Source organism: Dipodomys spectabilis, unplaced genomic scaffold, assembly GCF_019054845.1.
Source record: "Dipodomys spectabilis isolate Male_0828 unplaced genomic scaffold, ASM1905484v1 ptg000098l, whole genome shotgun sequence".
In the NCBI taxonomy this organism is placed as follows: Eukaryota; Metazoa; Chordata; class Mammalia; order Rodentia; family Heteromyidae; genus Dipodomys; species Dipodomys spectabilis.
This window is the reverse complement of record NW_024870775.1, coordinates 18,603,164-18,675,018: the sequence shown is the minus strand read 5'-3', so window position 1 is coordinate 18,675,018 and position 71,855 is coordinate 18,603,164. Positions and strand designations below refer to the sequence as shown.

The window sequence follows — 71,855 nt, the reverse complement described above, 5'->3', positions numbered from 1 at the left end:
ATCCCCAATTAATGTACCTGGCCTAGGCTGCTCATGGCCATTAGACAGTTCTTACCATCTTTCCCCTTGGCTAACTAACTCTGTACTCTACTACCAGTGTCTCCAATCTTCCTTCCACTCCAGTTCACTTACCCTTCTCCCAGGCATTGCTCTGGCCTCCTCACTCTCTGTGTGGAGTGCTGAGCCTGCAGGACAAAGTATCTATCCTTTACTCGATTTGCTCTCCTTTCACATGTCCTATGCTTGCCTGGAGATGGCTCATTTTTTTTTCTGCATCTCAACTTCCTATCTATGCTTGCCTATCAACTGGACAGGTACCTGTACCCTTGTTTGTCTTTCATCCTCAGTCTTTTTGGCCCCTACAGATGCCTCATTGCTTGTCCCATCCACACATCCTTTCTTTCAGTCCCACCTCTCCAGTGGTGCTGACAAGCTATCCAGCTGTTACCTCTTCTGGAAGAACTGGGGATAATGGCAGGCATTGGATTGGCATGGGGGTCTGGCTACTTCTCTTACCTATTACAAGACCCTCTCTATTGAGCTTCGAGACTCTCTCCAGGAAATCGCCCAACAATTTTCTGAGGCACAAGACTAATTGGATTATTTAGAGGGCATGGTTTTCCAGAACAGACACGGGCTAGACCTTTTTTCAGAAAAACATGGTCTTTGTCTATCCTAAGAGGAGGAATGGCAAATCTGGCCTGGTGAGGGAGGGGGCCAAAAGACTGCTAGACAGGGCACAAAAAATTGATAATCAACTACAATCACAGTCCCTTTTCAGTTCTGTATGGGGGTCTTTTCTCCCATGGATCCTACCATTCACGGGACCCCTACTGCTCCTCATCTTGACTCTTCTTTTTGGACCCTGTCTGTCCAAGTGTGCCAGCAATTTCTTACAGGAATGAAAAGAAGCCTTCACCAACCAAAAGGTCATAGAACTCTACATGGCAGGGTAGCAGGTACCGAAAAAGGACAGCGCTCAGGACCCCCTACACACCCTCCCATGCTTGAACCTGATGCCCCGGACCAGCAGGAAGCAGCTAGAGAATGTCTCGCTGACCCTCTTACTTTTAAACCTTTACATAAAAAAGACAGGAATCTTAAGGTCTCAGAGTCAGCTTGCCAATGATTAAGTCCCCACTGTGTCCCGACTTGTTCACAAAAATCTGTTACTATTTCCTGATACTATTTCCAGTGTGATGTACAAATTCCCATCCTGGTTGCAACAATCTTCTCGGAATGTGTTTCTCCCCCCCAAGTCCTGTAGTCCATGTCACACCTTTATAATACCTCTTCTCGGAACTGACACAACCCCCAAATTCCCATAGTCTATGTAATGTGACCCATGTGACTGCCCATGTAACCCATGTGACTGTCTCTAATGGAGAGCGGAATTGGGATGCATGGTGACCAGAGATGAGTCAGGAGGCAGGAAATAGGAAGTGAACATGGAGGCTCGTGGCATGGTATAATGGCACCTATGCTCCTCCAAGCCTAAACAGGGTCAGGGCAGGGAGCAGGGTCACAGGAAATTCCCAGTCCCAGGACCTAGACTGACAGGTACAGTAACCTATCAGCTAAGTGCCCTCCCCAGCCTCCAGGGATCCAGGCATGCCCATTGCCTGGGAACTGGTAGATGTCTCAGCATGAAGACAAGATGCCAGACCCCACCATTCACCATGTGGCCAATATAGCACCAGCCAGACCTGACCTCCCTACTTCAAAACAGACAAGCAGAAGGGCCGGGGCACACTCTAATAGATTGTGGGTGCTCTGACAGGGAGATAGAGGCACACACACACACACACACACACACACACACACACACACACACACACACACACACACACACACACACACACACACACACACACACACACACAGAGCTCCTTGGGCTGTTGGGGTATTTATATGGTAAGGCGGGGTAGAGGGTGGGGGGTGGGTGGCAGTCCTGGCTTCAACATTATATAAAGATAGGTGTACCAGGTAAGAATGCATCCTGCCATAAAACAGATTCTTATCCTTGAGACAAGGGGTGCCCTGTTATCTGCATTTTGGGGCAGGAGGTGGCTTAAGTTTGGGGACACATTTTTCTCAGGAAGGCATACATCCTCTCAGACACGTGCTAATTCTTGGGGTAAGGAATGCATCCCTCAGGATGCATTGTTGTCTGTCTTTGAAGTAACACTGGCACTTCCATGTTTCTAAATACCATATTTCTAAGTTGCTTTCACCAGGCATCAGTTTCCTTGTTACCCTGTTTCATTTTCCCCTAAAATACTTTTGTTCCCTTAATCTTTTTTTTTTTTTTTTTTTTTTTGGGTCTAGTCATGGGGCCTGAACTCTGGGCCTGGGCACTGTCCCTCAGCTTTTCAGCTCAAGGCTAGCGCTCTACCACTTGAGCCACAGTGCCACTTCTGGCTTTTTTCTTTTTGCTTATGTGGTGCTGAGGAATCGAACCCAAGGCCTCTGGCATGCAAGGCAAGCGCTCTACCACTGAACCACCTTCCCAGCCCCTGTTCCCTTAATCTTAAGTGAAGTATATGAAGGCGTATCTCCTGTATTTGCTGTAAGCTGACCATATTTCATTTTCCCTAGTTACCGGCTTCATTTCCTCTAAAATGACTTTGTTCCCTTATCTTAAGGGAAGTATATGGATAAGTTTTAAGCTTGAGTTTTTGAATTCCTGGCAGTCATTTACCATGTCTCATTTTCCCTAGACTATCTTGCCTCAAAATCACACTATGTGTCCAGATAAGAAAAGTACACAGAGCCAGGCACCAGTGGCTCATGCCTGTCATCAGCCAGAGGCTGAAATCTGAGGACTGTGGTTCAAAGCCAGACCAGACAGTAAAGTCCATGAGACTCTTATCTCCAATTAAGCACCAAAAAAGTCAGAAGTGGAGTTGTGGCTCAACTGGTAGAGCACTAACCTTGAGCAAAAAAGCTCAAGGACAACATCCAGGCCCTGTGTTCAAGTCAAAAAAGGAAGGAAGGAAGGAAGAGAGGGAGGGAGGGAAGGAAAGAGAGAGTGGGAAGAAGGAAAGAAAGGACATAGATTGAAGATTGGGTCAGGTGCTGAAGCTCTAGGACTGGCCCAGAGCTACTGGATGACCTGACCAAGTCAGGTCTACTGTCTTCCAAGCCCAGGCTCCTGCTTGTAGGATGAAGAGAGGGAAGATTTTCTCTAAGGTCCTTTCTCTCGCCCACAGGCTGTGAATGTTAATTGCAAAACTGTGAAACCAGCTGAGTGTTGGAGGCTCACACATGTAATCCTAGCTACTAAGGAACCTGAGATCTGAGGATCACGGTTCAAAGCCAGCCCTGGCAGGAAAGTCTGTGAGATTCTTATCTCCAATTAATCACCAGAAAACTGGAAGTGGTGCTATGGTTTAAGTGGTAGAGCACTTACCTCGAGCTGAAAGCTCAGGGACAGTGTCCAGACCCCAAAGTTCAAGCCCCACAACTGACACAAACAAACAAACAAACAAACCCAAAAAACAAAACTGTGACACCAAAGTTCTAAGTCACAGGCCCAGCTCTGAGGATTCTAACATGTCGGGTTTTGGCTACTTTCCCAGAGGAAGTAAATAGAAGTGATGGTGAAAGAGCAGGGAAGGATTTTAATCAACTATGTTGGCAATTTAGATGGGATGAAGCATCTAACTTCATCTTTTGGGGTACTGACATGAGCTTTAGATTCAAATAGAGAAAGAATCAGCAAGAGATGAAACAATTTAACAGTTTGGTCAGATGTGGTCTAGTTCGTTATTGACTTCTTTTTGATGTTTTGTTTGTTTTTTGTTAGTTGTGGGGGCTTGAACTCTGGGCCAGGGTACTGTCCCTCAGCTCTTCAGCTCAAGGTGAGAGCTCTATCACTTGAGCCACAGCATCACTTCTGGTTTCTGGTCATTAATTGGAGATAAGAGTCTCAAGGACTTTCCTGCCCAAGCTAGCTTTGAACTGCAGTCCTCAGATCTCAGCCTCCTGAGTAGCTAGGATTGCAGTGTGAGCCACTGGTGCCCAGCTCCTTTCTGTTTTTCAAGGCAATGTGCAGACATCTTTATTTTGAGGTAAACAAACTGACTTTCATGAAATGATCATTCCTGCTTGACAGTTGATCTCATCATGGAATGATCTGAGAAATTCTAGTGTTTCTGAAATTCAAGGTGACTAAGGCTTTGTACAACAAGATTTTCAGGACGATTTGAGGTTGACAAGAGGGCACCATAAAAGCTAGTGACAAGAGGCTGGGAAGGTGGCTCAGTGGTAGAGTGCTTGCCTTGCATGCCTGAGGCCCTGGGTTCGATTCTTCAGCACCACATAAGCAAAAAGAAAAAAGCCGGAAGTGGTGCTGTGGCTCAAGTGGTAGAATGCTAGCCTTGAGCTGAAGAGCTGAGGGACAGTGCCCAGGCCCAGAGTTCAGGCCCCACGACTGGACAACAACAACAACAACAAAATGCACAATTGCTCCTTGAGTCTCTTGCCATCCAGGACTATGATGAGATAGGTTAGGTAACAGTGATTTTTAGACAAATATTCCTAAAGTAATTAGCATGCCTGTGTGTAGAATTAAGCTTAAATCAGACCCAATGTTTTAAGACAAAGGAAATAGATATCTGGGTGCAGGTGGCTCATGCCTTTAAACATCACTATTCATGAGGCTGAGATCTGTGAATTGAGGTCTGAAGCCAGCCAGTGCAGGGAAGTCCATGAGACTTATCTCCAGTTAAATGAAAGTGGAGCTGTGGCTCAAGCACCATTCTTGAGCAAAAAAACTTATGGGATAATGCTCAGGCCTGAATTCAAGCCCCAGTACTAACACACACACACACACACACACACACAAAAGAGTACTTTGTTCTATCCTCAAGATAACTCTATGGAATGGCCAAGATAGGTTTTTACTATCTTTTGTTATAGATGAGGAAACTGAAGCACAAAGGTATGAAATTACTTCCTTAAAGTCACAATTAGTTGCAGAGCCTGGATTTGAGCCCAGCTCTGCCTGCCACTAAGGGGTTGTGCTCTGCGTTTGGCTGCCTTCCTGCAAGACTGTCTGTTGCCTTGATGTCATAGATGCAGACTGCTATTATTATCCACCCTCTTCTGCCCCTCACCTCACCTTTAAATCTGTTAGAAAAGCAGAATCTTGTGTATGGTGTACTGTCACACACCTGCAATTACAGTACTCAGGAAGCAGAAGTACAGGAATTTCAAGCCTGAGTTATATAATGAGTTTAAGGTCAACCTGGACTATGTGATAAAACTGTGTCTCAAGGGGGGAAAATGGCAGAATCTCAGGCTCTGGTGGCTTATGCCTATAATCCTAACTGTTCAGAAATCTGAAATCTGAGGATCACAGTTCAAAGTCAGACAGAGTAGAAAAGTCTGTGAGACCCTTATCTCCAATTAATCATCAAAAAACTGGAGGTAAAACTGTGGCTCTAGTGGTAGTCTTGAATGAAAAAGCTAAGGGAGAGAGGGCTCAGACGCTGACTTGAAGCACAAAACACAACAAAACAGTCTCAAAAGTTGCCCTATGGGAACAGAAAACAAGAGAAATGTGAGTGGGAGTTTGATGTCAAAGGCTCTGCATGGATGCCCAGACAGAGGCCAGCCAAGGGGAATGGCATCTTGTTTCTGTTGGCAGGTAACCCACCTGAGTCACCGGTGGAGTCTGGGCACATCTTGCACACTAGGCAAATCCAGAAGACCTACTTGCTGATACTAGCTCTTATTTATGGTAGACCAGCTAAGAAGAATGTGGTATTTGTTGATTGTTATCTCAAATGATGGCTTCTCCCTGAGAAACAGGACTGACATTTATAGTTTTCTACAAGGCTGAGAAAAGTTAAAAACAAAACAAATCTTCCTATATATAGGCAAAACAAGGAAAAGGGGTGGAGGTCCTATGTTCAATCTTCTAGAAAGTCCTTCTGAGACTGATCCATTGTCTCTTCAGCAGGTCACAAAAAGTAGAGAGTAGAGATTTCTCTTTAGCTATTAGGATAATTGGATTTAGTCACTCCTACTGAAAAACTACATCTATCTAAACCTGGGAGGAAAAAGCTGAAGGACTATAGGAAGTAGAGTTCAGGATTTAAAATGACAGTATTTGTTGGGTCTTCGTCCGTCCCACGAAAGACGGACGGGGTCCGAGGAAAGGTAAGTGCGGCGCTCGCCCGTTCCCTAGCCTCCCTCAGCCCAGGAGACAATCAGACACAGCGGGGAGCCAAATCCAGCAGGTAGAAAAACTCGTTTATTAACAGAGAGCAGCCCCTTTTAAAGACAACAAGGGTGGGTGGTATGGTAAGGGAGGAAGAGGAACCAATCACTGTCAAGGTCACACCCTATCATTCACCTGAGCCCTCACGGGCTGGTTAGGCACTGATCAGAAGATCAATTGGGGTCTGCCCACTCAACCCCTCCCAGAGCCATCTTGGCTGGCCATGTGCTCTCCAGTAAATTAGGGTCTGCCCACTCAACCCCCTCCCAGCGCCATCTTTGCTGCCCATGTGCTCCACAGATTCCCCCTTTTATTTTTGTTTTAATGGCAGACCCACCTAGCACAGTAATAAACATCAGTCCCACCACAGTTAGAAATGTCCGAAGCAGTTCAACTAATTCCTGGGCACCTGGTGTCTTTTAAGTACGCCAGTTCCTTGTATGTGCCTTTAAGCTAGCACAGGAGTCAAGATGACCTTTGACTGTCAGCTCCCAATTGCTCCCAACATCATCTCCCCCTGTCTTTGCTTAAAGAAGTGAACCCGCCTGTCTTAGGTTGGGTGGATCGCCTGGTCTGCCTTACCCGTCATCGGGAACTTCTTCAGAGCGAAGCTGAAGGCCCTGTCTTAGGTTGGTCAGACTGACACCCCCTCTTACCCGTCTCTGGCTGCGATTCCTCTCGTGGGGGAAATTCATTCATTTGGAGCTTGATAACTGGCTGGCTAAGCTCATAAGAGTTTTGCAGTGCACGTATAATGCAAGGAAGGCATAGGAAAACCATCAGCAAAAGCATTCCCAGGCCAGGAAATGTCACTACTAGTCCTTTAACCTTAATGAAGGATGGGATAGCAGTCTTTGCCACTTCAGAGTCCAGAGGTGGGGATTGTTCTAATCCAGCTATTTGCCTGTGGGGTTGGACAAAATCTAAACTGGAAGCATAACAAAAGGTGGTTGTTTAACAATAAGTATGGATTCAATGCTGCTATACAAGCAATTAGTAGAAGAACAATTAAAGCAGGTAACATTAAAATAATTAACTCCTACAAAAATATTAAACAGTCCATAGGGTGGTGATCAAAATGAAGGTCAGGCCACCAGCTCGAAGGGACAGCTTCTCTTGTGGTGCTCCTGACGATTTCTGCATTGCCAGCATTGATCACTGCCCAGGTCACCCGTTGAGGTTGATGCAGGTTCCGTAGGGATTCGGAGAGTCAGGACAGCCAACAGCTGAAGTATCACCATCTGCAATTGTTAGAGAACACAAGAGCTTCTCAAGGGCTGGTTGCCCTTGGGGATGGTTAATAATTGTCTTTCTGGCTTTTGTCTTTAAAACACAAGCCTCGGCCATGCTTTTTGTTGTTGTTGTTGTTGGTTAGCTTATTAACTAGGGGGTCAGGTAAAGGGTTTTTGAATGTCCTGAAGAGCCATAATTACGGCCAGCATTTCCTTATATTGTAATTGTAGGGACAGAAACCCATGGCAACAGCCAATTGATTTCCCCTAAAAGACTCTGAAGTTGGGTTAAGGTTAGAGAGGCTGGAATATCCAGCAAAGGCTTAAGGGGGCTGGCCTGAGTCAAGGTAAGGTGGGTCCCGAGCACCTTAAAAGGAGCTACCTTTTGAATTTTATTAAGGGCTATGGTAAAACCCCCCTTTTTTAGTATGTCGAGGACCTGGGCCAGAAGGCCCTCCAGGCAGCTTGGGTCTCGGTGCCCCAGAATTATATCATCCATGTAGGCATAGGCAAGGGAGGTATCTGAACCCAGCACAGGCCCTAAAAGTGTGGCCAAGTATTGTTGGCAGAAGGCAGGGCTATTGGCCATACCCTGTGGCAGCACCGTCCATTCAAACCTCCGGTCAGGCTGGGAGAAATTAAGAGAAGGTATAGAGAAAGCAAACTTCTCGCAGTCATCTGGATACAGAGGGATAGAAAAAAAACAATCTTTAATATCAATCACAACCAAAGTGTATTCTGAAGGTATAGCAGGAGTCCAGGGCATGCCTCTTAGGGGCGTTCCTACTAGCTTTCATTTACCTTCCGTAGATCTTGGAGCATCTGCCAAGCCCCAGAGGCTTTTTGGATAACAAATCCAAGGACTTATACAAGGGCGGATATGCCCGAGGCTTATCTGTTCCTCCACCAGAAGGTGGAGGGCTTCAAGTTTAGGTTTGGTCAATGGCCACTGCTCCACTCAGATTGGGCTTAGGGCGGAGTCCGTCCACCAGGGGGACGGTCCAATGGGCCTGGGTCACCCTGCCACGAGGCTGCCTGGGCCTCACAGCAGGGGGGGTTCCTCCTTGCGTTAAAGGGGCTAGAGGATGCCCCTCCCCAAGTTTAAAGACTTCCCATCTAAATCAAATTTGTATCCCTCCCTGCCCCTGGGGTAGGGTATAGGGGGCGGTTTGCCCACGGGCCAGTTGGCAGGGGATTGTTGTAAACAATCCCTCTTAAAGTGCCCTTCCTGCCCCCATTTAAAACAAGTCCCTCTCCCCGATGGCCTTGGGGTTCCTTGGCCCTGGGCTGCCAGCGCCTGAGTAATGGCCTCAGTCATTGTAGATGTCTGAGCCTGTAAAGCTAAAGCTAGTGATTGGGACTGATGCTGTTGCGTTCCCACATCCTGTGAGGCCACCACCCATCTGCTCAGGGAATTCTCTCTCAATCCTGCGCAGGCCATGCGGTGGTCTGCATTCCCTTCCCAGACCAGCAGCTTTACAAACTGATCTCGGAGGTTCCCTGTCGGCAGCTTGAGGTGAACACTCTGTTGGACTCGGTCTATGAAATCAGGTCGAGGCTCACCCAGTTTTTGTCTCACTTCTGCCATGGGGGACTCAGTAGGCCCATCATCTAGTTTGTACCAAGCGGCAAGTCCTGCCTGCCTCACCTGGTCACGGTACGGGCCAGGTATTGCGGCCTGTTGGATGCCGGTGGAGTACCCTTCCCCCTTCCCTGCTAGCATGGCATAAGTAATAGGTTTTGCTGGTTGAGCCTGCCGGTTACTCTCCGCTTGCACTCTGCATTCCTCCTTAAAGAAAGCACACCATTTAATAAACTGAGAACTAGTGGTCTGGGCCCAGGGAGAGTTTGGGCCATCCTCCGCCACCGCCTTGCGGAGCTCTTTAAGATCCTTAGCTTCCCATGGATACCATCCCAAGGGCCTGTTAGCCCCTGATGCCACATTGACCGGATACGCTTGGGGAAGCGAATCCTGTGGCCGAGAGTCTGGGCTCTTGGGTGGCCCTTCCTTTCCAGAGGAGGTCTCCGAGTAGGTTACTTCCTCAGCCCTTGGTCCCTCCATGTGGTAGGGGTCTGGGCTTTGCAAGTCCCTCTCGCAGGTCTCGTAGGGCGCCGTACCTCCCGTCCAATCAGGGGAATAGGGAGGGGGCCTAGGACCGTCCGGGGCACCTGAGTAGCTGCCTCCGCCCCTGCATGCACAGATAGTGCGTTCCCGGTTGAATTTGACCTTTTCCTTTTCCTTTTTACTTCCCAAGTCCTCCTGTACTCCTTCTAGGCCTAATGTTGCCTCCTCCTCCTTCTTCTGTGATATAGCATTACCCATATTTAGGGTTTCACTTACCCCGAGAGACCGCTTAGCCTCGGCCGGTATCTTTTCCTTTCGTGCCCCACGTTGGGCGCCAGATGTTGGGTCTTCGTAGTCACTCCTACTGAAAAACTACATCTATCTAAACCTGGGAGGAAAAAGCTGAAGGACTATAGGAAGTAGAGTTCAGGATTTAAAATGACAGTATTTGTTGGGTCTTCGTCCGTCCCACGAAAGACGGACGGGGTCCGAGGAAAGGTAAGTGCGGCGCTCGCCCGTTCCCTAGCCTCCCTCAGCCCAGGAGACAATCAGACACAGCGGGGAGCCAAATCCAGCAGGTAGAAAAACTCGTTTATTAACAGAGAGCAGCCCCTTTTAAAGACAACAAGGGTGGGTGGTATGGTAAGGGAGGAAGAGGAACCAATCACTGTCAAGGTCACACCCTATCATTCACCTGAGCCCTCACGGGCTGGTTAGGCACTGATCAGAAGATCAATTGGGGTCTGCCCACTCAACCCCTCCCAGAGCCATCTTGGCTGGCCATGTGCTCTCCAGTAAATTAGGGTCTGCCCACTCAACCCCCTCCCAGCGCCATCTTTGCTGCCCATGTGCTCCACAAGTATTTTCCAAGACAGCGTGTGGGGGGAGGGGGGAGGGGGTGTGTCTGGTGTCTAGTGGGGGTGGGTGGGGGGGAGTCAAGTTCTGGGCACTGTCCCTAAGTTTCTTTTAGCTCAAGGCTAGCACTCCACCACTTAAGCCACAGTGCCACTTCTGTCTTTTTCTAGTAGTTTATTGGCAATTAGAGTCTCACAGATTTTCCTGCCCCAGCTGGCTTCGAACTGTGATCCTCAGATCTCAGACTTCTGAATAGTTAGGATTACAGGAGTGAGCCACTAGCACCTAGCCAGTGTGTCTAATTTTAAGAAGAAATGTTTTCTCTTTATGTGGGAACTGGTAAGTGGCTTTAATTTGAGTTTCACCTCCCAGCAATGTCATGTGTACAGATTTCCACCCTTTGATTAAAACTCTTTTGATATCAAGATTGGCCTAAGATAAAGAAGGGTTCCTTGTTTTCCACAATTGCAGACCTTATTCTAGGCCTCTGTACTTGCCTTCTTCCTTTCCTTCCTCCTCGCAGGAGACATAAGAAGAATAAATACAACTTCTTATAGTTAGGGCTCTCCTAACTCATTGATGGGTCATACAAAATAAACAGCAGTGCTGGAGAGGGGGAAGGGGAATGAGGCATTTGACAAGCCTGACTTTTCACCTTCCTAAGCTATCTGACCCATTCTCCCCTAACTCGCAACAAAAGAATCCTGCCTATAGTCTGATTTCCATGCAAGGAAATATTTTACCTTTGGCAAGCCTGTCCTTCAGGAATTAGAGTGAGGCCTTGAGCAGCCTGTGAGTGAGATTCAATTTACAGAACTGTTTTGTTTGGCAATGGTCCTTTCTTTTATGGTTTCCAAAGGTACAAAGCAGAAGAGTTTCACATGCACTTCTGACTTACTGCCATTTCTAGTGAAAGAAAATAGAAGATCTGGCCACTGTGAGCCCCAAATTCCACAGAGCCATAATTGCTGGTATTGACTTAGGTGGGGCTCAGGGTTGCTTTTCACCTTGATTCTCATCATTCCTGATAACCTTAAGTCAACCTGTTTTATTTTCTTTCCTCCTGGCTCTAACCAGGAAATGTTTTGAAACTGCTCTCTTCTACTCTGCTAACCTAATGACATATTGGAATAATAATGAAAAATAAACAAAGTCTGTTTTTGTTTCTGAATCTGTTAGATTGGACTCTCAGCGTAAGATATTAGAACAGTGGCAGAGTCTTGGAGGAGAACGTTTTATAAAAAAACTTTAGGTTATACAATGCAAAGTAACGAACACCTGTAATCCAGGCACTCAGATGCTGAGGCAGAAAGATTGTAAATTCAACACTAGGCTGCCAGACCCTGTCTCAAAACAAAACAAAAACAAAGACTAGGAAGTAAACTATTTTCTTTGCCTTTTTTTTCTTTGCCTTTTCTACAGACACAGCATCTCTGCCATACATCTATTTATTCTCCTTAAAAAACTAAGAATAGAAATTCTGGTTTTGTATTTTGAATTGCTTGACAGAGACTCCTGTATCCGAAGACATTTATTAACATCACTACAACAAAAGCAACAGACTTACAAATTGCTTTGCTGTGATCAATCTCAGGTAAGTATCTGTCTCTGGAACTAAGAATTTTTGCAAAATTCTGCTTACAATAGCTATAGATCATATAGTAAGCTTTTTTTTAGGTAAAATTCACATTATATAAAATTAACCATTTAGGGCTGGGAAGGTGGCTCAGTGGTAGAGCGCTTCCCTTGTATGCCTGAGGCCCTGGGTTTGATTCCTCAGCACCAAGTAAGCAAAAAGAAAAAAGCCGGAAGTGGTGCTGTGGCTCAAGTGGTAGAGCGCTAGCCTTGAGCTGAAGAGGTGTGGGACAGCACCCAAGCCCAGAGTTCTGGCCCCACGACCGGACCCCCAAAAAAAAAAAATTAAAAAAAATTAACCATTTAAAGGAGAAGGATTTTGTAGCATTTGGTATACTACAATTTAGTATATTACAATTTTATATATTACAATGCAGTGCAAACCTACAACCTCTATAGATTTACTTCTTCTGGATATTTCATGTGAACAAAACCAAACTATGCCTTTTTTCACTTAGTAGGATGTTTTCAAGACCTATCTCCATTAAAATATATATTAATAATTCATTCCTCTCAATGGCTAAATCATACTGTGAATAAGTTTAAAAAAAAACAAACAGAATAACTATTTTGATACGTCTATTTTTTCCCCTCACAGATTGCTAATGTACCAAAAGAAGGAACTGGTAGAAAGCAAAACAGGTTTTTTTTTTCCTTTTTCTTCACCAAGAAGTTGAGACTAAAAGGAAAATACCTCTTAGGATAGGAATATATTTCCAGAAGCGTTAAGATTATTAACAAAGCCAGGTGTCAGTGGCTTGCATCTGTAATCCTAGCTACTCAGGAGGCTGAGATATGAGGATTGCAGTTTGAAGCTAGCTGGGTATAAAAGTCCCTATGAGACTCTTAGTCCAATTAACCACTCAAAAGCCAGAACTGGGGCTATGGCTCAAAGTGGTAGAGTGCTATCCTTGAGCAAAAAGAGCTCAGGGACAATGCCCAGCCTTGAGTTCAAGCCTCATGACCACCACCAACAACAATAAAATTATTAACAAAGTTGTAAGGTCCAACTTCCCTCATGCTTATGTAACAAAGCATTTTTAAATTTCTTTTCAACTACCAAGCTAACTGCTGAAGGCTGATTATAGGTTCCAAAAATGTTATCTACCAGTTTAAAAATGCTATGAAGATGAAGATTGTAGCAATAGACACATCTTGAGCCTTTACTAGTTTCTCTTGGTCTGGGGCCTTACAGCAGTCCTATTAGTCCTAATTCTTAGATGGGAAAATTGAGGTAGAACAAGGTTAAATAATTCATCAGGAGTAACACAGGAGGCTAATTATAGAGTAAAACATACCAAAATGGTTTGAGTACACCTGTTTTGCAACATATGGCAAGGTGCCCCACAGCTTTCCAGGACTTTGAGGAGACGGTCGAGGGAAGACAGGAAGGAAGATAATAGTGCAGCACTGCCATTCATAAAGCTGAAGGATGGTGATCTGTCTCACAGAGGCTCCCGTGCCCTCTTAGACATGTGGATCAAGCATGGAAGACCCTGGATGGCACTGTGGTTGACCATTTTAGTCTATATAAGAATGACAGTTTACAGGACTTTTCCTGCAGACAAGGTGATGCACTAAGTGGATAAAACACAGGAAGATGCTCTTCAGGAAGATTCTGTGACTGGTCTTCAGACCTCACTCTAGAAAGACTTGTTTCTTTTTTTCCTTTGAGCATTTAGGGGAAGCAGTAGTTGCAGAGTCTATTTGGGGTAAGCCGGGACCTAAAGAAGGTCACCATCTGCAGGCTAAGTGAAGCCAGTACTGGACAAAGCCTGTGAGCCCATGTGGGCTCATGGAGCTGTAGAATGAAATAGCTACTAGAGTGGGTATTTCCAGGCCTCTGGAAATGCACTGCTAGACGCACTGAGCTTTGGCAAAAACATCCTCATGAATATTTCAGTAAGCTAAAACAGCCAAGTTTCAACATGGAACAAATCCATATGAGTCAGCTTTCCTAGCCTCCAAACAACTAAGCTATACCCTTTGTTCTAAGTCACTTGTTCCTGCTGCCCAGTGAAAAATGCAAATAAAGCCCTGGGTTTGTGACTCTTATATAACATCCCCAGAGACTTTCAGGTAGCTAGGTGACCCTCCACTCCAGGTATATGGAAAGAAGGAAAGAGAAAGTTACAAATCCAAAGCCATTTAAAAATCTGTGTCACAGGCTGAATTTAAAGAGTAATAAATAAGCAAAAAAAAGCTGTGTGCTGGTAGCTGACACCTGAGATCTGAGGATTGTGGTTCAAAGCCAGCTGGGGCAAGAAAGTCTGTGAGACTCTTATCTCCAATAAATCACCAGAAAACCAGAAGTGGCCCTGTGGTTCAAGTGGTAGAGCACTTGCCTTGAGCTGAAGAGCTCAGGGACAGTGCTCAGGCCCAGAGTTCAAGCCCCATGACTGACAATAAGTAAATAAAAATAATAAATAAATAAGCAAGACTTCCTCAAATTGGTTAATATGCAAGTGTACACAAATTATTAGTCAAAATATGGTATTTGGGGCTGGGAAGGTAGCTCAGTGTTAGAGTGCTTGCCTCACATGCATGAGGCCCTGGGTTTGATTTCTCTATACCACATAAACAGAAAAAGCCAGAAATGGCACTGTAGGTCAAGTGGTAGAGTGCTACCCTTGAGCAAAAGCAGCTCAGGGACAGGGCCCAGGCCCTGAGTTCAAGCCCCAGGACTGGAAAAAATTAAAAAAATATATATATATAGTATTTGCAGAAGAGAAGTCAAGTAGCTGATTCCTTAGAAAAATGAACTCATAGTCCAAAAAATTAATACCAGGACACTAGTACTTGAAACGTAAAATGAGGGAAGTAGACAAATGAAGAGAAGAAGTCCAGGACAGGGGGATGCAGTCATAATATTCAATGTATAGCCCACAAAATTAGGAGAAGTGAGGGAAGGGGTTGGTTGGGGAAGGGATGAAGAAAGAGGTAACATTACTCAAGATGCACTGTATTCATAAACTGTTTGTTGAATGGTAACTTCATTGTGTAACTACTTAAAGATAGTAAACTATAATTTTTAAAAATGAGGAATGAGTAAGATCAAAGCACATATGCATACATGGAAATGACATAATGAATCCCCTCATTTTGTACAAATTAACATATGACAGATTTAAACAAATCTTAGGCTTGGAATGTGAAAAAATTAATCCCTTTATTTATTTATTTATTTGTTCAGCAATTACTGAATTTTTATCCTGAACTGTTGGTCTGGAAATATGCTTGGGAGTAGGGATGTAGCTAAGTAATAGAGCACTTGCTTAACCTCTGTGAGACCTTGGGCTTGATTCTTAGCCCTAGAAAGGAAAACAAAAGAAAAAAATGGAAGAAAGGAAGAGAAAAGAGAGAAACAAGGAGGAGGAAAGAAAATGAAGAAAGAAGGAAAGGAAGGAGGGAGGGAGGGAAGGAAATAAAGGAAGGGCGGAAGAAAGAAAGGAGGGAGGGAGAGAAGGAAGGAGGAAAGGGAAGAAAAGAAGGATGGAAGAAAGAAAAGATCTTTTTACCTCCTCGGAAGGCAGGGATTGGGGAGATCATGGTTTGAGGTCATCCCCAGCAAAGAGTTAGCAAGATCCCTCATCGCAACCAAAAAAAAAACAAAAAAAAACCTAGGTGTATTGGTGTGCACATGGCATCACAGCTTTGTAGGAAATATAAAATAGGAGAATACAAGATCAGGTCGGCCGGGGCAAGAAAAGTGAAACTTTCCAAAAAATAACGGAAGCCAAAAGGGTTGGAGGCATGGTTCAAATTATAGAGCACCTGCCTAGCAACCACAAGGTCTGAATTTCAAATTCTAGTACTACCAAAAAAAAACCCCAATCACATCTTTGATAGACTTCCTAATATGAAATTGAGGCATAATAAATAGGATAGGGTGACAGGGTTTTTTTTTTTTTTCCATTGAATTAAAGAGCTTTATGTCTGGGAAAGGTAATCGAGTTGAGTCAAGGTCCTTTCTTCGGGATGGGGGTAACTCCCTGCCCCTGCCCTTCTTTAAGGACAAAATCGCTAGATTAAAATTGTGGGGTTGGAAACTAAAAAAGAAGTTGTCATTTGTGTCATATTGTTACATGTATTTGAACTCAGGGTCTCATGCTTGCAAAGCAAGTGCTATACCACTTGATCCAGCTGTCCCTCCCCCATCTCACTTTGGGCCTTTTATTGTTATTATTATGACTACTACTATTACTACTACTACTACTATTTTGTGTTGGTCATGGGGCTTAGACTCAGGGTCTGGGTATTGTACTTGAGTTGTGTGTGTGTGTGTGTGTGTGTTTGTGTATGTGTGTGTGTGTATGTGCATAGGCGCCCGTACACGCGCGCGCACACACACACACACTCAAGGCTAGCACTCTGCCACTTGAGCCACAGTTCCATTTCTGGCTTTTTGGAAATTAGGAGATAAGAGTATCAGGGACTTCCTTGCCTGAGCTGGCTTTGAACCATACTCTCAGATCTAAGCCTCAAAGTAGCTAGAATCACAGGTGTAAACCACTGGAACCTGGCAGTTGTTTTCTTTCCAGATTTTGCTCTTTAGACTTTAATTCTCCAACCAATAGCCTCCTGTGCATTAAGTGTGACCTCCTGGCCTATTTGTTGAGATAGAGTCTCATTAATGCTTTCTTGGCCTTGACCCTTAATCTCTTGTTCCTAAATAGTAAGATTAAGGGCATGAGCCTTCATTCCCAGCTTGGTGTCTATTTTTAATGCCTAGAAGTTTTGAATTTTATGTAATCAATATGTAATGCATTCTAGTATGATGTCTTTTATTTCCTTTTTGATTAAAGTTCTTGCCTGTTTTGAATCTTAATTATTATAATTTTATTTAATTATTATAATTATTTTGTACTGGTGAAATTTTTTTAAGTTTGATTCTAAATTCTATTGATTTTTTTTTTTGGCATGTAATAGGAAATTCCAATTTGATCCTCCCTTTCCCCCCAACCAATTTTCTCAGCCTCATTTATTTCCAAAAGGTTTTTTTTTTTTCACCAGATATTGCTTCTTCCAAAATCAAAGTGTTTCTTTTCTAATTGGCTGTAGACAAATGTAGTTAGACATGGTAGATTCAACTAGTAAGAGAGCTGGACTGGGTATTTAACTCCCTGTGCTCCTTGACACAAGGAACTAAACAGCAGAAGATACAAGTGGGATTTTGAAGGAGAACTAAGACATACAGATTCTAAGCACAGCTCACCTCATGAAGGTAACAAAACTCTGAAGAAAAAGTGATTTGCAGATCTGGCCTTTGTGCATACAGGAAAGTCCTTTGTTGCCAGCTCCTAGGCAGAAGCTTTCAGTAAGTGGACCATTTTGGCCAGCTCCTAAATATTCAATTTCAGAACTTCATAGTTATACAGAACAATGGTTCAGCCACACCCTGAGGCCTAAAAGAGCACATCAGACCAGTTATAGGTAACAGCACCTACCTGTCTGCAGTGTACACCAGGATCTCACTTGCATTTGTAATCCATCTTTGACTTGCTTTGCCTCTTGATTTTGATATCTGCTTCTGCCTGGGATTGAGATTGAACATTCTTAGGAAGCATTACCTGAAAATGCCCTTTCACTGCTCAAAATCATGCCACAGTACTAGCTCCTGATGCTGGCATCTGCCAGCAACTGGGACCTCCCCTCTCCCACTGCCCTTACTCAGCTTTGCTTCTGTCCATCCCAGCTCAGCTCAGAGGCTCTCCAGACTGATGTGGCTCTAGCTCTGTTTTTCACTTCATGCAGCTCACCTCAAGTGTTATTTCTTCAGAGACCCTCTCTGATCACTCTAATAAAACAACAGCTTCTAGCACTTTCAGTTTCTAGTGCACTTCTGACAATTTTACACACATACACACACACACACACACACACACACACACACACACGAGCCTTCCAGTAACTCAACTATAATAACTTAATGTCTACTTAGAGGTCTATGACTCTCATGGTACGATTTTATCTAATCTACAAAGGATCATATCAGAAAACATTTGAAAATACTTTTTTTTTTTTTGGGTCGGTTGTGGGACCTGAACTCTGGGCTTGGGCACTGTCCCTCAGCTCTTGAGCTCAAGGCTAGCACTCTACCACTTGAGCCACAGCGCCACTTCCAGCTTTTTCTGCTTATGTGGTGCTGAGGAATCGAACCCAGGGCCTCATGCATCCAAGGCAAACATTCTACCACTGAAAATACTTTTAATGACAGTCATGTGTACACATCTTTCACATAAATTAGCTGAGTGATTCTCACTGACAAGGCAGACATTAGCTCTATTATTACAGATAAAGACACTGGGATTACATGATATTGTGACTTGAATCACGTCATAACTATCAATGTACTCAGATCCAGGACATCAAATCTTCCTGGGTCAGCAACCAGGTTTTTTTTTTCTATTATGACACATAGTACCCATGGGATGTGGTATCAGATGTAAAGCGTACATTCTGCATCCAAAAAGAGAACACAAGTTATTTACCCAATACCACAGCTCCTGAGAGTCGCAAATTTTCTATAGCTTTTCAGACTCCATCCAGCCCAGCAAGTGACAGCTACAAATCAATAAAAGACAATAAGACATTGGTCCTTTGCCCCAGGAACTAGGAACCCCCATATTTTGTTATATTGAGGTAGATACCAAGTTGTTCTTAGAATCTTAATTCCTGAAGATGCTGGGTAATGAGGGTTTGAGGGAAGTATAGCAAGAATAGCTAGTTTGTTGTTGTTGTTGCTTGTTTGCCAGTCCTGGGGATTGACCTCAGGACCTAGGCACTGTCCCTGAGCTTCTTTTGCTCAAGGCTGTACTTTACCACTTGAGTCACAGCACCACTTCTGCCTTTTTCTATTTCTGTGATGCTGAGGAATTGAACCCAGGGCTTCATGCATGCTAGGTAAGCACTCTACCACTAAGCCACCTTCCCAGTCCAAGAACAGCTAGTGTTTATAGAAGACAGTGCATAATTACTCTCACTCAATAAATATGCATGAGTGATTACCACAAACCAAGGCGCAGAGCTAAGGTCTATAGATAGATGAGGTGATGAATAAATGTCGTCTCACAGGCCTTATGGAGCTACAATTATGCTGCTACGTTTTTACACATTTAAGAGGTATTTATTGACTATACACCACAGTTCATACTTGAAGAGAAGATGATAAAATGGCAAGCAAAATGAGATTTGATTCTTGCATTAAGTAACCACAGGCATAGACAGGCCATAGATGGTGTTATGTAAGAGCTGATGCAAATAGGCTTAATTAGGTTGAGGGATTCTATTTTTTTAATCTTTGATTTTTTTTCTTTTTGTTCTTTTTGGCTATTCTAGGGTTGAACTCAGGGCCTTATTCTTGCTAGGTACATGCTCTGCCATTTAAGCCAATTCTCCAGCCCATTTTTTGCTTTAGTTATTATGGTAGGATTTTTCTTTTTTTTTTTGGCCGAGGTACCTATAGGTATGTACCAGTATGCATGGCTTGTTGATTTCTCAATGGAGTCTCTCTTTTTTTTTGGCTCAGAATGGATTTGAATCTCAAGCTTCCCAGTTTTTACTTCCCAACCAGGTGGGATTACAGATGCGAGACACTTCAGAGCTGGCCAGATTAGAATTCTTGTTTGAGGAAGTACTACTTAAATGGAGATTTGAAAGGTGAATAAAAGTAACTAGGCTTTGAAGGGAAGGTAAACATCCTATGAGAGATCTTGTTGTAGAGATGAACAAAAAGCCTTTGAAAGTTGGCCAGAGTGGCTGTAGAAATGTTGTAATGTCAGATACATAGGCAAGATGAGCAAGACAAATGCACAGGGGGTTGTATGAAATCTGACATATTTACTTGATCAAAATCTTGCAGCATACTTTCCTAGTTGCTCATGGCAATTCAGCAACTCCATGCTGGGACACAGAACCTTGAAGCCTTGAAGAGGCCATTGCACCAGCAAGCAGAAAGAAAGCTGCTTATTGCTAGGATGGCCACTAAAGGATCTGCTGCTTAAAATCTAGGGTGACACTGAAGGAAGACCAGCTTCAGAACCTGTTCCCAGAGAACCACAGTGAGGCAGTGGGTTAGAATGCTGCCTTGGATTACATTAAATTAGGTATTTCTGTTTCTTTTTTTCTCTGTCTCTCCCCTCTCTTCATTTTTTTTTTATTATTGTGTGTGTGTGTGTGTGTGTGTGTGTGTGTGTGTATGTGTGTGTGTTTTGGTACTGGTGCCTGAGTACTGTCCCTTAGGATTTTCCACTCAAGGCTGGCACTGTACCACTTGAGTTACACTTCCATAGTTTTTTTTTTTTTTTTTTGGTGGCTAACTGGAGATGAGAGTCTCATGGACTCTTCTGCCCTGACTGGCTTTGAAACCATGATCATCAGATGTCAGCCTCCTGAGTACTGGGATTATTGAGGTGAGCCACCAGATTTCAGCTAGATTTCAGTTCTTTATTTGCGACTTCTAAGGTCTCCAGCTATTATCTAGGAATAAAAGTAGTTCCTTTTCAAGGTCCTTATGAAATTATGCAAGGCAAGGTGTCAAAAGATTTTTTTTTGTCCAATCTTGGGGCTTGAACTCAGGGTCTGGGCACTGTCCCTGAGCTTTTTTTTGCTCAAGGCTAGCACTCTACCACTTGAGCCACTTCCAGCTTTTTCTGTTTATGTGGTACTGAGGAATCAAACCCAGGGCTTCATGCATGCTAGGAAAACACTCTACCACTGAGCCACAATCCCAGCCAATGTCAAGGATCTTAAACCAGTGATTGGCTCAGAGCAGGAACACAGTAAGTAATAGCTTATCTTCTTTATCTGTTAAAATGGAGACAGCAATAGGGATTACCTTACAAGGTTATGAAGATTTGATTATTTTTGTGAATGCAGCATGTATACTCTGTATAGTCCTATTTGTTTCTTTCTTTTTGAGGTAGGGTCTCATAAGTAACCCAGGCTGGTATTAAACTTGCTACATAGCATAAACTGGAACTCTGTGATCTTAACTGCCTGCCCCACCCTAGTGCAGAGATTACAAGCCAACACCCACTGAACATCAAAGCCGAAGTCCAATTTCTCATTTTAGGAGCCAGACCTACTTTTTTTTTTTTTTTCTGGTGCCAGTATTGGGGCTTGAACTCAGGGCCTGGGCAATAAACTAGTGCTCTATTATTTGTGCCATGACTCCACTTCGAGCTTTTGGATGGTTAATTGGAGATAAGTGTCTCATGGATTTTCATGCTCTGCTAGGCTTTGAACCACGATCCTCAGATCTCAGCCTCCTAAGTAACAATGATTACAGGTGTGAGCCACCTGCACCTGGCTCATTTATACTTTTAGAGGTGACCTTTTACTTTTCTCTGGCTAAGCGCTGCCCATTTCTAGGATCTTGGGAGTTTTTGCTGTTTTTTTTAAAACCTTCTTGCCCAAGGCCTGGGCACTGTCCCTGAGCTTCTTTTGTTCAGAGCTAGTCCTCTACCGCTTCAGCCACAGCTCAACTTCCAGCTGCTGCTTCTCTCTCTTTCTCTCTCTCCTTCCTTCTTTCTCCTCCTCCTCCCCTCCCTCCCTCCCTTCCTTCCTTCCTTCCTTTTATTGGAGATAAAGAGCCTCCCGGCTTTGAATTGCGATCCTCAAATTTCAACCTCCTGAGTAACAAGGATTAGAGACATGAGCCCCGGCCACCCGCTTAGATCCTGGGAGTTTTTCCATGGAAATCTCTATCTGACCACAGGCTCTAGAGAAGAGGCCAAGGCCCCCTCCCCGCCCGCCCGGCCAGTGCCCGCCTGCGATCTCCCCAAAGGGGCGGGGAGGCCGCACGCGCGCCGGGCCAATCAGGAGAAGTTTGGCCCTCTGCAGTTTCCGTCCGCTCACTAGGAGGCGCTGCGGAGGCAGCGGCGGCGGCGGCGGCGGCCGGGGCCGGTGCGGGCCGGCGCGGTTGGACTCGCGGTCATGGAGTGGGGCTCGGAGTCGGCAGCTGTGAGGCGGCACCGCGGCGGAGCGGAGCGTCGGGAAGCACCCCCGGCCCAGCCGCGCCCGGAGCGGGAGGCCTCGGCGCCGGAGCCCGCGGACGGCCGCGGTGGCGGGAGGCCGAGGAAGAGGAGCCCGGGGGGCGGCGGGGGCCGGGGCGCGGGGCCCGGGCTGCCCGAGGCGCGCACGGCGCTGGCGCTGGCACTCTACCTGCTGGTGCTGTGGGCGCTCGTGCGGCTCTCGCTGCGGCGGCTCGTGTGGCGCGGGACCCCCGGGCACCCCGGCGACTTTGACGCGGGCCGAGCCAGGTAGCGGCGGCTCCCGGCCGGCCGGGCCCCTCGCGCCGTCCCCTTTTCCCTCAGGCACCGCACCTGCGCGGCGCGGCGGCGCGGCGGCACCGCGGGGCTCGGCTCGTGCGTGCCCGGATGCTCGCGGCCCGGGCGGGTGCGGGTGCGCGTCCGTCGCGTGAACTCCCAGCGTCGGGGCTGGGGCTGGCCCGTCCGCCCCGTGGTCTTCTCGGGGTGCCGACCGAGGTGGCGTGGCGTGGCGTGGCGTGGTCACGTCGCTTGGGCTGTCGGTCCCGCGCGGCTCGAGCTACTTCCACTTTCTCCCTCGGGTCGTCCTCCTGCGTTTCCAATGAAAGGAAGGGCGAGGGAAGTTCGAATGCATTTCTTTTGGCCGGGGAGGCTGGAGAGGGGTTAGTGTAAGGTGTCAACTTCCCGAGCTTCACAGACCCCGGAATAGGAAGGCAACGCGTGCACTACGGGGCGTGGGTGTGGGTCCCCGTGTCTGTCCGGGCCCTGGGGCTTGAACTCCCAGCCGCCCTGGGTGCTGCTCCTGAGCTCGTGGCTGGTGCTCTGCCAGTTGAGCCACAGCTCCACTTTCTGGCTTTTTGGAGCCTCATAGACGTTCTTGCCTGGGCTGGCTTCGAACCATGAACCTCTCAAATCTCAGCCTCCTCAGTGGCTAGGATTACAGGCGTTAGTCACCAGCACCCCGTTACCCACTCAAAACTTTGACCATTTCACAATTTGTCAGTCATTGGCGCCCATGAATGACTATAAGGTTTGGGGGGGGGGGGTAGGGTGGGGTGGAAGGGGCGGTTCTAAAATTAAATGAACTAATTTGCTTGTTTGTTTTGTGCTGGTCCTAGGGCTTGAACTCAGGGCCTAGGCACTGTCTCTGAGCTTTTTGTGCTGTAGACTAGCACCCTATCATTGAACCACAGCAACAAGGGAGAGAGGGAGTCAGAGGGAGAGGAGGGGAGGGGAGTGAAGTTAGGATAGTTACTCAGTGCTGTCTTAAGCCTGTCAACGTTTGACATCACCATTCTTTTTGGTTGCTTCCAGAGATTATCTTGAACATATAACATCCATTGGCCCCAGGACTACAGGAAGTCCAGAAAATGAAATTCTGACAGTACATTACCTTTTGGAACAGATTAAACTGATTGAAGTACAAAGCAGCAGCCTTCACAAGATTTCAGTGGACGTACAACGGCCTACAGGCTCCTTTAGCATTGACTTCTTGGGAGGTTTTACAAGCTACTATGACAATATCACCAATGTTGTGGTAAAGTTGGAACCAAGAGATGGAGCCCAACATGCTGTCCTGGCTAACTGTCATTTTGATTCAGTAGCAAATTCACCAGGTACCCACTTTTTAGTCATTTTAAATAGTCATAGTAGTAGAAAGTTTATTCACTTAATCCTTAAATTCTTGGGAAGTGAGTGGAGGGTTGTTTTCTCTTTTTTTGGGGGGGGCGGTCCTGAACTCAGGGCCTGGGCTCTGTCCCTCAGGTCAAGGCTAGCGCTCTACCACTTGAGCCACAGCACCACTTCCAGCTTTTTTCTTTTTGCTTATGTGGTGCTGAGGAATTGAACCCAGGGCCTCAGGCATGCAAGGCAAGCACTCTACCACTGAGCCAACTTCGCAGCCCGAGGGTTGTTTTCTTAAACTAACCATTTTTTTCCATTGTGATGGAAGGCTGATAATAATCGCTTTAGGATCTAACTATTCAATATTTTCTTAAGTACTTTATTATTATTACTTTTGTTTTTTAAGCTTTGGACCATCAACCCAGTGGCAGTACATAAAGTGTTTCTGATAGAGTGAAGTTGCCTCCTTATCAGTGTTACCATGTGTCCTTGGGTTCTGAAGTTAGGTTATATTACTTCAAGTGCCTGCTCAGCTCAGGATTACAATAGGTTTTGGGGTTACTGGGTAAAGGATAATACCAGCCTTTAAAGGACACATGGTTTGGAAGACATAATTTCTGGCAGTTTCTGTGCCCTATGCAAGGATTTGGTCCACTGGGGTTATGCTATACTGTTAGAATACTCTAATCCATTTAATATCTTGTTCTGAAAATACTTGAAGTGCTTGACATAATGTGTATATGTCAAATGACTGAGAATCTGTTAAACTTCCATTTTTAAAAGTAAGGTTTTTCAGGGAAAATATGTTTTCAACAATTATTGTAGATAGGTAAAAATAGAAAATAGCATTTTATAATGATAGCACCTGGCTCCACCCCTTTTTTTTGATATGGGAACAAATTTAGCTGATCTCCACTGGTAAGAGACAGAATTGGGCTCAGATGATACATTTCCTGGCCTGTTTGTTCCTACAATTACAATTAACCTTTGAAGGGAAATACAGTAATAAGAGTGTTGGCTAATACTACTTTGGCAAATTGCTTAACTTGTTCTTTCTTTAGTTTCTCAACTGTTTAATGAAAAAATAGTACTAATGTTCCAAAATGTTGCTCAAAGTATTAAATATAAGTAAATATCAGAATAGTATTTTTCAGGGAAAACCTTTTTTTGTTGTTGCTGTTATTAAAGACAAATATTTCTGGGTTGCTTGCATTTATAGTGCGCCCAATATAACCTTATAGAATTTTGTGAAGTGCAAAATGATTCAGACTGCAATTATGCTTGCAATGAAAGTATACTTTGATTTTTTTTCCCCCAGAAATCAGGATGCACAAACTTTTTATATAAAAGTACCTTTGGGGAAACAGTGGTGTGTTGTGTCCATTTCAAAGCAGTAATAAAACTATGTTTACTTTTTTTTTTTTTTTTTTTGGGTCTGGTCGTGGGGCCTGAACTCTGGGCCTGGGCACTGTCCCTCAACTCTTCAGCTCAAGGCTAGTGCTCTACCACTTGAGCCACAGCACCACTTCCGGCTTTTTTCTTTTTGCTTATGTGGTGCTGAGGAATGGAACCCAGGGCCTCAGGCATGCAAGGCAAGCGCTGTACTACTGAGCCACCTTCCCAGCCCTACATTTACTATTATAATGCTTAAATTCTAGGAAGGGGAAAAGAAATACTATGGTTGAGAATATTATATAGGAAAAATGTAAATACAAGTGTCAGAGGAAGAAAAAGTAATTTTCCTTGTACTTTTCACAGTTCTTATGTGTGATGGACTCCTGTGGTTCATGTCTATAATCCTTGCTACTCAGGAGTCTGAGATCTGAGGATTGAATTTCAAAGCCAGCCCAGGCAGAAAAAGTCTATGAGATACTTATCTCCAATTAACCAGCAAAAAGCCAGAAGTGGACTTATGGCTAAAGTGGTAGAGCACCAGCCTTGAGGAAGTTAAAAAAAAAACAACTAAGTGAAAGTAGGAGGCCTTGAGTTTAAACACACACACAAATATATTAGAAAAACAAAAATTTATTATTACCATGCTTACTTCATATATACATGAGAGATACCAAGGGAAAATAAGTACATCTCAAAGAGGTGGTTGAGCCATCTAGCTCCTTGCTCTTTGTTAAACATCAAAAACCAGAATATGCTGAGTGCTTGTATCACGCCTGTAATCCTAGCTACTCAGGAGGCTGAGATCTGAGAATCATGGTTCAAAGCCAGCTCAGGCAGGAAAGTCTGTGAGACTCTTATCTCAGTTAGCCACCAGAAAACCAGAAGTGTTGCTGTGACCTTGAGCAAAAACCTCAGGGACAGTGTGCAGGTCCTGAGTTCAAGCCCCACAACTGACCAAAAAACAAAACAAAAAACCCCCAACATTTTTGGAGAAGTGAGGAGACAAGGGAAAAGAACAGGGCTGGAGGTAGAGTACTTTCTAGTATGTGCAGTTCCTGAGTTCATTTCTTAGCACAACAAAACAAAAACAAAAATACAAAGAGAAAAGGAAAAGGATCTTGAACCTTTGTGGAAAGCCACTAGATAGAATCTAGTTGATAAAATTTAATTGGTACTGCTTTTCAGCTGGTAAGTGTAAGATTATCTTTGGTCATCAACCTTTGTCCTTTCTGGTAGAGAAGGAAGGTAGAACCTCCATAAATTTATGTTATACTTTCAGGAAAATAGAAGAGTGGAGAGTTCTTCTTACCTTTGCTTCTTAATTTCTTTCTTTCTTTCTTTCTTTCTTTTTTTGCTTCTTAATTTCTTTTAGCTCAAAATAAGTCATATGTAGCCAGAGCTGATGGTTCATGCTTGTAATCTTAGCTACTCAGGAGGCTGAGATCTAAGGCTTGCAGTTCAAAGCCAGCCTGGACAGATAAAGTCTGTGAAACTCTTATCTCCTATAAACTACTCAGAAAAGGTCAGAAGTGGCCCTGTGGCTCAAGTGGTAGAGTGCTAGCCTTGAGCACAGAGAACTCAGGAACAGTGCCCAGGTGCTGAGTGTAAGCCCCAGGACTGGCAAAAAAACCCAAACAAACAAAAAACAACCAAAATGTGAAAATACCATATTTTGGAATACCATATTTTACTCTTCACAAACAGTGTCAGATATTACAAATTTCACATATGGAGTCCACTAACTAAAAGATGGCATTTCTGTGAGCCTTAGAACCTACTTTTACCTGTCAATAATAAATTACTAAAAATAATATTTTATACATTTCTAAAATAATCTTAATCATTTAAGTCTTCTTAGTGATTGAATTAATTGAAGATGAGTGTTTTTTTCCTTTGGTGTTGACTTTTATATTATTCTAACTGGCTTCCAGAGGAAAATTACATGTGACAAGAATTTCTCCATATATTACATGATAGTTATAAAAAGCTATTCTTAAGTCTAATTTTTAAAGGACTATATTAACTTGTGTTCAGTTAGAATTCAAAGAAAAAGTTAGAGCAACAGTGGTCTGTCTGGGTATTTGTTTTGAATTGTATCTGTCACTGTGAGTACTATGGCATACATTTTGACAATAGGTTATATTATTTAATCTTTTTATAATAACACTTAAATGTTCAGTTAGGATATGTCCTGTTTTCTCAAAAAAGTTTGTGCATTATTTGAAGGTAGTCAGTGGGCAATCTAATTTTATAAAGAAAACACCCTAGACCTTGCATAGAAGTAATTCAACAACTCTTGTCTCATAATGTTTTAATAAATGTGTTGTAAAGAGTTATATTTTGTAGAATTCCAGGTGATTGGACAGCCTGGTAGAAATGAAAAGTCAGTTACAGATGTTTGCTCACATTTTCCTTATAATTTAATTTTTAAAGATAAATACCTGATATTAGTGGACAGAAACGAGGATTATCCATCAGTCAGGGCGGTTGTGTTTTCTACATTTATGGCACTGAAAACTCTATTTCCTCTCCCTCCAATTCATGGGTAAGTGGTGCAATGGATAAAACACATTAGACTACAGACTGGAAGATGAGTAGTTTTCATTTTATTTTTATTTTTTGCAATACTGAGAATTCAATCCAGAGCCTGTACATGCTAGAGAAGCTCTTAACTACTGAGCTATATCACTGTCCCTTAATGTTATTGTTGTTATTGTTGTTTTCTTTTTCGAGTACCAGGGATCAAACCCAGGGAAGCACATGGAAGTCAAGCATTCTACTACTGAGATAGATTCATAGCCTTATTATTATTTTTCAAACTACTACCTCCTCCTCCTCCTCCTCCTCCTCCCCCCCCTCCCCCTCCTCCTCCTCCTCCCCCCTCCCCCTCCCCCTCCCTCTCCCCCTCCTTCTCCTCCTCCTCCTCCTCCCCCCTCTTCCCCCCCCCCAATAGGGTCTCACTTTGTAACTTAGGTTGTTTTTGAACTCATGATCTTTCTGCCTGAGCCTCTAGAATGCTGGTATTACAGGCTTGCATCACTGTCCTGGCTTCCCATGAATATTGTTTTAAAGTTCTTCTCAGTCTAAGACTCAGAAACTGATGTCAATTAGAATTAGTGTTACTTGCAGAAAGACTTTATCTTCTTGTGTCTGCTCTGGTGTTCCAGATTGGTAGAGAGATGTTGAGTAATTTGGGGCGCGGCTTCGCTTTCAGAAGTAATTCTGAATGGAAAGAAACCCTTTTATTGTCATCTAACTTCCTTTCACTTTCTTCAAAGCATTTGACCCTTCTCAGGTTCTTTTCTAAGATAACAAAACCATTACTAAACAGCCAATAAAGATAAATATCTTTTAATTTCCATTTTATATTGAATAAAAAAATATGGTTTACTTTTTATTTTAAAATAACTCAGTGTGAAAGTAAAAAAATACTTACTTGATTTCTGGAAGGTGGCTTTTATTGACACCAACACAAAACTTCCTGCCTGATAACAGTTATATAATTATTAGTCTTCACTTTGATTAATATATTGTCCAGTAATGACCACTAAGACTAGTGTCATTCTTGAGTAGAAATGGAGTCTGGAATTTAACATCTCAAATGAGCATTTTATTTTAGCTGGTTGTAAAGCCTTTCTTAAGTTTGCAAAGAGAAGGAAAAACTTAACATCAGATGCCCCCCAGGTGTCTGGCAGCAGGTGCTATCTTCTATAATCTTCACTACAAACCTGTGAGATGAATATCATTAACCTGTTTTCCAGACCAAAGTAAAGTGACAGCTAAAATTTACTTCCCAAGTCTTTCCTGCTCTAAAATTGTCACTAAACTGTAGCACTCTGCCTCCCAGTATATAGACCCAGAAATGTTATTGCCCAGCTTATGATAGTATTTATTCACTTTTAGTACTCTTTAAACTTTCTATAATGGAAAATTTCAAATATGTATAAAAACAGAAAGAATTAGAGAATCCAGATATTCATCCCACTCAGTTTCAGTAGTCCAGTCTTATTTTAATTTTTAATACCACCCTCTCTTTGCTTATTTTAGAGTGGATCTTAGCTGTATTGTTTCTTATTGAGTATTTTAGTGAAAGACAAAGACCCCTTTTGACATGCTTACAATATCATGTGTTATCTCACTTATAAATTAGCTGGGTGTTGGTGGCTTGGCTTATTCCTGTAGTCTAGCTATTCAGGAGCCTGAGGTCTGAGGATTGTGGTTTGAAGCCAGGCTCTGCAGGAAAGTTTGTAAGACTCTTATTTCTTTTTTTTTTTTTTCTTTTTTTTTTGGGGGGGTGGGTCCAGTCGTGGGGCCTGAACTCTGGGCCTGGGTGCTGTCCCTCAGCTCTTCAGCTCAAGGCTAGCTCTACCACTTGAGCCACATTACCACTTCTGGCTTTTTTCTTTTTTTTTTTTGCTTATGTGGTGCTGAGGAATTGAACCCAGGGCCTCATGAATGCAAGGCAAGGTTCTACCACTGAGCCACCTTCCCAGCCCCGACTCTTATCTCTAATTAACCACCAGAAATCCTAAATAGAGCTATGGTTTAAGTGGTATAGCGTCAGCCTTGAGAGAAAAATCTAAGAGACATCACTAAGGCCTTGAATTCAAGCCTTAGTACAGGCACAAAACAAAACAAAGGAAAACAAAACCCCCCAGAAAACTACAAACCTAACAGTAATTTTCTAGTACCATCAAATATGCTGTCAGTTCTTTTATTTTTTGTTCATCCTGGGTCTTGAATTCAGGGCTCTACCACTCGAGCCACAGCACCACTTCCAGCCTTTTCTGTTCATGTAATACCGAGGAATTGAACCCAGGGCTTCATGCATGCTAGGAATGCACTCTATCAATAAGCCACATTTCCAGCCTGCAGTCAGTTTTTTGTTTTTTTTTTTTTAAGTTTTGTGCCATCTTGCACTTGAATGCAGGTCTCTGAGCTTTTTTGCTCAAGGCTTTGGCTTTTTGGTAGTTATTTGGAGAAATGAGTCTCATAGACCTTCCTGCCAGTCTGGCTTTATACCACAATCCTCATATCTCAGCCTCCTAACTAGCTAGGATTACAGACATCTGTAGCCAGCCAGTCAATTCCTTTTACCTCTTATAGAACTTTAAAAAAATTAAAATATCAGAGTTCTCTTACAATCTGCTATAGAACAAAGTTTCTGAATTAAGAGGAGGTTAGGAGATTTCACTAAGTCCTTTACTTTTTCAGTGCTGGGACCAGATGTACAACTTAGGTCATTAGATCCTTTTCTGTGTCTTACTAGACAAGTGTCAAGTAAGAAGACAAGTGTCTTGTACTTTTCCATTCACAATCCTCTTGGAAGAACCTTAAAAAATGTTATGCCATCCAAACTGACCCTTCTGTAAATAAATAAATAAATATATAAATCTGTAGTTACTGTGATTTTGATGGAGAAAGGCACGAAAGGAGTGAATGGCAGTGGGAGGTGATTGGGAAGAAGTTGAGAGTACTGGACGTAAGAATGTTACAAAGGTGGTACAAAGATAAAGAATGACTCAAATGGGAGCTGTCATTGTGGCTCAGTAGTAGATCACCTGCTTTAGCACACATGAGGCCCACAGTTTGAGCTCTGCAAATGATCTTGGGTTGTTGAGATTGACAGTTTGCTTTATGACCTTATGTCTCATCCAGTTGATTTATTCAACAGAAATTGAGTTTGTCCTGAGAGCTAGGCATGGTAGGTTGTTAGTGAACAAACCAGACCAGGATCTTTGTGGAACTTGTGTATGGTAGGTGTATTGGTCACCTGATAATGGCAGAGCTATACTTATGGTCATACATCTATCGTGATATTTCTCTGAGGAGACTAGCTACAATGGTTCATAATGTAAAGGCTTTAAAATCTGAGAAGCAAATCTGTTTTTCTGATTTGAAGGTGCCAGTGATGATGCAGTTAGCTGTTCAGTGATGTTGGAAGTTCTTCGAGTTTTATCAACATCTTCAGAAGCCTTACACCATGCTGTGGTATTTCTCTTCAATGGTGCTGAGGAAAATGTCCTGCAAGTGAGATTTTGTTGCTTTAAATACTAGGCTTTAATAATGATGATGATGATAGCTAATATGCATTTTTATTAATATGAATAGTATCAAAAACTCAAGAAATTACTGTACCTGATAGTACTTTAAAAAGTACTTGTTGGGGCTGGGAAGGTGGCTCAGTGGTAGAGTTCTTGCCTTGCATGCACGAGGCCCTAGATTCGATTCCTCAGCACCACATAGCAGAAAAAGCCGGAAGTGGTGTTGTGGCTCAAGTGGTAGAGCACTAGCCTTGAGCTGAAGATCTGAGGGACAGTGCCCAGGGCTAGAGTTCAAGCCCCACGACCGACAAAAAAAAAAAAGTACTTGTATCTTGGAGTTGAAGAGGCACGTAGACATCACACCTTTGTGTTTCTCTCCTAAGAGTATCCTCTTTTGGTCTCACTGTGTGTGAGTGTCTTGAATTGGGATTCATGTATCATTTATCATAACCAGTGTATTTTGGCTCTAATTTCTGCATATCAGAGAGAAATGTGCCATTTGTCTTTTTTTTTTTTTGGTTGAACTCTGGGTCTGGGCTCAACTCTTCAGCTCAAGACTAGTGATCTATCACTTGAACCACAGCACCACTTCAGTTTTTTTCTGCTTATATGGTGCTGAGGAATGGAACCCAGGGCCTCATGCATACAAGGCAAGCACTCTACCACTGAGCCACCTTCCCAGTCCCTGTCTTTCTTTCTTTCTTTTTGGTGAGTTGTGGGGCTTGATCTCATGGCCTGGGCACTGTCCCTCAGCTCTTTAGCTTAAGGCAGGCACTGTACCACTTAAGCCACAGCACCACTTCCGGTTTTCTGGTGGTTAATTGGAGATAAGAGTCTCATGAACTTTCCTGCCTGGGCTGGCTTTGAACCGCAATGCTCAGATCTCAGCCTCTTAAATAGCTAGGATTACAGGCATGAGCCAATGGTGCCCAGCCAAAATCTTTACAACTTTTTTTGCTGGTTTTGTTTGTTTGTTTTTGAGGGGGGATGCAGTGGGTAGTCCATGCTGACCTTGAATTTGAGGTCCTCTTGTCTCAACTATTTTTTCCCCCAGTTGTGGGGCTTGAACTCTGGGCCTGGTTCCTGTCCCTGAGCTTGTCAGCTCAAGGCGAGCACTCTGCCACTTGAGTCACAGTGCCACTTTCCTGAGAGACTTCTTATCTCCAAAAAAACGTCAAAAGTGGCACTGTGGCTCTAGTGGCAGAGCTCCAGTCTTGAGTGAAAAGCTAAAAGTAGAGCATAAAGACCTTAGTTGAAGCACTAGTAATGGCACACATACAAAAACTTATGTAGACTTGTTCAATATCTGAAAAGCTCAACTCAGAACATACTATCTTGGCAACATTTCATTTTATTTATTTATTTATTTATTAGTGTAAATTGTAAAAATGGGTTTTATGCATGCATGTAATGTACTTTGGTCAAATTTTTACTATACGTATATCTATGCACCTATTTTTTTTTTTTTTGTGCCAGTCCAAGGGCTTGAACCCAGCCAGGGCTTAGGTACTATCCTTGACCTTTTGTGCTCATAATGCTCTACCACTTGAGCATTATTAATGCTTGAGCTCATTAATGCTCTACCACTACCGCTCCACTTCTGGCTTTTTGGTGGTTAATTGGAGATAAAAATCTTAAGGACTTTCCTGCCTGGGCTGGCTTTGAGCCTCCCAGTAGCTAGGCTTATAGGTGAGAGTCACTGTTGCCAAGCTCCACATGGGTTTTTTGTTTTTGTTTTTAAATCTTCTTTTGAGATGGTCTTGCTATGTAACCCAGGCTGACCTTGAACTCCTGATCATCATGCCTCATCCTTCCTAGTGCTAGTATTGTAGGCATAAGCCATGATACATGGAGCAGTGTTTGGTTTATAAAAGAGTTCTTTGATGGCACAGTTGCTCTCTTTATATTTTTTTTGATCTGGAGTTTCAGAGCTGTTTTGTGGTAGTACACAGTACAAATGCCCACCACATGTATTGTCTCCTCTGTACTCCTGTTTTCTTTGCCTTTTGTATAGTTTCACACTTAGCAAAAATGTTGTTTGGAACCACTCCTGATAGACTGCCTCTGTGATGGATAACTTTGCAATCAGAACGACACAAAGCCATTATTTATAAAAAAGAGAAACAGAACCTGTCTTTGCAGACTATCTTTGAGAAATGATTACTTTATTCTCATGTTGTTTACCTTAGCAAGATAGCTCTCTGTCCTTAAAATAATTAAAATGAAGTTTGATAGTTCAAGATTGTTTAACCCATGTTTGTTTTGTTTTCTTCTCATTAAGGCCAGTCATGGTTTCATTACTCAGCACCCTTGGGCAAGCTTAATTCGTGCATTTATTAACCTGGAGGCAGCAGGTGTGGGAGGGAAAGAACTTGTGTTCCAAACAGGTATGTAAGGCTCTGTATATTTTAATGCAATTCTAGTTTTTATAAAATGGAAACTTTTGAACATAAGTAAATTCTAATAAATAATCTCTTGAAGAAGCATTCTTTGTTTTTTTTTTTTTTTTGGGTCCGGTCGTGGAGCCTGAACTCTGGGCCTGGGCGCTGTCCCTCAGCTCTTCAGCTCAAGGCTAGCGCTCTACCACTTGAGCCACAGCGCCACTTCTGGCTTTTTTCTTTTTGCTTATGTGGTGCTGAGGAATTGAACCCAGGGCCTCTGGCATGCAAGGCAAGTGCTCTACCACTGAGCCAACTTCTCAGCCCCAGAAGCATTCTTTTTAAGTTATGAGTAGTTTTAGGTTGTCTTTGTTAACATTTTTTATCAGAGTAATGCTAATAGCATCTGTTTTTTTTCCTCTGGGTATCATTGCCACCAGCCACAAGTGGAAGCAAGTAGAACAGTGTAAAGTGATGCTGTGGGTCTGCTTTTATATAATTTTTAGGAAGCTTTGTCTTCATTCTGTCATTGAGCTCTTACTTCCCTTCAGTGTCGTACATGTTATACCTGCAAGAAAAAAGCTGGGCTTGTTCTTTAAAAAGAACCTGTCACAGCCCCAGAAAGCATCACAGGATTGGATGATGGTAGCAGAAAGAATACAAATTGAAAATATTTCATATGTACCCAGTACTTTTCTCTTGAGGATAATTAAGCTAAAAGCTTTCTTTGGTTGGCATGTTAGAGGAATGACTAAGAGCACTGGCTCTGTAATTAAATGAGATAAGCTTAAAACCTCAAAACAGTAGTATGTGCCATGTGTGGAGCCTTGGACCAGTCATACACCTCTCCAACCTGTTCTTCTGATATGTAAAACTGGGATTCTATTAGTACCTACCCTTTTATAGTTGATAACCACAGAGGTATATCTTTAGGTCTACAGTTTCTCACTTAAGGGACTCCCTTTTGCTTTATATGATGAGCATTTTCTTACTCAGGAGTTTATCTATTTCCTCATCTCAGTCTCCCAAGCCTCACTTTTCTACACCAGATCTTGATGGGTAGCTATCAATAGACAATCCAAGAGAAGCTGTAATAGCCATTGGGCATGCCCATGTTATAATGGAACAGTAAGAGGTTAAAGGCCAGGTATCAGTATTATCTCATATTTATCTCAGTAAATAGACATTCTCCTCTCTAAGCACATTTATTATACTTGAGAAGTATAATGTTAATAAAACTATTGTCTGATAAATATGTATTTTCAGATTTACCCAACTGTACCAATACTATCCTAGCTGTTTTTATCACAGTTCAGTCAGGCATAGCATTTATGTAATATTAAATATATCACAATCATATATCACAAAGGCTATAAAACTTAATTATCACAGAGTGAATACCTTTTAAACCTTACTTCTTGAAAGAGTTGAGACTTAAATTAGCATATATTAGTGGTACAAGTAGGGTTTTATTTTGAAATTTTTTCACATGCATATAATGCATTCCCTCAATCTCATCCCCTTCATCACTCTTTCTCAATCCTGCTCTCTTCCTCTCAGAACCACAACAGACTTCATTGTTCTATTTCCTTTCACCTGTTTTACCAGCCCTCTACATCCCAACCCCAAACAGAACCTGCCCTGCTCTTCTGTCATCATCATTATTATTAATGTGCACCAACTGCATTGGGATTTCACTGTGACATCTCTAACTCTCTCTCTCTCTCTCTCTCTCTTTTCTCCCCTTCCTCCCTCCTTTGTTCCCTGGTCCCTTCCCTTTCCTCTCTTCCCTTTCTCCTCCCTTCCTCCCTCCCTCCCTTCCTCACTCCCTCCGTTCCTTGCTTGCTTCCTTGCTTGCTTCCTTGCTTGCTTGCTTGCTTGCTTCCTTCCTTCCTTCCTTCCTTCCTTCCTTCTTCCCTCTCTTTCTTTCTTTGTCGTTTTGTTGTATGTGTGTGTGCAAGTGCAAGACTAGTGTGTGTGTGTGTGTGTGTGTGTAAGTGCAAGACTAGCACTCTACCACTTTGAACCACAGCCTGATTTTGGTTTTTAGGGGGTTAATTGGAAATAAGACTATCACAGCCTTTCCTGCAAGGTTGGCTTTGAACTGCTTTCCTCAGATCTCAACCTCCTGAGTATCTAGGATTACAAGCGTGAGCCACTAGTGCTTAACATCACTGTGGCATTTGTACAGGCAAATATTATGACTTGTTCTGAATAACCTTCTCTATTGTTTTTTCTTTCTCTGCTCAAGCTCCTTATTGAGCAACAGCTTTCATTGAGGTAACTAACCATAGTTGCAATGCATTTCCAAATTATTTACCCTCAATATTGGAGATAAGATTCTCACATACTGGGGCTGGGAAGGTGGCTCAGTGGTAGAGCACTTGCCTTGCGTGCCAGAGGCCCTGGGTTCGATTCCTCAGCACCACATAAGCAAAAAGAAAAAAGCCGGAAGTGGCACTGTGGCTCAAGTGGTAGAGCGCTAGCCTTGAGCTGAAGAGCTGAGGGACAGCGCCCAGGCCCAGAGTTCAGACCCCATGACCGGACCCAAAAAAAAAAAAAAATTCTCACATACTTTTCTGCCTAGGGTGGCTTTGAACCATGATCCTCAGATCTCAGCCTCTTAGTAGCTGAGGTTACAGGTGTGGGCTACCAGTGTATGGCTGGTTCATGCTTTTTAATCCAAATTGCTGTTCTATATCTTTGTTTCCTTTTTTTTTTTTTTTATTTCCTTTTTTTTGTCGGTCATGGGGCTTGAACTCTGGGCATAGGCGCTGTCCCTGCACTCTTCAGCTCAAGGCAAGCACTCTACCGCTTGAGCCACAGCACCACTTCCTGTTCTATATCTTTGATTGGAGAATTAAGACCATTAATATTCAATGATAAAATTGAAAAGTATGCCATATTTCATGTCATTTTCCTGTTTTTATGATGCTTGCTTCTTTTCTATTCTTCCTTTGCCAATCTATTCATCTAGTGGGGTTTTTTTGTTTTTGTTTTTTTAATTGGTTGTGGGGCTTGAACTCTGGGCCTAGGCACTCTCCCTCAGCTCTTCAGCTCAAGGCTAGTCCTCTACCACTTGAGCCACAGTGCCATTTCTGATATTCTGGTGATTTATTGGGAGATCAGAGTCTCACAGACTTTCTTGCCTGGGCTGGCTTTGAACCATGATTCTCAGATCTCAGCCTCCTTAGTAGCTAGGATTGTAGGCGTGAGCCACCAGTGCCTGGCCTAGTGGGGTTTATTCTTCCTTATGTTTTCTTGTTTTTTATTTTCTTCTGTAGTTAGTATTCTGTTAAGTGTCTTTCACAGAGCTAGTTTGTTAGTCATCTCTTCCTGTAGCTTTTATTATGGGAAGGTGCGGCGAACGCCTTCTCGGCCAGCGAGGAAGAACGACCACCACACCAGGAGTCTTCTCAGATCACACTTTATTGGAGAGCCTTTTAGTTGAAGGGAGAGCTTGAGCGCAAGAGAGCAAGCAAGGAAATGCAGCCGCTTATATAGGGTTTGGAACACGGGTCGCTTCAGGATTGGCTGTCCGCCTTCTACCGTCACCAGGTGCCACGGGATTGGCTCAGGATTTACAATGATGGCGCATGCGCAAAGCTAGGGACCCGCAGCCCCGCCAAGCACTTGCCTAATATGGAGTCGTTTACCTCTAAGCTGAAAGGAAGTGGGCGCCATCTTGTAATGGCGTTTGTCCCGGCTCCCTGCAGGAAGGTTTTTCTCTCTTAATGATAAAAGATAGTTTTGCTGGTTTATTAATCTAGAATGGCAGTTGTTACGTTACAGGGTTTAAAGTATATGTCCTTTTATGACCTTGTGGCACTTAGAGTTTCTGTTGGGAAACAGCTGTTATTCTAATGGATTTGTCATTGTGTATAATTTGTCTCTTCTTTGCTATTTTCAATTTTCTTTCTTTATTCTGTTTGTTTACTATTTTAATGTCTAGGGATGTTGCTTATTTGGTGTTTTATAAGCCTTCTCCACATGGATGACCTTCTCTTGGAAATGTTTTTTGCTCTTATTTTATTATCTAGGTTCTCAGTACTTTTGGTTTCTCTTTTCATTCTATACTCATAATTTTTATATTTGTTCTCTGTTTTTTTTTTTTTTTTTTTTGTTTTGTTTTTTATTGGCCAGTCATGGGGCCTGAACTCTGGTCCTGGGCACTGTCCCTCAGCTATTCTGCTCAAGGATATCACTCTGTGTCATTGAGCTACATGTGCCTTATCTCTAGGCATTCTCCTCAAGAAGGCAGTTCCCTGTGGGTTCCTGCTTAAGAAGCCACAGAACGTGTCTTTACCAAGGCACCTAGTTGCCTTACAACATATCCCTGTGTTGCGGTGCAGGTTTTGGGCTTATGTGGACATTTTGCAGGAAGAATTCGCTAGTACTGCTGATTTTATCTTGTATTGCAGTTTTTAGTTACCCCCTCCCTAGTTAGGGAGCCAGGGATTTGGAGTTCCTCATTTATTCCCTGCTGCTGCTGCTGTTGCTGTGTATGTATATGTGTGTGTTTCCCCCTCTGAAGTTTTCTGCTTCCCTACAACCTCCTTTATAGTTTCTGGTTAGCTTACTCTTACTCTCTTCAGAATCTAGTTTCTTCTGTGACACTAGATTCTTCTTCACAAAGTGAAATGGCCAGGGCTGGGAAGGTGGCTCAGTGGTAGAGTGCTTGCCTTGCATGCATGAGGCCCTGGGTTCAATTCCTCAGCACCACATAAGCAAAAAGAAAAAAGCTGGAAGTGGCACTGTGGCTCAGGTGGTAGAGCGCTAGCCTTGAGCTGAACAGCTGAGGGACAGCTCCCAGGCCCAGAGTTCAGGCCCCACAACTGGACCCCCCCCAAAAAAAAATGAAATGGCCAATGCTTCTAATCTGTCATCTTGTAAAACCTTCCAGAGTATAAACTCTTGCCACACCCTTCCAAAAATTTTTACCTCTGCTTTCTCAAATACAATTCTCTTAAATCCTTTTTTCTGCGCTGGGGATCCAGTTCTTGGGGCCTTCCACATGCGATGCAGGTACTCAACTGCTGGACTGTACCGCTAGCCTTCTCCCATTTAAGAGCTGTCCCTCAGCTCTTCAGCTCAAGGCTAGCGCTCTACCACTTGAGCCACAGCGCCACTTCCAGCTTTTTTCTTTTTGCTTATGTGGTGCTGAGGAGTCGAACCCAGGGCCTCGAGCATGCGAGGCAAGCTCTCTACCACTGAGCCACCTTCCCAGCCCCCATTTAATTAACTTCTGATTTTTGTGATAATCACTTTTTGAATTTATAATTTAGCTTTACTTGTTTGTCAGAGTAGTTTTAATTATATCTTTGTTTTTATTTATTTTTTGATTAGTTGTTCACAAGGGTCTCAATTCCATAAGTCAGAATATGAGTGCAATGCATCTTGATCAGTATTGCCCTTTTTATCATTCTCACTTGTCTTTCCCCTTCCAATCCCTACCTCTTTTATGTAAAAACTCAACTTTTATATAATGTGCATTGAATATACTGTATTTGCTTACCCTTCCTTTCTCCATTTGTGTCCCCCCCTCTGCTTGCCTTTTCTCCTATGTGTTAATAATATACTTTTAATTACTAGTATAAATTATTTTAATAATTTAGTCATAGCCCATTATTATTATTATTATTATTTATTGGATTGAGCTTTATTCTGTTCCTGCTCACAATCTTTTGTCCAGAGCAAGTAATAAGACCAAGCCTTCAATTAATATTTGTAGAGAAAATATGTAGTGATTCCATAGGGAAGTGTTACAAATTATGTATGTGGTAAGGCTAAGATAGGAATGTGGAATCCTTTTTCTAGGAGGAAAGAGTGAATAATTTGGAACAGTACTATACTTCCCCCCCAACCTTCCATGATCCTGGAACTTTGAACTCTGGGCCTGAGCACTGTCCCTAAGCTTCTTTTGTTGAAGGTGAGTGCTATATCACTTGAGCCACAGTTCACATTCCAGTTTTTTTGAATAGGTTACTGGAGATATTAAGTAATCATATAAAGGGATTTCAATTCCAAAAGACAGTTTATGAGTACAGGGCATTTTGATCAATGTCACCCTTTCCATTGTTCTTTCCCATCTCATCCCTACTAGTGTACATTAAATATAATGACTGGAGCTGGGAAAGTGGCTCAGTGGTAGAGCACTTGCCTTGCATGCCTGAGGCCCTGGGTTTGATTCCTCAGCACCACATAAGCAAAAAGAAAAAAGCTGGAAGTGGCGCTGTGGCTCAAGTAGTAGAGCACTTGCCTTGAGCTGAAGAGCTGAAGGACAGCGCACAGGCCCAGAGTTCAGGCCCCACAACTGGACACCCCCCCCAAAAAAATATAATGACTGCATTTGCTCAACTTTCCTCTTTCCTTCCTGTGACTCCCTTCTTACTTTGCTCTTCCCCCTGAACATGTGTGTTTCCCAATATTAATTTTAAATGGTTTATTAGTTGTTCAGAGGAGTTATACCTTTGGACTCCTCCCCTAGGTATACCATCCTTTAGTCAGTTTGTGTATATATTTATAAAACCTTGTGTATGTTATCATGTATGTGTGTATTTTACATCTAACTTACACATACATACACTGTCTGACCCTGACTTCACTTACCATAATTTTTTCTGGGTCCATCTACTTCTCTGCAAGTGACATCATATTCTTTCTGATAGATGAATAAAGTTCTATTGTATATATGTACCACATTTTCTTGATTCACTCTTCTATTGTAGGCCATCTGAGTTGTTACTGTAACTTGGCTGTGGTGAATAGTTCAGCAATGAACATGGATATACAAGTGTCTTTACTATAGCCTGATTTACAATATTCTGGGTAAATGCCCAAGAGTGGTATTGCTGTATCATATGATAGTTCTATGTTCAGTCTTTTGAGGAATCTCCAAACCACCTTCCAGAGTGGTTGTACTAGTTTATATTCCTACCTGCAGCCCCTCAAACATTTGTTGTTCTTATTCTTGATGCTGGCCAATCGTAGTGAGGAGAGATGAAATCTCAGTGTTGTTTTGATTTGCATTTCCGTTATGGCCAGGCCATTTCCTCATCTATTTATTGGCCATTCTTTTGAGAAGACTCCATTTAGCTCCTTTGCCCATTTATTAATGGGGTTAATTGCTTTTTTGAGGTTTAGTTTCTTGAGCACCTTGTATATTTTGGATAAGAGGCCCTTATTGAAAGCAATAATGTAACATCCTATAATTTCAAAGAAGAAACTCAAGTTTTGAAAAAAGGTGTTAATACATGATGAATGCAGAATTATCAATTATGATAAATTATAAATGGTATGGAGCCTTATAGTAAGCAAAATAAAGAGGAAGTATTAAAATGATCATTGTAATTTTTATCAGTATTGGAAAATATGTTTAATGTTAAATTAAAGAACAATGTATAGAGTGTACTGTTTGCAGCTATGAACACACCACAAAAATTGAAAATGTTAAATTGATAATAATTGTCTGAGGGTGATAGAATTACAAATTAGTTTCCTGTTTTTCAGATAAACATAGTTTAAGGTAATTTTATCTTTATGAGAAGTTATTTTTCATTCTATAAGTCATATACATATAATCTGAGAAATGTTGGAAAATACAGAAAAAGGGATTAAGGAATGTGTTTGCATCCATTTCCCCAAACCACCTAGTGATGAAGCACGGTGGGAAAAGATCTGCTTGGTACATGCAAGTCTAGCATTGTAACACCAGCAACAAAGTAATTATTCAGATATGTTTAAAAAATTGCAAGATTAAACTTGCATTGTCTTGTCCCACTTCTTTTCAGGTCCTGAAAATCCTTGGTTGGTTCAAGCTTATGTTTCAGCAGCTAAACACCCTTTTGCTTCTGTGGTTGCTCAAGAGGTTTTCCAGAGTGGAATCATTCCTTCAGATACGGACTTTCGTATCTATAGAGATTTTGGGAACATTCCAGGTATTTTGTGAATGGTTTATAAGCTGTTGTACAAAACTGATTTCTCAAAAATGAGCTTTACTTCTTCAAAGTTTATGAGTAGATACCATGTTTGGCGAGTACATTCCATATGAATTTTCTTCCTCACTAACAGAGAGTTCTTAATGTTGTCCTTTGTGTGTGTGTGTGTGTGTGTGTGTGTGTGTGTGTGTTCTAGTTCTAGGCCTGACAGCCTGGCTCTGCCCTGAGCGTTTTTTTGCTCAGGGCTAGCTCTCTACCACTTGAGCCATAGATCCCCTTCCAGCTTTTTGGTTGGTTAATTGAAGCTAAGAGTCCTACAAACTCTCCTGCCAGGGCTGGCTTTGAATTTCCTCAATCCTCATTTCTCAGCCTCTTGAGGACCCATGCCAAATGTTTTCTTTTTTTAAAACTCCATAGTAATTTAAATGTTTGCCTCCTCCAGAATATGATTAGGATTGGTTTAACACTTCATTACTAGATCTCTCAAGGGTTTTACTTTTTTTTTTTTTTTGGCCAGTCCTGGGGCTTGAACTCAGGGCCTGGGCATTGTCCCTGACAATACACTCTACTACTTGTGGCACTCTACCACATCACCACTTCCAGCTTTTTCTGTTTATGTGGTACTGAGAAAGTGAGCCTGGCTTCATGCATGCTAGGCAGGCTCTCTACCACTAAGCCACATTCCCAGCCCTAGGGGTCTTTTGCTTTTATTGTGGGTCTTGCTTGCCAATTCCCTCAATGACTTTATTTGCAGTTAAAATTTGGCTTTGGCCAGGCAAGGATATAGATGGTAAAATTTTGATGACTGACCAAACTCAGTACATCAAATTTCCTACTCCTTGCTGTGTGAATTCCTCTTCTATGTGGTATAGTATACTTCCTCAGTCATGCTTTGTATTAGGGATCATAACTGTAGATTTTGTAAGTATGGAAGAGAATATTCTTCATAAATATGGCAGGACAGTCATCCCATTGTTTTGGCATTTTGTCTTAGGAATTTATTAAACAAATAAGCCTAAAGTGAAGTTAAACTTTAAAGCAAAATGACTTTTCCCCTCTCTGTGTGTTACAGGAATAGATTTAGCTTTTATTGAGAACGGATACATTTATCACACGAAGTATGACACAGCAGATAGAATTCTAACAGATTCTATTCAGAGAGCAGGTTGGTATCCCAAGTTCAACTTCTGATATGCACTAAGATGAAATATGTGAATTTTCTGAAAGGTGCATTGGAGAGGCAGTATGTGGTAGAATGGCCATGCCGTCTTATTTGCCAGTCAATAAGTGTCAACTTGGAAAGGGGGTAACCTAGCATTAAGGTAGGATTGCTGAACAATATAAGTGTAAATAATGTAAAAGCTATGAGTTGGAGGTGACAATAGAATACGGGTGTAGGCAGTTTGTCTAGTGTGGAAAGTGGTTACATGGTCCATAATTGGATGATGAAAATAGTTGAAAAGCTTTATAGGATAGGAATTTAAAGTGCTCTCCAGAGAGATCTGGAGTAGTTGGAAGAGGCAGATCACATTCTAAGCCTTAAAGAATTGATAGAATTTGGCATGTAAAAAAAAGAGGATGATCCATGCAAGAGCACAGTGTGTGTTTGGGGAAAGCTGTTAATGTGTAGAGTATCAGACTAAAATGACTAGAATGGAAGTAACATCTTCAGACATAGTAGGAGATCTGGTTGAAGTATATGGGAGAGAGGAAATCATAGAAAAATTTTAAGAATCAGCAAAAATTCAGTTGTAGAACACTTAACCTAGTATCTACAAGTTTCTAGGTTCCATCCCATAAAGGAAAGAAAATGATCAGAAAAATGTTAAAGGACTAAGGAATTTTGGAAGGTTTGAGTCTCTGAATGAAGTTATTAAGGTGGTTTTAAATGTTGTACTGGTGGGCTGGGAAGGTGGCTCAGTAGAGTGCTTGCCTTGCATGCTGGAGGCCCTGGGTTTAATTCCTCAGCACCACATAAACAGAAAAAGCCAGAAGTGGTACTGTGGCTCAAGTGGTAGAGCGCTAGCCTTGAGCTAAAGAGCTGAGGGACAGTATCCAGGTCCAGAGTTCAAGCCTCACAACCAACCAAAAAAAAAAAAAGTTGTACTGGTAATGCTCTTAGAGAGTCCCTAGTCAAAATGAGTTATTAATGAGGATCTTGGTCATGGTGTTGACAAAAGATGAGCAACAAAAGGGGAAGGACAAAAAAATTACATTGTGCACAACATAAATCAGCAGTATTTGAGAGATTAGATAGAAGAGATAAGTGGAATTGACTAGGGAAAACAGACTGTGAGCTCAAGTAAGATGCAGAGGTCTGAACTAGCCTATGAAATCAGGGCGGCAAATTTGGGCATATGAATTTGGGAATTAAAGGTATAGAACACAAGAACAGAGAATGGATGTTATTTTTGGAAGAGGGAAGTGTTAAAACCAAAGCATTAGAGAAAATATATTTTAAGCAAGAATGTTAAATGGAAGTGAGTGAAAAAGAAATGAAGGAAATCTGGTGGTAAGAGTGTGTATGTATCTTAAGTGGAGAAAAGAAAGTCAAGGGTGGGATGAGCAGTAGGAAGTAGGCTTGCTATTGAAGTTTAGACACAGGTGTGTCACAGCCTAACTGCTGTCTTCCCAGCTACTTCCAGGCTAAAGATAGCTGGAATTTAGGAGTTCAAGGCTAGTTTGAGCAACATAACCCGCTAGACCTTATATCAGAAAATGTTTAATTATATTCATTGATTGATGTAACAAATAATTTTAATAGACCTTTGATGTGTCAGGTTTTGCCTACGACTTTTCTGCAGCTTCATTTCTGAATACTCTCTCCATTTAGGACTAATTTGTGGTTTTGTTCATTCTAAAGATATAAATATCACTTCTCAGGGTTGCTTCCCGGTCTTTCCAAACTCTTAAGTCTCCCACAACTATATTTCTTCTTCTTTTTTTTTTTTTCTGGGCAGGGGGGCTTGAACTCAGGGCCTGGGCACTGTCCCTGAAGCTTTTGTACTCAAGGCTAGCACTCTACAACTTGAGCTACAGCTGTACTTCTAGCTTTTTTGTAGTTCATTGGAAATAAGAGTCTCATGGACTTTCTGTGTAGGCTAGTTTTGAACCACGCTCCTTATGTCTCAGCCTCCTGAGTAGCTAGGATTATAGGTGTGAGCCACTAGCACCTAGCTCTTTTAATTAAAAAAAAATATTATTATTATTATTTTGTCAGTTGTGGGACATGAACTCAGGGTGTGAACCTAGGCATCCTTGGACACTTTTTTGCTCAAGGCTAGTGCTTTACCACTTGAGCCATAGCCCCACTTCTGATTTTCTGGTCATTAATTGGCGATAAGAGTCTCATGAACTTTCCTGCCCGGGCTGGCTTAGAACTGTGATCCTCAGATCTCGACCTCCTGAGTAGTTAGGATTATAGGCATGAGCTATCAGTGCCTGGCCTTTTTGTTGTTATTGTAAAGATGATGTGCAGAGGGTTAGGTAAAGAGTACTTTTTTTTGGACAGTGTCACCCCTTCTCTTACTCTCTCCCAGTTTTTCCCTCCCCATCCACAAGTTACATAGTTCATTTTCAGTGTACTCTCCAGCTGCATTTGTTTACCCTTTTCCCCTCCATTTCTGTGGCTCCCTCACCTTCCCAACGACATAAATGAACAAACAGAAAAAAAAGGAAAGAAAAGCAACAAAAAAGAAAAAAACTTTTTCATTTCCTGGAGTTTTGATTTTTTACCTGCCTTTTTGAGATGGGGATTCACTGTGTCGCTCAGACTAACCTTGAATTCACAATCCTTCGACATAAGCCTCCTTCCTGTCTTCTAATTTTTTTTTCTTTATAATCTTTATAGTGCTGGGGATTGTATTTAGGGCCTCGTGCTAGACAAACATTGTGCCACTATCTCTTGAGTTTTATTTTTGTTGTTGTTGTTCGGTTGGGTTTGAGACTGTCTTATGCAGTTCAAGATGGTTCTTGCCTCTGCCTTTTTTCTTTCTTTTCACCTTACTTGTAACAACTTGTTCTGGGCCTGTGAGGTTTAAAAGAGCTCTTTGTTCCTTGACTTACAGAATTTTTGATAACTAGAAGTGTCTGGTATAGTTAATATATAGTCAAGGAATCGGATCTAAGATATCTGTATGTTAATTTATCAAAAAGACTAGTTCTAATAGGAAGGGAAAGACTGAGCTTCTAAGTGAAGAGGAAATGGAGAAAGGAGCAGGGGCCATACTGGAGAAATTTAGAAAGAAAAGTTAGGGAGAGAGTAGCATGGTAGGAAGCATTGTCCACATTCTTTCCAGCTACTTCTTTATTCAAATAGTAAATGATTTATTTCTGCTATATATTGTTGTATATGTAAATTGCATTCTAATAGTTTATTCAACTTTGTTTCTTTCTTACTAATAGGTGACAATATTTTAGCAGTCCTTAAATATCTCGCTACATCTGATATGCTAGCTTCTTCATCTGAGTATCGACACGGAAACATGGTCTTTTTTGATGTTCTTGGTCTGTTTGTCATTGCTTACCCATCCCGTATTGGCGCAATCATAAACTACATGGTGGTAATGGCAGTTGTTTTGTATCTGGGCAAAAAATTGTTGCAGCCCAAATATAAGAGTAAGTACTTTTCTAAAATGCAAATACAGTCATGGGTATAGGATTTGTTAGAAAGTTTTTAGTCACTGTGTTTGTATCTTCCCAGGAAGTTAAACAATCTTTATAATACTTGGTTTGTATTTTAAGAAATTTCTAACTAAATATTAAATTGACATATACACTACTTTCAGTCTTGATGAAAGAGACTATTTTCATGGAAGTACCACTTAGGTATTATTGAAAAATAGCTTATACAGATTGACTTTTAGTAAAAAGTTCCATTAAAAAGTCTTTCAAGGTGGACATTCATGGTTCATGCCTATAATCATAGCTACTCAGAAGGCTGAGATATGAGGATCGCAGTTCAAAGCCATTCTGTGCAGGAAAGTCTGTGAGACTCTTACCTCCAATTGAACACTAGAAAACCAGAAGTGGCACTGTTGCTCAAAGTGGTAGAATGCTAGCCTTGAGCTGAAGAGCTCCGGGACAGTGCACAGGCCCACAGTGCACGCCCCACAACCAACAATAACAACAAAAAACCAAATGTCTTTTGGGACATGGAAGTACGGCTCAGGTAGAGTACCAGCCTTGAGTGAAAAAGCCAAGCACAAGTTATGAGGCCCTGAGTTCAAGCACCACTAGTGGCACCAAAAAAGAAAAAAAAAGTTTTTTTTCCACTATTGACCAGTAACACACTTTTCTAAGGTATGAATGAACTGCATTTTGTTAAATTGTTTCCTTCTGTTTGAAATATTTCAGTCTTAAGTTGTTAAGTGTTGTTACAAGATAAAATGTTTCTTTATCACATTATTTACCCCATGTCCTTATCTTCCTATATTAGCTTCTTTAGCAAAATTTTATATAGAACTTTGCCTTCTGTACTTGCTAATATTTTGGTACACAAAGCATTCCAAAGATGAGGAAGACTAAAACTACCCACTTCCCTAGTAAGGGATGTTTCTGAATTGTTTCTACAAGATATATCTCTGGGTTTCTAGTATCCACAGACTCTCAATAAGTGTTCCCTGAATACTAGTCTTCATATTTTCCCTGTTTTAGTGTCAACAATTGGACATTCTAGTTCTTTATAGTGGTAAATATTTTGTTTTAGAAACTGATGACGTGGGGAGGAAGGAGAAGGATTGGGATTGGGGGGGAGGGGGGAGGCTGGGAAGGGATGTGAAGGGTATACAAAGGAGGAGGCTGCAATGCTTGGTAAGAAATGTACGCATTATCCTGCCCATGTAATTGTAACCCATCTGTACAGTATGTTCACAAATAAAATTAAATTAAAAAAAAAAAGAAACTGATGATGTAATTGATTTGATGAAAATGGTGACCATAATTTTTTGTTTTTTTCTTCATTAGATTTTAACTACACGAAGGACTTCTTGTGTGGACTTGCCATCACTCTCATTAGCTGGTTTACTAGCCTTGTAATGGTTCTCATTGTAGCAGTGTTGGTCTCTCTTACTGGACAGTCTCTCTCATGGTATAACCACTTCTATGTTTCCGTTTGTCTGTATGGGACCGCAGCTATACTCAAAATAATATTCATACATACGCTTGCAAAAAGATTTTATTATGTGGTAAGTATAAAGTATACTTATTGATTTATTTTTGCTGCTTGCAAGGATTGAAGACAAACTCAAGTGGGATTCATTATAATTTATCTTTTGAGCTATTGTTCAGCATTTTTATAAAGAATTCTCCACAACTGCATTAGTTTACTGATCACTTTCTTATTTTGAGAGTTGTGATGCAAAATGTAATTGAGGTTATAAAGCTGTATAAACACCATTTAGGATAGTGGTGATGTAAGGCTTGTTTGCACAGCTCTCTGCCTGTGCTACAGTGTTGTAACTGCTAACCCATCCTGGGCTCATGCAGTGATTTATGTTGTTTTAAAATCACTATTCACCACCACAATATAAGCTTCATGGAGGCAGGGGTTGTTTATTCATTGCTGTCTCCTTTGTGTTTAGGCAGAGTCTGGCACATAGCATTAACACACAGTCTTTGTTGTTGAAAGAATGCTACATTTAAAGTTTTCAGTTTTGCTAGGAGTTTGGTTCAGTTGGTAGCACATTTTAACCCAAAACAAAAAACAAAACACACACACACACACACACCCCTCAGCTTTTCTTCCATTTTTTTCTTAGATGTTTTTGGTGGAGGTTCTGACAACATGCATTTGTACTATCAGAGTTAAAGACACACTGTGAAGGAAAAAAAAGGAAAGTGAAATGGAGATTTTAATTGAATTATACTGATGTTTTAGAGACTTCCTACATTGTGCTTTCAACTTGTGTTTGATAAAATTAGAAGTTATGGTTATGAAATAACCATGAGTGAATTATAGTAAATGAGAAGTCATAATGATTTTCTAAGGGAATTAAAGGGGAAAATCTTAGCTCCTTTGATTTGAAGACCATAAGTAGATAATTTTTGTTTTTCAGTTTTCCTGATAGGGATTAGAATGGGCACATGGAACATGGTAATCCAGCATCTTTCCCTTAGGATGTTTTTAGTATCTGAACCTAGGTCTCAGTTCCAGTTAATGTGTGGGATGGGTTTGAAGAACCCTTCCATCTTAATCAGGTCTTATGAAGAAAGGTTCTTGGAGATTAGCCATTGCATATGGTTCAGATCATACTTTTATTGTAGTAATTTCAGTTTCCAAAAGAATTATACTGTGAGACTTATTATTAGTGCAGCTTTTTATAAAAAGCTATTTATATAAATATATAAATAAGCTATTTAAATATATAAATACTTATATAAATATAAGTATGTACACTTATATATATACATAAATGTATGCATAAATATAAATGTATTTATATAAATTATTTGTATTTGTATTGATATATAAAATACAGAATATAAATATATTTCTATAAATTATTTTATATATTTCTATAAACATAAAGCTTTTTATGTAAACAAATATCGTTGGATATTGTTGATTTTGGCAGGGATGGGATAGAAGGCTGAGTAAAGCTAGGTTTAATATTTAAGTTGTCTAGTTATAAATATTTGGGCTGAAGCTGAAAGCTTCATTTTCATTTTGCAAATATTTTTAAAAAATATTTTATCGTTAAGGTGTTGTACAGAGGAGTTACTATTTCATACGTCAGATAATACATTTCTTTTTTTGGACAATGTCATCCCTTCCTTCACCTTCCCACAGTTTCTCCTCATTTCACAAATATTCTTTTTTTTTTTTGCCAGTCCTGGGTCTTGAACTCAGGGCCTGGACACTGTCCCTGAGATTCTTTTGCTCAAGGCAAGCACTCTTACCATGTGAGCCACAGCGCCACCTCCAACTTTTTCTATTTATGTGGTACTGAGGAAATCAAACCCAAGGCTTCATACATGTTAGGCAAGAACTCTACCACTAAGCCACATTCCCAGCCCTTACAAATATTCTTTAAGCACTCATTAGGCTGAGACCTTCTGGTACAGAGATTGTTGAGAATGTACTCTTGTCTTTGATTTGCTCAGTGTCACGTGGGAAGATGCAGAAACTATAGTGTTTGGGTGAAGTGAGGTAGTACAGGAGCAGGAGAAAGGAATTTTGCAGGTAGAGCCAAGAAAGCTTCTTGAAGGAGGTGGTGACATGTGAATGGGATTTTTGAAGCATGAGTAGACATTTACTAGATAGAGAACAGGCTGATAAGTGACCAAAGGTAAGAATGCATATACATTTGGGCCACTATCAGTAAAAAGTCAATTGTAGTGAAGACAAGGTAACAGTGAATGAGAAAGAGAGCTGGGGTTTAGTTCTCAAAGTCAATGAAACATCATTAAAATTTTGTTAGCATGAAAGTTACTTTGTGATATACCAAGAAAACTTGGGTAAGTAGTATAAATTGCAGTTGGGGAGGGATAAATGTTGATGAAAATATATTTAAGGGATGTTTTATCTTTGGTTTACTTTGGACCCTGAAAGTAAAATATTTTGACTTATATCAGTTTGCATTGTGAGATATTTGATTTTAAGTATTTGAGTAGCATTTAGCTTCAGATTGAACTCCATGAATTATCTTTTAAGAAAAACAAAACCTCTTAATCCTATGTTGAACATAATGTTAGCTGCTATAGCTTGTGTTTTCCCATCATGCAACGGGGAGTGAAATGAACTTGTTCTAAAAACACATGACAATAACTCTTAAGCTCTTGAAGTAGGTCCCTTCAAGCAAAAGTACCCTGGGATAAAACAAATGAGAAGGCAGAGGAAAAGGAAAAGGAAACTTAAAAGATGTCAATTTCCATGTTGGTGTTTATACACAGCTTATACTTTCATGTTTCTATTAATAAAATCACTCTTGCAACTGTTAATGTTTCTAAGTTCATAAATCAACTTTCTTCTGAAGAGTGCAAGGCATTCTTCAGGATTCCTTGGACTTCATGTCTCAAAAACTGTTAAGAGTTTTTGATATGAAAATTTTCTAATATGAAAGCACTGGAAATAAAAGATGGGGCTAAGGGCAGAGTAGCAGAAATGGCCAGGTAGAAATAGTAGGATGTAAGAAAATGAAGCCAAACCCACCAAGGCCACTGCTGCAGAGGGCATGCAGCATTCCTGGTGTATGGTAGTGGTTGGTGCTGCCACTGAAGATCAGATCACTTTTCTAGCAAAATATTACAGAAATGGGTGATTTTAGGAGACTCTTTTTATTTTAGATCACTTCCAAGGGTTACTTTTAGCCTGGTGATATGAGAAATGGTATTATTGTCACTATAGCTTGTTAAATTGCCCTCTCCTGGTAGAAGGGAGATTTGTTAGGTCTTTACTTGGTCAGTTTTAAGAGTAGATCCTGTCAAACAATGGAGATAAAAGATTATAATTTCCTTGAGCAATGAAAATTATGAGCAATGGAAATTGTTATAATCAATGATCTTTATGAATAACCCATGATTGAGACTTCTTGTTTATTTTTCTTTCTTTCAGAATGTCAGTGACCAGTACCTGGGAGAAGTGTTTTTTGATGTCTCACTGTTTGTGCATTGTGGTTTTCTCATAACTCTCACTTACCAAGGATTTTGCTCAGCATTCATTAGTGCTGTTTGGGTAGTGTTTCCATTGCTCACAAAGCTTTTTGTGCCCAAGGACTTTAAGCAGCATGGTAGGGTATTTTTGATTTTGATACAAATGGAAAAATTCATTAAGCCTTCTAGGAACTTTTTTTTTTTTAAATAAAAAAATCTCATCAAGTAGGCTTTTTATATTGTCACTGTTTGTTTTCTTAAATTTTCATACTATGTAAATTATATTACACCTTATACCCCATCTCATTCTTATATACTAGTATATGAGAACACATACTAATATATTCCTTGTGTATTTTTATTCTTATTGTATTTTATCTTCTCTGAGTGAAGTACTTTATCTTGGTAGATAACATGTACCTAAAGAGCCAGTGTCACACCTAAACCTACTTTCTGTCAGGTGCCAAGGCACATCATCACTACAAAATGCTGCTCTGTAGATTTTCTTATGTATGTGTTGTTTTTCCTTCTTCCTAGGTACCCAAGGAAAATTTATTGCCCTTTACCTTTTGGGAATGTTTATTCCTTACATCTATGCACTATACCTCATCTGGGCAGTATTTGAGATGTTTACCCCTATCCTTGGGAGAAGTGGTTCAGAAATTCCACCTGATGTTGTGCTGGCATCCATTTTGGCTGGTTGTACGATGGTGCTCTCTTCCTATTTTGTAAGGAAAAAAGTTTTGTTTTCCATTTTTAAATGTGAATATGTATTAAGCTTAGCCATCATACATGTGAAATAATGTTAATTGTACTTTCTGAGAAAGTCTTAAGCAAAAGTCACAGCAAAGGGCTGAGCATCTTGTGGGTTCAATCTGATAAGAAAAAGTAGATGAGTTTTTGTTGCTGTTGTTGTTGCTGTTGCTTTTATTCTATCTGAATGTGTATTCGAAGATATATCAAATGGGAATTGTTAAGACATTGCCTGTTGATGAACTTTTAAAATAAATACTAGGGGCTGAGAATGTGGCTTAGTGGCAGAGTGCTTGCCTAGCATGCACCAAGCCTTGGGTTTGATTTCTCAGTACCACATAAATAAAAAGCTGGAAGTGGTGCTGTGGCTTAAGTGGTAGGGTGCTAGCCTTGAGCACAGAGATGCTCAGGGACAATGCCCAGGCCCTGAGTTCAAGCTCCAGGACTGGCCCCAAAACAAAAAACAAAAAAATAAAATAAATACTAATGGTGTATTCTGAGCATATTAGAAGTAAATATTAATAAAAAACATAGTAGTTTTATTAGATCTGTTAGATCAAGAGAAGACAACTGGAGTGGAGCTTTTTTGCATTGCAATTCGATTGCCTCATTGCTAACACATCAAAATTAATTAACTGAATCTGTCTCTTTGAGTGATGACCAATGAGGATACTTAAATATATACCAAGTACTAATAGTATAGGCCTTTACATCAGTGTATTGCTTTGGTAGGGAGAGTCTTACCTTTGTTGTTGTCTGTGTTTTTCATCTTATGGGACTTCCAGAGGAAAGAGAAGCTGGTTTATGATGAGTTTCATATCAGAAACTTCAACCATGGTTTGCTTGGCATCAGGTTTATACATCTCTTGAATAGCCTGAGCCTCTACAGAAAGGAGGTCTCTGTTTTGTGGCTCTTTTCATTGTCCTTCTTAGGAATTACTTACTGAACATCCATAGTATGCCTTGAGAATTGGTGCTATCAGACCAAATAGAAACTGGAATTATAACTTGATTATATCTCATTTCTTCATGGAGGGGATAGTGAGCCTTTGTGGTAAAAGGAACCTCTGGTGGCAGTTAGGTTTTGAAGACCTATGAAGATTAGGAAGTACCACAGCTTAGCTCAGCATTATCCATAGATAACCCCTCCGTGGCCAGGAAAGCTGTCTAAGTGGATTTGCATATGTAACCTTCTAGTGAATTCATATGTACATTATTATTTGAGGTTGACTGTCTTAATCCTAAAAGAAACCTAAGTATACTGTTAAGATGATGATTCATATCCTTACTGGTATTTGTAGTAGGAGGCATGGAATGTTCTAAAATTTTATTTTCTACAGGGTTAATTTCTTTAGGTTTTATTAATAATCTTGCAAAACTCTGTATTTGTCAATAGATAGGTTTGCTATTGTGAAGATTAATTAGAAGGCTGAGACAGGAGAATTGTAAATTTGAGGTTAGCCTGTGAGACTCCATCTCAAAAACACAAAAGAACAACAAAAAGGAGATAGTGGAGTATTGTCACCTGTAGGTGAAATTCTGATCCAAAGTCAGCTGTGTTAACATACGACCTGCTCCCTTATTTATTCCTGAATGACTGGAAGTTAGTGGTGCTTGTAAAAATGACCCAAGTGTGGATCATTTGAATTCTGTGCCATTGGTCATGATCATATGGAAGGAGACAAAATGAGCCTGTGGAAATTGAAAATATCCATAGTCAGAATAAAAAGGATGTGTAAAGTATATTTTTCCTACGTCATAATTTATTAGGGAAACTTTTGGGGAGATAATGACTTTTGAATATTAAAAAAAATCTCATTTATTTTCATTATAATGTGAAATAACCCTGCTATTCCTTGATGCTGTGTGTTTTTAATTTTCATTTTCTTGTTTATATGTAGCAGTGTGAAAGGTAGTGATTTACAAATAGAATAAGATGGAACCCAGACACATTGTCACTTTATGGTCATCCTTCCTCTTCTCTGATTGCCATTCATTGTAACTGTTATCAAACCTGTTAAGAAGATAAGTAGAAGAGGCAAATGGGCCTCCTGATTGGAGAATGGGGGGGGGGGGGAGACTTGAATGTGAAAACAATAACTTAAAGTGAGATTTTAAGACAACTTTTGTAGTAGCTAGCATGATGGCTGCAATTACAGCATTATGATAGGCAGGCTTTTCTTTTTTCTTTTTCTTTTTTAAACTTTAACCCAAAATACTATCTCTGTTTAGACCTGCCAGCCTTATAGTAGATGAGAAATGCATTACTTGGTGGGAGATATATTTAGTAGTGTGTCACTTAGGAGGTTGAAGGGCAGATAGGGATACATGTTTTGCCAATGCACTGCCTTAAATCCTGGGGTGACTGGTCTTATTTCTGAACTCACAGTGTATAGACAAAGGATCATTCACTTAAGAATACTACTGTTTTATGGGAGATTATGCAGGATGGGTGTTGTAACACCATAGATTAGGAAATGACTTCACTTATCATAGTAGATTATGAATAATCTGTAATTCTTTTTTTTTTTTGTCGGTCGTGGGGCTTGAACTCTGGGCCTGGGCGTTGTCCCTCAGCTCTTCAGCTCAAGGCGAGCGCTCTACCACTTGAGCTACAGCGCCACTTCCGGTTTTCTGGTGGTTTATTGGAGATAGGAGTCTCAAGGTCTCTCCTGCCCGGGCTGGTTTGAACCGCGATCCTCAGATCTCAGCCTCCTGAGTAGCTAGGATTACAGGCGTGAGCCACCAGCGCCCGGCTAATCTGTAATTCTTTAGCTCTGTTTTTTGATGGAAATCCCTGAGAATTAGTGCTTTGTTTACTTGGTGTTGATGTGGCATCACATGCTGATAAACTTTCTCCATTGCCAATTAGGCAATACCTGTTAAAAAATAAAAGTCAGTTAAAAAGCCTGCTAGTGATAATCAATTTGTAATATTTTTATTTCAGATTAACTTCATCTACCTTACCAGAAGTACAAAAAAAACTATGCTCACTCTAACTTTGGTATGTACAGTTACATTCCTCCTTGTTTGCAGTGGAACTTTTTTCCCATATAGCTCCAATCCTGCTAATCCAAAGCCAAAGAGAGTGTTTCTACAGGTAAGAACAATTTTTGTGAGCCATGTGAGATGAAACAAATACTCCTTTATTTGCAAGTTTAATTCTTCAGGAGATTCAGTGGAGTTTGCACAGCATATTAATTTTTATAATGTCAGTAGTATTTAGGAAAAGGTATGTTTTTATTTTTTAAAAGTCTTGCTTTGATTTGTCTGAGTTCTCTTTCCCTTTTGTATAAGGCAAAGTAATAATACATATTTTAGAGCTTGACAGCTATACAGTTTCTATTGCAGCTAGTCTGTTGGTAGAGTGAAGGCAGTTGTAGATTATACCTGAGCCAAGTAAATATGACTGTCTTCTGATGAAACCTTTATACAAATGATAATTTGGCCTGTCAGTGGCAGTCTGCAAAACCTTGCCCTATGTAACCTTTTTCTTTTCCTGTTTGATATTCTTCAGGCTGTCAGTAAGGCTATTTCAAGGATAATGGTGTCTTTTCATAGAAGCCTATTGGGCACAAGTCTGTCTAGTGGCAGATGTGATTCCTGTTTTTCTCTACACATGAATTAGCTTTGTATAACATAGAAGGGAAGTTAAATGTAGCGTGCATTTACGTTTTTTTCTAGGAGTTCTAATATTGTTGCCTTTTAAAATCTGATTTATACATATACATTCAATATTTTTGCTTTGTTTTTTGAGACAGTGTGACTGTGCTGCCCATGTTGGTCTTGAACTCCTGTGTTCAAGTAGTCCTCCCTCCTTAGCCTCCTGAGTGGCTGGGGCTGCATGCAGCCATGCACTACAGTGCCTGGTCAAGCTTCTTCTTCTTCTTTTTTTTTTTTTTTTGCCAGTCCTAGGGCTTAAACTCAGGGTCTGAGCACTGTCCCTAATCTTTTTTTACTCAAAGATAGCACTCTATCACTTGAGCCACTGCACCCCTTCCACCTTTTTCTGTTTATGTGGTACTAAGGAATCGAACCCAGGGCTTCCTGCATGCTAGTCTAGAACTCTACCACTAAGCCACATTCCCAGCCCAAATTTTTCAATATAAAATATATTTGTACAGTACAGCAAAACATTTATATACTCATTATCCAGTTTGAAAGAAAAACCAGCTGGGCAACAGTGGCTTACATATGTAATTCTAGCTACTCAAGAGGTTGAGATCTGGGGATTGTGATTCAAAGCCAGCCCAGGCAAGAAAGTCTGTGAGATTCTCATCTCCACTAAACTACCAGAAAAGCCAGAAGTAGAGCTATGACTTAAGCGGTAGAGTGCTAGCCTTGAGCACAAAAGCTTAAGGACAGTACCTAGACCCAGAGTTAAAGCCCCAGGACTGGCACAAAAAAATGAAAAAGAAAAACGACTAGCAGTAACTTAACCTAAAGTGTTCTCTTTTTGTTTCTTTAGATCTACATTATTTTATCTATGCTCATACTTTATCTGGGATAAGAATGTGGGTGAATTGGTTGAGAGAGTAGTTTTCTAAGTAGTCTTGTTCTTTACAGCATATGACTAGAACATTTCACAACTTGGAAGGAAACATAGTTAAAAGAGATTCTGGAATATGGATCAATGGGTTTGATTATACTGGAATGTCTCATATAACACCTTACATTCCTGAGATCAATGACACAGTCCGAGCTCACTGTGAGGAGAATGCTCCCCTCTGTGGTTTCCCATGGTATCTTCCAGTGCACTTTCTCATCAGGTTGGTTTATTACTTTTCTGCTTAAGTTGGGGATTAGTTTGTTCTCAAATTCTATCATTGTATCACTATTAATTTATTATCCTTAATTCACAAGTCAACTGTTGTTTATAGTTTCTATCATCACAAAATTTTTATTTCTTTAGTACGTAAAGCACTCAGGATATAAACTTAAATTTTTCTTTGAACTGGAGGCCTAACTCAAGTGTTAGAATGACTGCCTTGCAAGCATGAGGCCTTGAGTTCAATATCCAGTACCCAAAAAAGTAACCTTGGCTACAGAAGATGGGTCGCTTCATATCTGTCAGATTTTTTTCATACCCAAAGATGTGTTCATGTGGTCTGAACAACATGAGTTATGGATAGCTATCCATTAAAATCATCCTAAATATTGACTCTGCCTTTTCAAATAGAAAAAACTGGTATCTTCCTGCCCCAGAAGTTTCGCCAAGAAATCCACCTCATTTCAGACTTATAGCCAAAGAACACACACCATGGGATTCTATAAAGTTGACCTTTGAAGCAACAGGTGAGTCAGATGACAATTTTTTCTTCTCCCCTCTGCTTTTGCTTTTTTTTTTTTGCCAATCCTTGGCTTGAATTCAGGGCCTGGCATTGTCCCTTAGCTTCTTTTGTTCAAGGCTAGCACTGTAGCACTTGAGCCACACACAGTATGCCAGTATGGACTGGTTTCAAACCATGATCCTCATAGTTCAGCCTCCCCAGTAGCTAGAATTACAGGCGTGAGCCCCTGGCACCCTGCTTTGATCTTTGCATCTTAAACTTTTTAAGTTGCATGCATGTCTTCTCAAATATATCAGAGTGATTAGCAACTTAGGATGACCTTATAGTATTTTTTTTTTTTGGTTGGTCATGGGGCTTGAACTCTGGGCTTGGGCACTATCCCTGCACTCGCTCTTCAGCTCAAGGCCAGTGCTTGAGCCACAGAGCCACTTCCTAGTGTTTTTTTTTTTTTGAGATAGTCTACTATGTAGCTTAGGCTGGTCTTGAACTCACAATCCACCTGCCTCAACCTCTTGATTACCTGGCTTCTTTATCTAAAAGCAATTAAAGCTGGAATTGATTTCTTAAGGAAATTTAGTAAATTATATTTTGATATTTTCAACTTTTTTGTTTTAATTGTACAAAGGGGTTTCAGTTTAATGTGATATATACATATATATGCATGCACTTTGATTACATTCACTCCTACTATTATTTAGATTTTATTTTTAGGGCAATTTCAGGCTTAAAGAAAAATTGAGCAGAAATTACAGCCTAGTTTAAGGCTTATTGATTTTGTTTAGTTTGATTTTATTATTGATTTGTTTGTTTTGGCTTGCTTTTCTCTTCCTTAATATTCTTGGATGAACAGAAGTTTAAAATTTTTTTTTGCCGGTCGTGGGGCCTGAACTCTGGGCCTTGAGTTCTTCAGCTCAAGGACAGTGCTCTACCACTTGAGCCACAGCGCCACTTCTGGCTTTTTCTGCTTATGTGGTACTGAGAAATTGAACCCAGGGCCTCCTGAATGCAAGGCAAACACTCTACCACTGAGCCACCTTCCCAGATCCAGAAGTTTTAAATTTTTATAAAATTTTCTCAGGGTTTCCTTTCAGCAAGAGTGGCTTATATGTTCTAAAGCATCTATATCCACTCAAAGGTCACAGATACTTGTTTGCTCTTATGAGCTTTGTGGTTTTAGCTTTTATATTTAGGCTTATGTTTCATTTCAGATTAATTTTTCTGTATGAGAAGTGTATGTGTTAATGCACTTTTTTATGGCCATCCAGTTGTCTATCATCTATTTATCGAAAAGATTTCTTTACAGTTCCCTTGGTGCCTTTGTCAAAAATAATTTGACACTGTGTTCATGTAGGTATATTTGTATATGATTTACCATACTTTAGAAGCTGTGTGTGTATGCACGCACATGTATACACGTGTGCACACGCATGCTAGTTCTAAGGCTTGAAGTCAGGGCCTGGACATTGTCCCTGAGTTTTTTGCTCAGGGCTAGTACTCTACCACTTGAACCACACTTCCACTTCTGGCGTTTTGCTTGTTAATTGGAGGTAAGAGTCTCATGGACTTTACTGCCTGGGCTGACTATGAATTGCAGCTCAGAGATCTCAACTTCATGAGTAACTAGGATGAAAGGCATGAGCTCTTGGTGCCTGGCTGCTTTTAGAGGATTTATATAAATACTCATAAATGGTACTGTTCTGTTTCAAAATTTGTACTCTTTGTCCAGCTACACATAATAAAAATAAGTTCTTCATTTTTAATATTGTTAAATAATTTGTGGAGCCTTGGAACAACTTGATTAAAATGTTTATTTGAATTCCTATGTGAAACCACTTGGACCTGATGCTTTTTTGTAGGTCCTTAACAACTTATTTTAGGAAAATTGGTCTGTTTAATCTTTATATGTTTAGTGGATTCAATTTTGTTTTTATCTGTATTTTCCTAGAAACTCTAGTTTTTTTCATTATCAGTTATTATAGAGGTTTACAAAATAGTCAATGTGACTTCTGAAATTTCTGCTTAATTTTATTATTTTTTTGTATATTTGGGCTTATTTCTCTTTAATAGCTAACCTTTTTCATTAAAAAAGAAAAGATTTAGATTTAAAATTAGGTCTGACTTTTTGTGTTTGTGCCAATACTGGGGCCTCACACTCCTGCTTGGCTTTCTTAACACTTGAGCTATACTTCTAGCCCAGCATTTTGATGGCTAGTTGGGAGATAGAGTCTTTGGGTTTTTCTATGTGGGTTTGCTTTGAACCAGAATCATCCAGGTTTCAGTCTCCTGAGTAGGTAGAAGACAGATGAGGTCTAGGTCTGTTTTTATTCTGATTTGTTTCATTTCATTTACTTCTTTGTGAGGTTGTTGTTTCATAGACATGGTCTCACTGTGTGTCCCAGGCTGGTCTTACATTTATGAGCCTTCTTAACAATTATTGATATGAGCTACTATGCCAAACTTCACCATAAATCTTTTAAAGAAGACATTTTTCAGATGGAAGCTAGTTTGTTAATAACTGAATTTCACTATGATAATTTATTTGTAATTTTGTGTAACTTCCTGGTATTTCTTCTGACCAGTACTTGTTTCTGAATGTTAATACTCACCTGAGACGGTACGTTCTACATTATCAGCATATAAGTTAAAAAAGTATTAAGTACTTGTACAAAGAGATTACAATTCCATAAGTCACGTTATGAGTACAGTGTTTCCTGGTTATATCACCCCTTCTTTCATTCTCCCCTATTTCCCCCTCCCATCTCTACCCTCGTTACATAGTTCTCTTTTTACATAATATACATTTAATATAATGACTGCATTTGCTCATCCTTCCTCAATTCATGTGCTTCTCTCTTTTCCCCCATCCCCCCACAACATGTTTCTTCTTCCTGGTATTCATTTTGATAAACAGTTTATTACTTATTCAGAGGAGTTACACTTTGGGATTCCTCCTCTCTCTATATTAATCCTTTAGTCAGTTTATGTGCATATTCATAGAACCCTATATGTTATCATACATGCTTGTATTTTAGGTCTAGTTTTCACATATGGGAGAAAACATGCACTCTTTGTTTGATCCTGACTTATTTCACTTAACTTTTTTTTTTTTTCAGGTGCATTCATTTCCCAGCAAATGACATATTATTCTTTCTGATAGATAAGTAAAATTCTATTGTTATGTTTGTGCCACATTTTCTTGATCCTATTTATCTGTGGTAGAGCATCTGGGCTGTTTCCATAGCTTGGCTATTGTGAATAGTGTGGCAATGAACATGGATGTGCAAGTGTCTTTACTATATCTGGTCTTCTCTGGGTAGATGCCCAAAGTGGTATTTTATTTTTTATTCTTTTTTTTTTTTGGGTCCGGTCATGGGGCCTGAACTCTGGGCCTGGGCGCTGTCCCTCAGCTCTTCAGCTCAAAGCTAGTGCTCTACCACTTGAGCCACAGTGCCACTTCCAGCTTTTTTCTTTTTGCTTATGTGGTGCTGAGGAATCAAACCCAGGGCCTCAGGCATGTAAGGCAAGCGCTCTACCACTGAACCACTTTCCTAGCCCTATTTTTTATTTTAGGAATTTCCAAACTGCCTTCCAGAGTGGTTGTACTAGTTTACATTCCCACCAACAGCATAATACGGTTCTTTTTCCCCTGCAACCCCACCAGCTTGTTGTTGCTCATTTAAAAAAAAATTTACTTTTAGTGTTATTGAGATAATATAGAGAGGGTTATAGCTACACGAATCAGGTAATGAGTATAATTCTTTTTGAACCATGTCTCCCTCTGCTCATAGTTTTGAGGCTAGCCAATGTTACTGTAATGAGATGGAGTCTCAAAGTTGTTTTGATTTGCATTTCCTTTATGGCCAGGGAAGTTGAGCATTTCCTCATCTGTTTATTAGCCATTCTCCTGAGAAGTCTCTAGTTCCTTTACCCATTTATTGATTGGGTTATTAATTTTGGGGGGGCTGTTTCTTGAACTCCTTGTATATTCTGGATATTAGGCCCTTGTTGGATGTATAAGCTTTTTTAAAAAAATAATTTTGTATTGAGATTAACTGATTACATAAATTGTAGGATAGTGATAAAGTCACAAACACATTTTAACCTTCACAAGGCAAATTGTCATTATCTTTGTCTATGAAGTTTGTGAATTCTATAAGCTTTGACAATACAATTATTTCTTTTTTTTTTTTAATACAATTATTTCTTATGTGTTGGGTGATATGTATAAGCTGTCTTTTTAGCTTAGTAACTATATCCTTTTCTGCATAGGAACTTTTTATTTAATGCAGTCCTGTCTGTCAGATCTATTTGCTGAGTCCCTAGAATGCTCTTCAGAAAGTACCTGGCTATTCTTCTTACTTCCAGTAGTTTCAAGATTTCAGATCTTACAATGAGGTCTTTTGATATTAGTGCAAGGTGACATATGGATCCAATTGTAGTCTTCTACATGTGTATGTCCGGTTTCCCCAACACCGTTCATTGAAAAAGCATATGTTTTTGGCTCCCTAGTAAGTATATTAGTACATGGATTTCTTTGTCTTCCAGTCTATTCCATTGGTTTTTAGGCCTATTTTTATGCCAGTACCAAGCTGTTTGTTATTATAGTTCTGTAAAGTTTGAAGTTCAGAATTGCCTTCAACTTTGCTTTCTTTTGTCCAAAACTGTTTTAGCTCCTTGGTTTTTTTTGTTGTTCCATATGAATTTTTTGATTGTTTTCTCTATCTTAATGAAGAATGACATTGCAATTTGGATGCTTATTGAGCTCTCCTTTGGCAGTATGGCCATTTTCATGGTATTCTGCCTATGAATGTGGGAGGTCCATTTCCTGGTGTCTTCTTTGATTTTTTTCTTCAAATTCTTATAGTTTTTGCTATAGAGGTCCTACCTTCATAGTGGTTTATTCCTAAATATTTTAGCGTATCACAAATGAAATTGTTTTCCTAATTCCCTATCTGACATGGTTGGTATACAGAAAAGCCACTGATTTTTGTGGGTTAATTTTGTATCCTGCTACTTTGTTATCAATCAGCTCTAGAAGCATGGGAGTGGAGTCTAGTGATTTAAGATCATGTCATCTGCCTACAAGGATAGCTTAATTTCTTTTCCTGTTTAAAAAAATTTATTGTAAAAATTTATTGATGTACAGAGGGGTTAGTTACATAAGTAATGAGTATATTTTTCTTTTTCTTTTCTTTTCTTTTTTTTTTCAGTTGTGGAGCCTGAACTCTGGGCCTGAGCTCTGTCCTAAGGCTTGTGCTCTACCACGTGAGCCACAGCACCACTTCTGGCTTTTTCTGCGTATGTGGTGCTGAGGTATCAAACCCAGGGCCTCATGCATGCAAGGCAATCATTCTACCACTGAGCCACATTCCCAGCCCATGAGTATATTTCTTGTTGAATATTGATCCCCTCCCCCATTTTTCTCCCACTTTTCCTCCACCCCCCCTCTTGTTTTTTTTAATTGGATTATGTCTTCTATTTGCCATATAGTTTTGTCTATGAATTCTAGGACTGTATTGGAAAGGAATGAAGAGAGTGGACATCCTTACCATGTTCTGATTTTAGAGGAAATAGTTTTAGTTTTTCACTTTTAGTATAATGGTGGCTGTAGGTTTGTCATTGATAGCCTTTATTATGTTGAGGTATATTCTTTTTTAGCTTCTCCAGAGTTTTATCATAGATGGATGTTGGATTTTGTCAGAGGCTTTTTCTGCATCTACTAAGATGATCATGTAATTATTGTCATTGGCTCTGTTAACGTGGTGTATTACATTTTTTTTGTTTGTTGAACTAAACTTGCAGCTCTGGAATGAAACTGACAATTGTAGAGAATGTTTTTTGGATTTGTTGTTGAATATTGTTATCAAGTATTTATTAAGGAGCTTTGCACCTATGTCCATCAAAGAGATTGGTCTGCAGATCTCTTTTTCACTGAGTACCTGGTTTGGGGATGAGTATAATACTGGCTTCATAGAATGAGTTGGTAATGATCATCCCTTTTCTCTTTCTTGGAAATGTTTGAGGATTACTGGTGTTAGTTCTTTAAACGTCTTACACAATTCAGCTGTGAATCCACTGGGACCTAGACTTTTCTTGTTGGGAGACTCTATTCAGTCTTCAATCTCATTGCTTTTTAGGGGTCTGTGTAACTGTTTTCTATCTTCTTGGTTCAGTTCAGGCAGCTAGTCTACCTCTAGGAATTTATCCATTTCTTCTAGATTTTTCATGTTGAGTGCAGGTTTATAAAGTAGTACATCGTAATCTTTTAGATTTCTTGGGTATTTATTGTGATGTTTTTAAAGTCTGTTTTTGTTGATTTGGGTGTTTTTTGTCATTAGATATGGGTTTGTCAATCTTACTAATTTTTGTTTCATTGATTCTATTTTTTTTTTTTTTTTTTTTTAGTCTCTTAATACATTGGTGTCTGTGCTGGTTTTTACCATCTCTGTCTAGTAGTTTTGGGTTTGGTTTGTTCCTGTTTTTCTGTTTTAGTCAGCATATAAATTTTGACAGGTCAATATATGATCTACTTTCTTATAATTTTGTTCTTCTATGTCTTCATTTATTTATGTGTCTTATGCTGAGATAAGAATAGAAGTTCTGGTCTGGAAAGGTGGCTCAGTGGTAGAGTGATTGCCTTGCATGCATGAGGCCCTGGGTTCGATTCCTCAGCACCACATAAGCAGAAAAAGCCGAAGTGGTGCTGTGGCTCAAGTGGTAGAGTGCTAGCCTTGAGCCTTGAGCTGAGGGACAGCCCCTAGGCCCAGAGTTCAGGCCCCACGACCGACCAAAAAAAAAAAAAAAATACAGAAGTTCTTATGTGCAGTCAACATGATTTTATTTTTACTTGTGAGTATATTTAGAGTATTATCTTAATGGCCTCTTTTACTTAATGGATGTTTAAAAAAGTGTACTGGTTTTCATTTTCTATTTTTTTTTGGGGGGGGGGGGGTCCAGTCGTGGGGCCTGAACTCTGGGCCTGGGCGCTGTCCCTCAGCTCTTCAGTTCAAGGCTAGCGCTCTACCACTTGAGTCACAGTGCCACTTCCGGCTTTTTTCTTTTTGCTTATGTGGTGCTGAGGAATTGAACCCAGGGCCTCATGCATGCAAGGCAAGCACTCTACCACTGAGTCACCTTCCCAGCCCCATCATTTTCTAGTTTTTATAATTACATGGATGGTTTTATCCTTTTCCTCATTTTTGTGTTATTGGGTGTAAGGTTGCTAGCCAGTTCCCTCTTCTGTCAGTGTAACGTAGTCTAGATTCTTTAATAAGTCTTTATTTACTTTCTTTGGTGCTAAAGATCAACCCAGGACCTTGTGCATCCTGGGCAATTGCTGTACCAGTTACACCCCAGATGCCTGAGAATGTCTCTTTTTTCCCCCACAGAAGCTTTGCTTGTACAAATGGCACTTCAAAGAGTATGTGTACTTTAAGTAGCTACCCAACAACCCTTGCTCTGGATGCTAGTATTTTCACATTAGGATCAACATATTTTGCTTATTAAAAATTTGACAGCAAGACAGGTTCTGGTGGCTCATGCCTGTAATCCTAGCTACTCAGGAGGCTGAGATCTGAGGATCACGGTTCAAAGCCAGCCCGGGCAGGAAAACTCTATGAGACTCTTTATCTCCAATTAACCACCAGGAAACTAGAAGTGGTACTGTGCTGGCTTGAGCTGAAGAGCTGAGGGACAGCAGGCAGGGCCAGAGTTCAAGCACCACAACCAACCCAAAAAAAAAAAAAAAAATCAACAGCAGGAACAGAGTAGGCATGAACATGTAAGATTGGTCTACAAACGTATTACTTTTACTTCAAATTTGGTATTTTTGAAGTTAGGTTGAGTGTGGTTTTTCACTTTTATTTTTGGCCTCATCTTCCCTTAGTTTCTTGGAAGTTCCAAGTGCTTATTGTCAGAAAAACTGGTATTTCATTCTGCTGCCTATGTAGGGAAAAATGAGTAATGTTTTTAAGATATGTTACGTATCAGTTCTGTCTGCAAAGTAAACTCTTAAAAAATCATCCTTAGAACTTTCATGGTATTTTGTTATCTTCCCAGAACTCCCACATGCTTTTGCTAATCTTCTCAAAAAAATTAATGTTATGAAATTATGACTCATACTACATGAATTGCTAATATCATACAAGAATTAAGTGATACTGTGGACACTGAACACGGGCTTTTTCATTTAAATTCTGACTTTTCTGCCTACTTCATTACTTTGTTGCTAGATACTGAATGTCCAAACTGGTAAAGCTCCCATTTGGTTTGTAGTGAGTACACTTAAAAGTGATTAAGGTTGGGAGCTGGTGGCTCACGCCTATAATCCTAATTACTCAGAAGGCTGAGATCTGAGGATCTCAGTCAAAGCCAGCCAGGCAGGAATGTCCATGAAACTCTTACCTCCAATTAACCACCTGAAAACCCAAAGTGACACTGTGGCTCATGGGACAGCGCCCAGGACCAGAGTTCAAGCCCCACAGCTGACAAAAAAAAAAGTGGTTAAGGCAGGAACCTTCACAGTATACTTTGGGTGGCTAGCTAAATGCTCTTGTTGATGCTTTTAAATGATCAACTATTCTTCCTTTGTATTATCTTACAGGGCCAAGCCATATGTCATTCTATGTTCGAACCCACAAAGGGTCAACACTTTCTCAGTGGTCACTTGGCAATGGCACTCCAGTCACAAGTAAAGGAGGGGACTACTTTGTATTTTACTCCCATGGACTTCAGGCCTCTGCATGGCAGTTCTGGATAGAAGTGCAGGTGGGAATATCTTGAAGCTCCATGTGGGTATTTAACAAGAATTTTTGAGTTCAGTATTCTGGGTTCAGAGAACTAACTGATTTTCTGTAGCAGGTCTCAGAAGAACAACCTCAAGGAATGGTCACTGTGGCCATTGCTGCGCATTATCTATCTGGGGACGACAAGAGATCCTCTCAACTGGATGCACTAAGTAAAAAGTTCCCGGATTGGACATTTCCCTCCTCCTGGGTGTGCACCTATAGTCTCTTTGTGTTTTAATTTTGTGGATGAGCTCTGAGCACCTGCCTGGTGAATATTTCATGTGGCACAGTTACTTTCCATGTAACATGGATGTTAATGTAAGTTATTGAATTTTAATGAGTCTATGTTCAAAAAGCTTTGGTTAACACTTTTTAGGCCCAAACACTGTATTATGGGATAAATCATGAAACAGTGATGCATGGCCTTTTTGACACTTGAAAATGCCTGTTTTTCTGGCACATGTGGGTAATTGCCACTACATGAGTCATTTTATATGACCTATGACAGAAGCCAGCAAATTCCTTTTACTTCTAGACTCAAGGAAGATGTAGACTTGTCAGATTATTGTTAATGAGATAAGCATCATTTTCCACTTAATGCTCATTCTTTGTATCACAGGGTAGTGAGTGAATACCATTCATTGCTATAACTAATGACCTCCCAATGAGATCTAACTCTGCAAATCACTAGACAAAGATTGCCATAGGACTGCAGAAGAAGCATTGAACCTCAGCAGCTCTAAAGCTGTATTTCTTTAGGCAACTTCTTGTTCTTTTTTTTACTGAATATAAATCTACTTTTTTTTTTTTAAACTGAATGTAGATCTCTGAGATGACCTGGTGTTCTGAGTTATCTTCAAGTTTCTCCCTCACCAAGTTGAGAAGGGTACATTCTTCTAGCTGTATTTCCTTCTACATTCTTACAGGCAGGCTCAGAAAATTGTGCAAGTACAGGAACGAAATTTCCTTCCTCAGAACACTTGAGTTGCCAGTGTGGGCATTCTGTAGTGGAAGGGCAAGAAGATCAGGAATAGTGGACATTTTATAAATATCTTCATTTCATAGGAGTCTTCTGTTATACAAAGTTAATCCTAATTTAGGATATAATTTTATTAATGTACTGGGTTCTTTTATTTTGTAGTGAATTGAATGAATAATTTCTCAGTAACTTACTGTGTAATAGAACTGGCTTCTCTGAGACTTGTACAAGATGAAATCAGTGTACAGATAAGTATTAAGATCTTGCATGATGGCAGTGGTAAGGCCTGATAGGTGCTTTTCATTTTGAAGACAGGAATGTAGCATGCGAGGTGTAATATAGCAATGCCTTTCTTGGCTTCTAGGTTCTGATAGGATTTGGTGAGATCAGTGGTAAATTATGCTGTTTCTTTTCCCCATTAAGAGATGTAAAAAGTTACATGGATTTTGAGTTAGTAAGCATAGGCCAAAGTTAGAAAGAAAAGCCATAGACTTCTCAGGTGATACGGGAATGAGAAGTGTTTTTTAAAAAGTAGCCTTTCACTCTGTCTGAACAGCAAGAGCATAGTCAAATGCATAGCTTATGTGACTTGGATAATGTGTTTTCTTAATTGTGCTCCTAATATTGCCTGATTTGTGACTCTTAAAAACTGGGCCCAGGCAAACAGCAGTGCTGAAGGATAGACAACGTATTACCTGACTAGCACTGCACATAGGAATCACTGCTTTTCCTGGACTTTGTGGAAATCTTACCAGTCTCAAGTGCTTCAAGTGTCTGGCTTCTGCAAACTACATCTGTTAGCACAGCACAAGTTTTGCAGGGTTTATGGTATTTAAAAAGTCATTATTTATAGAGAAAAACTGGTAATATCTCAATGAATTTCAATATACAGGCACATACATATTCTTTCTCTGTGGTTAATATGGAATATATGACAAGAAATAAAAGTAAGGCATCATGTTGAGGACACTATGAATACGAAGTTCCCTGACTTTTTACTTTTTAAAAAGAAAAGGTCATCTTTTCTTTTTAATAATCATGGTTTACCTTTGGCTTCTCAATCAAAACAATTCTCTATCAAAACAATTGTTTTGATTTTTTTTTTTAGCATCATGAACCTTTAATACTGTGCAGTCAGTGACAAGATATTCAGTCTCAGGTATGCTAATAGTCTGAAAGGCTTTAATGTCAGAAATGGTAATTAAACACAATATTCATGGCTGTCAATAAGCACACTTCCTATCATTAGCTACTGAGATTTAACTTGTTAACCACCCCTCACTCTTTAAAAGATTATGACTTACTCATTTCTAAAAGGGTCTTTTTAAAAGTACTAGCAAATAAATGTGTTTTCCCCACTAGAGAATCTAAATGTAACAGCACAGTACTGCATATTCAAGGAAAGTGAAAAATTGTGGTTTCAAAGTAGCTCTTTGTTTGTTTCCACATTTTAGTGGATATGAATAAGTGTATTAGGATTCCTTGAAGTATTAACATAAAGGGAGCTACAAGCCAACCTGCTGATTCAGGAAGAACAAGTGTGTATGTCTGTTTCTTTTCACTGGTTTGATGACGTTAATTGTTGCCTTAAAATGTTACTGAAATAAATTTTAACATATTTGTTGTATCTTTTTAAACCGAGACATTATTATTTATACCCTCCCCTATTTGAAGGTTTTTTCATGTCCACAGTATTTTAACTGCTGCTCTCTAGCTCATATATATAGAATTGCTATTTTAAAGAGTGATATGAGGGAAGAACTCACCGTGGAAATGATCACTTAAAAAAAAAAAACCACCTGGGAATGAAATGGTACACCTGAATTTTACAGAAAGTATAAACATGTTCTGTTAGTTGGTAATGTTGAATATCAGCATAGATATAAATCATGTGCACTAGGGAGAAGAATTACAAAAGGCCTAATTAACAATTTAATTTTTTTTAATTGGGGAGGGGGGCAGAGTGGCAATAGGAACAGGAAGAAGGAAAGAAACTGGAAGGACAGCACCACCACTCACCAAAACAAGAGCCCATTCTTGTTCAGTGATCTCTGTTCAAAGATTTTACAGAATGTGTACCCTCAGAAAAGTTCAAAAGTTTAACCTGGTTAAACCACTTTCTATTAAAAACTTCTCTTATGTCCAATAAAGTCAAGATGTACTTATGTACAGGTACATTATGTCTGTTTTGGTTGAAATTCACACAGAATTTTAGAGTACATCATACCTTTTTTTTTTTTAATGCCAGCCCTGGGGCTTGAACTCAGGGCTTGGGCATTGTCCCTGAACTTCTTTTGCTCGAAGCTAGCAGTCTACCACTTGAGCCACAGTACCATTTCTGGCTTTTTCTGTGTATGTGGTACTGAGGAATTGAACCCAGGGCTTCAAGCATGCTAGATACTAAGCCACATTCCCAGCCTTAGAGTATACCTTTTTCTTGACAATGACTTCATTCATAATCTTTGGTCCAATTTGATCCTATACCATGACCAAGTAAGATTTGTCCTAGAATGCAAGGTTGGTTCAGCATTGTAAAACCAGTGTGGCGCACTATATTAAAGAACAAAATCACATAATCACCTCAGAAAATATCAGGGTTTTTTTTTTTTTTTTTTTGGTCAGTCTTGGAGGTTGAACTCAGGGCCTGGGCACTGCCCCTGAGCTTCTTTTGCTCAAGGCTCTTTATCACTTAAGCCACAGTGCCATGTTCAGCCTTTTGGGTTTATGTGGTACTGAGGAATCACACACAGGGCTTCATGAATTCTAGGCAAGCCACATTCACAGCCCAAACTTCAGTTTTCTAAATATCCAATACCCCTTCCAGGATTGAAAAAAAAAAAGTCTCCTTAAACTTAAAAGGGGAACTTCTTTAACCTGGAAGAAGACATCTATGAAAAATGCACAGCTAATGACATCATAATGACTGTATTGCTATTTCTGAACATCATCTTGGTAGATTCAATCAGCACAATTTGGCTTTCTAGATTCAAAAAGAAGAGTTAAAACTACCCCTAGCTGCAAACAATGATCTCTGTCAGAAATCTTAAGATCAATGTACCAATGTCTCACACCTGTAAAACTACTTAGGAAGCTGAGATCTGAAAATCAAGATTTGGAGCTAGCCTGGGCAGGAAAGTCCCCATGAGACACTCATCTCCAATTAACCACTCAAAAATTGGAAGTGGAGCTATGGATCAAAGTGGCTCTAAGTTAAACCCCCTACAACCAAAAAAAGAAAAAAAAAATCCTAAGAATCCATAGGAAAAAACTTTGCATCGAATATTGGTGTAACTCACTTAACTATACTTTTATACACAAGAAAACCCCAAAGTGAAATAATTTCATTTACATGAACATTGAGAAGAATACTTAGAAATAACAAACTTGGCGTGGGTGGCTCGTATCTGTAATCCTAGCTACTCAAGGGGCTGAGATCTGAGGATCAGGTTTTGAAGCCAGTCCAGCTAAGAAAGTCCGTGAGAGACTATACCAATAATCTACTCAGAAAATGCCGGAAATAGTGCTGTCATCCAAGTGGTAGAGAACTAGCCTTGAGCAAAACAGCTCAGGAACAGTGCAGCGGCTTCTAAGTTCATGCCCCCAAGAAAAGTAACATTACAAAATATTGCTGAAAAGGCACGTACCTGGATTGGAATATTTAATTCTAAAAGACAGTATTCTCTATAAACTGATTTTCAGATTGAATACAATTCCTATCAAAGTCTGCTCTGTGTATGTGTGTGCCGGTCCTGGGCCGTGATCTTGAACTCTGGGCTGGTGCTGTCCCTGAGCTTCTTTTGCTCAAGGCATATGTTCTACCACTTGAGCCACAGCACACTTCTGGCTTTGGCTTTTTCTGAATAGTTTATTGGAGATAAGAGTTTCACAGAGTTTCTTGCCCAGACTGGCTTCAGAACCTCTATCTTCAGATCTTAGCCTCCTGAGTAGCTAGGATTACAGGCATAAGGCACCAGCACCCAGGGGTGTGTGTGTGGATTACAGGCATAAGGCACCAGCACCCAGGTGTGTGTGTGTGTGTGTGTGTGTGTGTGTGTGTGTGTGTGTGTGTGTGTGTGTGTGTGTGTGTGTGTGTGTGTGTGTCTCATGAGAGGGCAAAGTCTCACGGCCTTTCCTGTCTGGGCTGGCCTTGAACCACAATCCTCAGATCTCAGCCTCCTGAGGAGCTGGGATGACAGGCGGGACCCGGCTTATCCTCACTTGTGTGTGTGTACGCGCGCACTAAGTCATAAAAGTCTCTAGGAACTTTTCTACCTGGGCTGGCTTCGAATTGTGAGCCACAGATCTCAGCCCAAGAGCCACTGGGATTACAGGTGTGCGCTACCAGCTGCGCTAGCCAAATGAGCACATGGATGGCAAGCATACATCAGTTTTGCATAGCCCAAAGCATGCAGTCGTGCAGAGAGGATTCTTACTCTCATTGGAGGCCAGTTTTTTTCAGGTGAGGGGTCAAGGCTCCGTGGGTACAACATACTCCCCCAATCTGCATTTGGTTCCTGAGTATTATTTGTAAAGATGCTTTCTCTTTGCCTGTCGTCTGCGTCCAAATGAATAACCTTGCTTTCAGCCCTAATTGTCTGGTCTTTTGGCACTCACCTCATGGTTTATGAGTAAAGATTGGGCTCAGTCTTAAAAAAAGTGTGTGTGCGCCAGCACCGAGGTGGTGTGTGTGTTGTGTGTGTGTGTGTCAGTTGTGGGGCTTGAACTCTGGGCCTGGGTGCTGTCCCTCAGCTTTTCAGATCATGATGAGCACTCTACTACTTGAGCACAGCACTACTTGAGCACAGTGCCATTTCTGGTTTTCTTGTGGTTAATTGGAAATTCATGGAATTTGTTCCCTGGGCTGGCTTTGAACAGAGATCCTCAGATCTCATCCTCCTGAGTAGCTATGATTACAAGCATGAGTTACTGGCACTTGGCTGGGTTTTAAGTTCTGAAATTTTTTTAAGTGCAGAAATTAACAAGTTGGCCTTATAACTCAAGCGGAACTTCAAGAGTATACCCAAACAGCTGTACAACAAAACAAAAATGGGCTCACTTCTTGAAATTTCCTAC

At 40.7% G+C, this 71,855-nt stretch overlaps 1 protein-coding gene across 2 annotated transcripts; it reads left to right on the top strand.

The window, feature by feature from the left end:
• Positions 1–21,903: 21,903 nt before the first annotated feature.
• Positions 21,904–68,420, top strand: Ermp1 (endoplasmic reticulum metallopeptidase 1). Of its 2 annotated transcripts, none has more exons than XM_042686933.1 (15): positions 21,904–22,278; positions 23,320–23,621; positions 30,926–31,053; positions 33,349–33,454; positions 41,236–41,382; positions 42,455–42,547; positions 45,787–45,999; positions 47,347–47,567; positions 50,936–51,110; positions 51,511–51,701; positions 54,674–54,826; positions 56,293–56,495; positions 56,906–57,021; positions 65,620–65,783; positions 65,877–68,420. In XM_042686933.1, the coding sequence occupies exons 1-15, from the start codon at positions 21,953–21,955 to the stop codon at positions 66,039–66,041; spliced, it is 2,703 nt and encodes a 900-aa protein (XP_042542867.1). In that variant the 5' UTR covers positions 21,904–21,952; the 3' UTR covers positions 66,042–68,420. The 2 variants fall into 2 exon arrangements, with proteins under 2 accessions (XP_042542867.1, XP_042542866.1); XM_042686932.1 differs by having other exon boundaries at positions 65,874–68,420.
• Positions 68,421–71,855: the final 3,435 nt, after the last annotated feature.

What these genes read in the sequence shown, in the direction of transcription:
- Ermp1 (XM_042686932.1), top strand. Translation starts at nt 21,953, where the DNA reads ATGGAGTGGGGCTCGGAGTCGGCAGCTGTGAGGCGGCACCGCGGCGGA. An exon ending in TTCAGTAGCAAATTCACCAG is followed by an intron (nt 23,622 to 30,925) that starts GTACCCACTTTT and finishes TCTGATTTGAAG; the next exon opens with GTGCCAGTGATGATGCAGTT. An exon ending in TGGTGCTCTCTTCCTATTTT is followed by an intron (nt 51,702 to 54,673) that starts GTAAGGAAAAAA and finishes TTTTTATTTCAG; the next exon opens with ATTAACTTCATCTACCTTAC.